This window comes from Acanthochromis polyacanthus, chromosome 16, assembly GCF_021347895.1.
Source record: "Acanthochromis polyacanthus isolate Apoly-LR-REF ecotype Palm Island chromosome 16, KAUST_Apoly_ChrSc, whole genome shotgun sequence".
NCBI lineage: Eukaryota > Metazoa > Chordata > Actinopteri > Pomacentridae > Acanthochromis > Acanthochromis polyacanthus.
The window spans coordinates 23,979,088-24,051,176 of NC_067128.1; the positions used below are offsets into that span (position 1 = coordinate 23,979,088).

General features: G+C 40.7%; 2 protein-coding genes and 4 long non-coding RNA genes across 7 annotated transcripts in view; 3 read left to right on the top strand and 3 right to left on the bottom strand.

The window, feature by feature from the left end:
* The first annotated feature begins 18,397 nt into the window (after positions 1-18,397).
* On the top strand, positions 18,398-19,461 carry LOC127537762 (uncharacterized). The gene is made up of 3 exons (XR_007947586.1): positions 18,398-18,472; positions 18,553-18,617; positions 18,996-19,461. It is a non-coding gene; the product is annotated as an uncharacterized LOC127537762 (long non-coding RNA).
* Positions 19,462-24,271: 4,810 nt separating this feature from the next.
* LOC127537751 (uncharacterized) lies at positions 24,272-30,054 on the top strand. Its single transcript, XR_007947573.1, has 9 exons — positions 24,272-24,356; positions 24,904-24,940; positions 25,396-25,615; positions 25,735-25,847; positions 25,986-26,087; positions 26,878-26,975; positions 27,552-27,696; positions 28,140-28,260; positions 28,672-30,054. It is a non-coding gene; the product is annotated as an uncharacterized LOC127537751 (long non-coding RNA).
* On the bottom strand, positions 29,246-31,447 carry LOC110945205 (uncharacterized). The gene is made up of 3 exons (XR_007947567.1): positions 31,331-31,447; positions 30,828-31,098; positions 29,246-30,426 (listed from the first exon to the last, which is right to left on the bottom strand). It is a non-coding gene; the product is annotated as an uncharacterized LOC110945205 (long non-coding RNA).
* Positions 31,448-32,162: 715 nt separating this feature from the next.
* Positions 32,163-34,440, bottom strand: LOC110969632 (uncharacterized). Of its 2 annotated transcripts, XR_002596994.2 has the most exons (4): positions 34,341-34,440; positions 33,789-33,825; positions 32,997-33,159; positions 32,163-32,254 (listed from the first exon to the last, which is right to left on the bottom strand). It is a non-coding gene; the product is annotated as an uncharacterized LOC110969632 (long non-coding RNA). The 2 variants fall into 2 exon arrangements; XR_002596993.2 differs by having other exon boundaries at positions 32,164-33,159.
* A 9,093-nt stretch (positions 34,441-43,533) lies between these two features.
* actc1a (actin alpha cardiac muscle 1a) lies at positions 43,534-49,572 on the bottom strand. The gene is made up of 8 exons (XM_022219748.2): positions 49,539-49,572; positions 47,828-47,981; positions 47,588-47,716; positions 47,241-47,436; positions 46,988-47,149; positions 46,393-46,584; positions 43,943-44,124; positions 43,534-43,805 (listed from the first exon to the last, which is right to left on the bottom strand). The coding sequence occupies exons 2-8, from the start codon at positions 47,954-47,956 to the stop codon at positions 43,662-43,664; spliced, it is 1,134 nt and encodes a 377-aa protein (XP_022075440.1). The 5' UTR covers positions 47,957-47,981; positions 49,539-49,572; the 3' UTR covers positions 43,534-43,661.
* Positions 49,573-66,035: 16,463 nt separating this feature from the next.
* Positions 66,036-72,089, top strand: part of LOC110969633 (adenylate kinase 7-like) — a 33,242-nt gene continuing 27,188 nt past the window's right edge. The window contains exons 1-8 of the mRNA XM_051937045.1: positions 66,036-66,074; positions 66,205-66,319; positions 66,403-66,497; positions 66,582-66,692; positions 66,903-66,986; positions 67,082-67,170; positions 67,280-67,370; positions 69,571-69,720. Of these exons, the coding sequence (XP_051793005.1) occupies positions 66,036-66,074; positions 66,205-66,319; positions 66,403-66,497; positions 66,582-66,692; positions 66,903-66,986; positions 67,082-67,170; positions 67,280-67,370; positions 69,571-69,720 (774 nt within the window). The remainder of the gene's footprint in view (positions 66,075-66,204; positions 66,320-66,402; positions 66,498-66,581; positions 66,693-66,902; positions 66,987-67,081; positions 67,171-67,279; positions 67,371-69,570; positions 69,721-72,089) is intronic.

A 72,089-nucleotide genomic window follows, 5' to 3' on the forward strand; every position in this document is an offset into this window, starting at 1 on the left:
GCGCCTGCAGAGGTTTTTCATAGGGGTGGCCAGGTGGGGCCACTAAAAATCTTGGGGTGGCACACCAAAACTAAAGTCATAATTTCAGAAATTTTATTTTAGTAGTACTATTACTAATACTATTACGATTACTATCTTTTTTTTATTATTATTATACTGTAGTATGTAGGCTAGCAGAAAACTATCAGAAAGGCTTGAGGAAGCGCCTATCGATAAACTTGTCTTATGTTATTTTTAATGTTACTAATGATCTAATGTGCATAGACTAATAACAGTACAATTAACATTTTGAGTTAATTTCCTCCCTTCCTTCCTTCTCTGTCCACTCATCACTATGCCTCTGCTGCTCTACTGTCGACTCTCTCTCCTCCTGTGCTAATTTTCTTCTTGAAGTAAGAAGAGTTGTCTGTCGACTTTCTCTTCATGGTCTGCAAACTGACACTAGAAAAGCACTCAGAGCACAGTATTCCGCCAAGGCTGCTGAGTTGACGTATTTACAACGGAGGAAATCTTTAATAAAAAATTACCTTGTGCTGAGCACATTCATGTGTTATGTATGGATACGAAACTGCGTGCAAATTAATTACACTTATGAAGGTGTGTTGATCAGTTCATCGCTTTTGGCAAGCCTTTGCTTTGCTAGTGTTAAAGTAACCGTTCCCTCCATGCTTTTATTTTGAAGGCATATTTTTAATGTTGCAGGCTTTTATTTTGTCACCATTTCAGCGGCACAGTAAGTGTTACCTAATAAGCGGTTTCTTGACATGACGAATGCGCTGTCAAAGTCTGAAAATTCCCATAAAGTTGACAGAAATCGGTTCCACGCTGTTTCTGTCTAGTAAAGGATGTGTTTAAAGGTATAAGCACCTAGCAGGGAAAAGCTCTTACGGTGAAGAAATGAGGGAAGGACAGAAAGGTGAATTTGTTTTCACAATAAGGCTGATGGCTGAACTTCACGTGTCTGGCTGGGGTTTGCGACATCGCGTGGCCAAAATACGTAGCGGTCAGCAGGAATTGATGGGACTGGGAAACACCTCACAGTTTAATCATTTGTTTTTTGCATGATTTCCAACTGGTAAATCATGGTCCATTTGTAGTAGAATCGCAATCATGTGATTGTCAGCCTGTAGCAGACACATGGTTACAGCCATGCTGTGCAGGCTGCTATATCTGGCAATGGGAAATCTTTAACAAAGCGTGACTCCACATTATAAGCTGCATCAATGCCAAAATTTTATCACTTGGTTCTTATCATTTCTGACCTTCCTTGAAAATTTCATCCAAATCTGTTGCTTTGTTTTTGTGTAATGTTGCACATGGACAGACAGATTTACAAACGTACGCCGATCGTCACATAACTCCGCCACGCCTTAGCGGAGTAACGATAACAGCAGCTAAGGTTAGCTGACTATGCCTACGCACTGTAACTTTAGGAAACTCAAATAAGTTAAAAAGCACAACAGTGCTGCTCTAACAGGTTGCTGTATCAGCCCCTTCTGGCACTTAAAAAGCACACGTCATGACGAATATTACTTTTTACGAATATTAATAAGGGGGAGCCCTTATTACAAAAGAAATTATGACTTACTCATAGTCCTCTGTTCAGATTGGTGCTGCTGATCGATGCGGATCAATGGCGATGGTGTGGAGTTTGCAACCAATGGAATAAATGAGTGATTGACATCACTGTTGGACAATGAGCCAATCAAGGGGAAAGAACCGTCTTTGTCGCCCCTGATTGGCCAAGTGTGCGCCATCTGAACCTTGTCCTTGCTGCTGTGTGAGCGTAACTGGCAATTGATATTTGTGACTGGCCAGTGGGGTGGCCAGCAGATTTGTAAGGGTGGACGCGGCCAGACCAGGCCCACCGCCTGGTGGCCCCATTGGAAGTGCACACAATCTGTCTGACTGATTGGTGGACTCTGACCTCTGTCAAACTGTTTTTTGTAATTTTTCCCAGCATGCCAACATCAAGAACTGTGTATGTTGAGATCCTCAGATCTCTGAGATAGTCCTCCACAAACATTTTGTGAAGAGAGGTTCCTATTTTGTTACTGAGGGGAAAAAAACAAAACACCGTCTAAATCGAGCGCTGTAGGAGCAATGGTTGCTGGAAATGGGCCTCTGTACTACTATATAGATATTCCATCAGAAATAAGCCGTTTCAGCTAAAATTGTCATTTACCACATTATCGATGTCTAGACTGTATTTGATTCATTTAATATCATCTTCATTGGAAAAAAAAAATGCTTTTCTTTTCAAAATAAGGCTTTTTCCAAGTGACCCCAAGCTTTTGAATGGTTGTGTGTGTGTGTATATATATATATATTTTAAATTTTCCTTATTACCACGTTCACATTTTAAAACCTAATAGATTAGGGTAGAAAAATTAGAGAAAAGCTTCTGTAATCATCTTAAGATTGCTTTGTTGTTGTTTTTTTGTTTTTGTTTTTTAAAAAATTTTATTTTAGAACTTCTTAAGAGAATTTGTGCAGCCAAGAACACCCAGTCTACAGTGAGGTGACAAAGTTTGAATGGCTCAAATGATGGACCTTGTCTTTTCTACTTTCCTATAATACTTAAAATCACTAGATGGTCTTCTACTGACAGGATTTCACAAATTTTTCTGAGACTAAATATTTCCTGTGTTTCCTCTTCATTGATGTACTGCTGCCAGATGCACTGAGAACTTGATGACCAGCTCCAACCTCGCTACAGTTTTTGTTCCATGTCTTTTGCCGCCTGCAAACAAGGCAGAGATGTCTGAAGGACGACTGGAACTCAGAGTTCTTGTCCTACGCACCTTCACTGAAAATCCTCATCTATTTGGTAAAAGACCCGTTGTTTAGTATTGACACTGTTTAAAAGAATCATTTTGTATACAACCCTAATATCTGCATTGTTTTGATCGTCACTACTTCCACTAGGTGTGATTCCTAAAGCTGTAATGGACAGTATGGAATATTTAATGAATTTCCATTTTCTGAAAGATGCACCCTCAGTGAGAGGAAATCGAAAGAGATGCAGTTTCAAAGGTGAAAAAGACTGGAAAATTATTTAGCAAATTGCCTTGAAGCAGCAAGTCTGTTTTTCACCTTCATTCTTTTTCTAACACATACAGTGATCCAGTCTGTGAAGACAATGCTCTGGATTCAGGGGAGGTCAAAGCTCAGGTCTCCTGTCTCAGAGCAGAGCCAGGGCTGCATATCAGGAGACAGACCAACACCGAATAGAAGCCTTGGCCAGGAGACTTTCCACAATGTCCCCTGTTTAGGGCAAGCGTGCCATTTGCAGGTAAATGCAGCACAAAGGGGGGAAAAATACCAGGCTGTATGTAATGGATGAGAATGTAACAATATGATGTTTGGGTCCAGATCAAGGTTTTAGACCTGTAGCTGCTTTGTTGAATGATGCCAAACCTGCAGACAAGGATTCATGTAAGACAATACAAGCAAGACTAAAAAGGTGATTTATAAAAGTTAATTTCATGAAGTTCATTTCTTGTTATGAAATGTCCTAACTTGTGACTAGAGTATAAAATAGAGTTCAGGTTTTATCAGGTGTTATTGTCACTTTTAGCTAATATTACTATCTGTATTTAGACATCATTTGATTTTAGATAACATGGTCAAGTAGTCAGGAAATGTGAACTGTAAAAGTAAATCACAGTATGCACAGAAGTGAGTATATCCTGATTTACTACTGTATCACTTCTATAGGGTATTTGCTCTGATGCAGAATTAAAAACTAACAGCTCAGATTTATAATGCATAAACCCACAAAAGGAACTCAATTCAACAAAAGTTTGTGTATCTTCATTATTGAGTTTCACATCTCTTCTTTTATTCAATACTTTCTATGTCCACCTTTTTATTTTTGAAGACAGACTCAATCCTGCTCAAGGTAGAGGATTTCAGTTGCATACATTTGAGGAGATGGTATGACATTCTTCAAGGTGTGTTGTTTCAGCTGCTTTTTGCTGTGTGGGTTGTTGCTGTGTTTTAAACAAGATTTTCAATTGGACTCAAGCCAGGTGACATACCTGTCCATGTCATAATTTACACTTCTTTAGAAACTATTGTGGGATTTTTTGCGGTGTGATCAATATATTGCTGAAATATATATTTTCTGTCAACCTTCTAGATGGTAGACCCACAGACATCCATGGTGGCATCTATAAATGTCACAATTTCACATGCAGCTTGATATCATCTCACCCCTCCGTGTATCAGTTTCGGGACTATGCATTCACTGTGGTAGTTCACATCAAACGTGCTGAACGGAATCTATACTAAACAAATTTGTTTGCCTCATGTGATCGAAGACTGTGTTCTCAATATTCATCAGGCTTCTCTGAATGCATATTAGCAATGCAACTGAAGCACTGACCTGTGTTTTTCAGAGTAAGATTGTGCCGGTATCTGTTTGAGGTGTTATTTCACATCACATCTATTCAATTAGGCTAATTGGAAATCACACGTATGCTAAATTTTGTGTCACTAATTCCATATTCTGTTGCATACTGTAGGTACTCGCTGGCTTCACATTAACCAACAGACCAATCTGATGTTTCGTTCTCATTTGATCTCCCTCAGGCTCAGGTTAACCAGATTACATTTCTAAGTTGGCCTAGAGTGGCTGTATATATCTATATTTTAAGATTCTGTGTTTGAATAACTATATATTTTACTATGATACAAGAGACTGTATGTATGAAGCATTTCCATTCTTTCATATAAAGTGAATAAACAAATTAATTTTAAGATGCATGTTCTGCCTCCATATACTATACAGATAAGTGCTACTGTATCCGCATACAGTAGCACATGCTAAGAGGATTTTTATCTGGATGTATATAGAAGAGTAGATACGCCAGCGTGCTGTAGCAGCCGCCTAAGCGACGTGCCTATGTCTCCATCTTGGAGGGGGCAACCTTTCCCATTCAAAGCAATGTATGTACATTCAAAATAAATCATAATTTGCTCATTTCTCAACCAATTTTTGTGTGGTTTACTTTGTTAAAGTCAAAACATGTGCTATTGATAGAAAACATTTGATGTAAAAAAGGAAAAAAAATTTCCTACCAATGTAGCCTGCAATTTTATTTTTATTCTTTTGGTCCAGAGGCCAGGGAATCTTTTCAGTTCAGCCATTACATATATAAATGTAAATACGTCGATGTATAGAAAATATTTTGAGATGAAAAGATTTAATTGTAATCTATTTATGATCTAGCCGAGCCGCGCTAGACAACCCACGGCAACGAATTTAATTCTCTGCCAGGGTGGGTCTAGTTACCCTCCATAAGGCTCGAGGCTGGATTCTCCTAAAACTGGCCGGACGAATCACCATGAAGTGTAGAGTCAGAAGGCGGGCATAACTAAGTGACGACAGAGGTGCGATGATTCTGACAGAAACAACCGGCGCACAATAAACGGTTATCTTTCGACTCGGCTTTGGCCACAGCCCTTAAAGATTTGAAGCTAAAATTCAACTTGAAAGATAAACAAAGGACGGCACTGAAGTGTTTCATTGAGAAGAAAGATGTATTTGGACTCATGCCGATGGGATATGGCAAATCCTTAATATACCAGTTGGCTCCGCTGGTTGGGAAGCTAATGGGACTTAGCCACAATCCGCCGGCACTCTAGGAACTACGTCAGCCTATTCGTTGCACTGATTGGTTGTATACCTACCCAATTGCTGCAGAGTGATTTGAAAGACAACCTTTTAGCCCGCCTCCCTCCCTGTCAAGCGGTCCTAGACCCTTGTGGCTTCAGAACATGGGTCTAGCGCGGCTAGGCTATTTATGATCTGTATTTTTTAAAAATATTTCTCCCTTTAGGCTGTTTATATACATATAACAAGGAGCTAGACTACAACAGGATAGTTTATTTACATTTACAATAAACAACACAAACAGCTGAATTATTTATTTCTCTCTCTAGGCTGTTGTATACTTGCAGCAAACCCCTCTCTCTTCAGAGCTGCTTCCCACTTCTTCTTCAACCCATAGTCTTTGGGAAACCTACATAGAGTAAAAAAAAAAGTAGACAGAAGTAAATAACTATGTACACAACATATTTAAAAAGAAATCATGCTAATAAATTAAGTACAAAGAACTGAATTAGCCAATATACTGGAGACCAAAGCTATTTAATTTGATAAGTATAACCTTGTTCAGGGGCTGCACAGTGACGTAGTGATTAGCACTTTCACCTTGCAGCAAGAAGATCCCTGGTTTGAGTCCTGGCTTTCCTGGGATCTTTCTGCATGGAGTTTGCAAGTTTGCATGTTCTCCCTGTGCATGTGTGGGTTTTCTCTGGATACTCCGGCTTCCTCCCAGAGTCCAAAAACATGCTGAGGTTAACTGACTAGTCTAAATTGCCCGTAGGTGTGAATGCCAGTGTGATTGTTCGTCTGTATATGTAGCCCTGCGACAGACTGGCGACCTGTCCAGGGTGTCATCTGCCTTCGCCCGAGTCAGCTGGGAGAGGCTCCAGCACCCCCGCGACCCTAATGAGGATTAGGCGGTGTATTGATGATGGATGGATGGATGGATGGAACCTTGTTCAGTAACATTTCAATTATTTGTGAGCAGTCCTAAAGAACTGTCTGTAATCCCAATCATAAAATGGGTTTGGAGGAAGAACATAGATGCTAATCTGGATATATATGAGTTAGGCTAGTACTATTGGTGGCAGTAATAGCAATGCGACTACTTCTAGTAGTAGTCATAATACACTAACTACTGCTGCTGATACTGGCACTGCTACTACAACTTGTAATACTATTACAAATGCTGATGCTACTTCTACGACTAACAGCTATTTATATTACTACTGCTGCTTGTACTTTTAGTATTACTACCAGAGGTGGGTAGTAACGATTACATTTACTCCATTACATTTACTTAACTTTTTGAAAAAAAATGTATTTCTGAGATTAGTTTTTCGCTGCCATACTTTTTACTTTTACTTGAGTAGATTTATGATGAAGAAATGCTACTCTTACTCTGTTACGCTGGGCTACACTCGACTCATTACTTTTTATTTACCACATTTGATATGCTTTATTTTGCTGGAGAGATGCCCCCAGTGGATCTATCACATGACTGTGTTTCACCAATCAGACAACGCAACAATAATCACGTGACTCCGTTTCACCAGACGTTGCCCTGCCGTCACATTAGCGGCATAGCGGCACAAACTCTTCACACGTAGCACACGTAAAGTGAAAAATAATTCTGAGCCTTAACTTTTTTGCTTTTGGGTGGGGGTCGGGGCACAAATCTAGCTAACAAATGAAGCTAGCTAATAAATGAAGATATCTGCCTTCATAAACTCAGACTACAGATTATAGTAATACAATAAAGGTCAGTAGGTCGTGGTAGGTGCTCCATCTGACTACAACATGGTGCAAATATATTGTTTAACAACCAATCAGTAAAAGAAATGGAAAAGGACATTGATTCACCTTTAACAATATGTGCACCATCTGCATTATTTATTCTGAAACAATTACAGTGCAAAAAAACAACTAACTAAATAAAAATAAGTGCAAACTATAGTTCAGTTCAAATAATAACAAAAAAGCATTAAAGTGCTCTAAGAACTAGTAACTTAAATAGTCAGAAATAAATAAGAAAATTGAATATAAACAAATACAGTTTACTACAGAAAACTACAGTTCAATTAAAAAACATTTACAGTGCTACAAGATCTGGTAATGTTGCGGCTTCCCTTTACCAAGCCACATAGCTGCTAAGAGTGTGATGTCAGGTCCTGGGTTCGTACTTCTGCGACGCGCAAGAAGTTTTATGGGCACAAATACGCTCAGATCCATAACTGGATTACTGAAGTTTTTACGTCAAAGTGCATCAACTGGAGTTTCAGGGTCCATTTGTAAAACGTTTAGCCACAACTTTAGCGTTTCCTTCTCCGAGTACGGTAGTCTGTGAAAGCTGCGTGAAGTGTAGCGCACCATTTTGTTGCCACAACTCGGAAATGCGCACTGATGACCCATTAGTTTTACCAGGTTTAGAAAAAACTAACTGTTCTGTAATCCGACACAAAATTGCTCCACTCGTCTCTCTTCACCTGAGGCAAACAGCTGTTCCCCCCACCGGTGTTTTGGCACGAGCTATCATGCGATTTCGGAACGAGATTTGTTTTCTAGCGTCCCGAGATTTGGATACAGACCACAACAAATAGCGATCACCAAGTAATGTGGAGGTTTTCGTTCACTTCTCATCTCTAGTATGTTGTGGGACACTCGTTGAGACTATCCGAGCCGGTCAGTGTGGGGAAAAAAGCACGTTAGGGTGGACTTTGACGTGGGGATGTCAGTTGCCCCATACTTTTCGCTAGCTGAGCTGCGAAGCTGCCTGCCTGGCTAAATACTGGAGCAATGTCAAAAATTCATTTCTCCATCACTCACATGTATGAAATGACAGACCCCAGGTTGAAAAAAACCGAAGTTCCCCTTTAAATGAAGGAACCACTTTTCCCTTCCATAATAGGAGAATCAGCCTCTTTGCGGACATCAGACCATATGACATGAGATGGGCTTGTGCGTTTTAGATTGCTCTGAGAATCCAATTATAATCCAAACAGGATCAGGTTCCAGCTTTACCTTAAAGAGTTGTGAAAAAAACAAAAACAGAGACGTCCAGAAACCTTGCATTTTGTTACGTTACAAAACTGTGTAATAAATCTGCTTCCTCACATTCGCATTTATCACAGATTGATGATACTTGAGGAAATATCTTGTGTAGTCATGCTTTTGAGTAGTGCAATCTGTGTAGTATTTTAAATTGAATTAAACAGTGCCGTGCATTTATCGAACATACAGTGCCTTGTGAAAGTATTCGGCCCCCTTGAACTTTTCAACCTTTCGCCACATTTCAGGCTTCAAACATCAAGATATAAAATTTTAATTTTTTGTCAAGAATCAACAACAAGTGGGACACAATCGTGAAGTGGAACGAAATTTATTGGATATTTTATGCTTTTTTTAACAAATAAAAACCTGAAAAGTGGGGTGTGCAATATTATTCGGCCCCTTTACTTTCAGTGCAGCAAACTCACTCCAGAAGTTCAGTGAGGATCTCTGAATGAGCCAGTGTTGTCCTAAATGACTGATGATGATAAATAGAATCCACCTGTGTGTAATCAAGTCTCCGTATAAATGCACCTGCTCTGTGATAGTCTCAGGGTTCTGTTTAAAGTGCAGAGAGCATCATGAAGACCAAAGAACACACCAGGCAGGTCCGAGATACTGTTGTGGAGAAGTTTAAAGCCCGATTTGGATACAAAAAGATTTTCCAAGCTTTAAATATCTCAAGGAGCACTGTGCAAGCAATCATATTGAAATGGAAGGAGTATCAGACCACTGCAAATCTACCAAGACCCGGCCGTCCCTCTAAACTTTCACCTCGAACAAGGAGAAGACTAATCAGAGATGCAGTCAAGAGGCCCATGATCACTCTGGATGAACTGCAGAGATCTACAGCTGAGGTGGGAGAGTCTGTCCATAGGACAAAAATTACTTGTACACTGCACAAATCTGGCCTTTATGGAAGAGTGGCAAGAAGAAAGCCATTTCTCAAAGATATCCATAAAAAGTCTCGTTTGAAGTTTGCCACAAGCCACCTGGGAGACACACCAAACATGTGGAAGAAGGTGCTCTGGTCAGATGAAACCAAAATCAAACTTTTTAGCCACAATGCAAAACGATGTGTTTGGCGTAAAAGCAACACAGCTCATCACCCTGAACACACCATCCCCACTGTCAAACATGATGGTGGCAGCCTCATGGTTTGGGCCTGCTTTTCTTCAGCAGGAACAGGGAAGATGGTTAAAATTGATGGGAAGATGAATGGAGCCAAATACAGGACCATTCTGGAAGAAAACCTGTTGGAGTCTGCAAAAGACCTGAGACTGGGACGGAGATTTATCTTCCAACAGGACAATGATCCAAAACATAAAGCCAAATCTACAATGGAATGGTTGACAAATAAACGTATCCAGGTGTTAGAATGGCCAAGTCAAAGTCCAGACCTGAATCCAATCGAGAATCTGTGGGCAGAGCTGAAGACTGCTGTTCACAAACGCTCTCCATCCAACCTCACTGAGCTGGAGCTGTTTTGCAAGGAAGAATGGGCAAGAATTTCAGTCTCTTGATGTGCAAAACTGATAGACATACCCCAAGCGACTTGCAGCTGTAATTGCAACAAAAGGTGGCGCTACAAAATATTAATGCAAGGGGGCCGAATAATATTGCACGCCCCACTTTTCAGGTTTTTATTTTTTTTAAAAGTTTAAAATATCCAATAAGTTTCATTCCACTTCACGATTGTGTCCCACTTGTTGTTGATTCTTGACAAAAAATTAAAATTTTATATCTTTATGTTTGAAGCCTGAAATGTGGCGAAAGGATGAAAAGTTCAAGGGGGCCGAATACTTTCACAAGGCACTGTAGATTAACATAGTTAAGGCCTTTGGTCCAAATGTCGTCCTGAATTTCTATGCCTAATTCCTTTTCCCAAGCAGATTTTATTTTAGACATGTCAGTTTGTAGAAGTGCTAATAATGTGTCATTAATAATGTGTTCCCTGCCACACATTCCTCTAAACATTGATCTAATGTGTCTGGTGTTGCGGTTTCAAAAACATTTAAATGAGATCTGACATAGTTCCTTACTTGCAGGGATCTAAAAAAGTCACTGGCTGCCAAATTAATCTTCTGTTTGAGTTGCTGAAACAAAGCAAAACTACCTTGAAAATAAAGATCTCCTACTTTTTGTAAACCCATCTCTTTCCAACGGTCGAATGATCCATCGATAATGGATGGTGTAAATGATGGGTTAGCAGCTATAGGAGTAACAAAAGATAAAGTTCTCAATTTAAATTCTTTTATCGTTTGTCTCCAAATTCGAACCGTATTGTGAATTACAAGGTTGTTATTATAATATGTTTTTTTTAAGACAGATGGGGGACATTGCAATTGCACCTAGGGTATAGGGTACACAGTCTTCTCGCTCTATATCAAGCCAACTCCCCACTATAGCCGTATCATCTAACCAGTGAACAAGATATTTTATATTAGTTGCAAAGTAGTAATACTTAAAGTTTGGTGATGTTAATCCACCATTAGTTTTCATTTTGCAAAGATGATTCTTCTTTATTCTGTGGCTTTTATAGTTCCAAATAAATGGGATAAAGATTGAGTCTAGTTTTTTTTTTAAAATGACACTTTAAGATATATGGGAATATTTTGAAACAAGTATAAAAGTTGAGGAAGACAAACCATTTTAATAGCATTCCCCCTACCAATGAAAGAGAGTGGAAGTGATTTCCAAAATTCAGTCTTATTTTTAAACACCTCTAACATGTTTATAAAGTTAGATTCATATAAGGACTTATAAATTTTTGTAATTTTAATTCCTAAAAATGTTATTTTATCTGAAGTTACCTTAAATGGCATACTATTCAGTGAGCTGGGATTACTACATTTAACTGGCATCAGCTCACTTTTCCTCCAATTTATTTTATACCCTGAAAAGGAACTAAAAAGATCTATAATTTCAAGCAACTTGGGGATTGAATCCAACGGTTATATACATTAGTATATCATCGGCATATAATGAGATTTTATTAGAAGTATACTTCGTATTGTAACCATGTATGTTTTCATGTCTTCTAATTGTTTCAGCCAAAGGCTCTAAGGCAAGAACAAAGAGCAGAGCACTCAAAGCACATCCTTGCCGTGTACCACGAAATAACTTTAAAGATTCTGATAGTGTCCTGTTGGTAAGAATCCTGGCACATGGGTTACTATACAACAGCTGTACCCAAGAAATAAATGCTTTACCAATACCAAATTTTTCCAACACTGCATATAAATAAGGCCATTGAACACAATCAAAAGCCTTTTCTGCATCTAGGCTCAATATGAATAAATCTTCTTCTGGGCTCTTAAGGGAGTAAATTATATTAAAAAGGCATCTGAAATTATGAGTTGAATATCTTGTCGAGAAAAACCCAGTTTGATCTGGGTGTACAAGTTTAACCATGTGAGTACTTAATCTATTGGCTAAAGATTTTGCCAAAATTTTCTGGTCCGAAATCAATAAAGAGACTGGTCTATAGGAGACAACCTGTTCTAAATCTTTGTCTTTTTTGGGGATAAGTATCACTGTTGCTTCATTTAAGGTTTCTGGCAACCTGCCTTCTTCTAAAGCCTTATTAAACATTTTTAACAAATAAGGGGTTAGTAAATCACTAAACCTTTTATAAAATTCATTACATAGGCCATCCGGTCCAGGGGCCTCATTTATAAAACATTGCGTAGGATTCATACTAAAGTTTGTGTACGCCGAAAATCCGAAATGGGCGTATGCCCTTTGCTCTTGATTTATAAAACTTTGCGTAAGCACAGCTGCATGCAATTTCTTGATAAATCCAGCCCGGTCTCACGGGGATTCGTGAAACTGTCACGTCAGTTTTTGTTTCGGTTTCGTGCGCACCAACACGATGTCGTCATGTTTTTCGTGCCGCTCACCACGAGCGAAACCCGCTGTGGTAATCACATCTGAAAGTGGTTTATACCGGCGGATTCATGACGATTTAAGCTGTCCATCGGCGTTTGCAGCCGCCGCCGTGGCCGCAACTGTGGCTGGATGTCTGGCGGCCGCAATGGCGGCTGCAATGGCGGCCGCGGCGGCGGCCGCAAACGCCGATGGACAGCTTAAATCGTCATGAATCCGCCGAATTTGCATAGGAATTTAAAGAATGTCCGGCGGCCGAAGCGGCGGCCACGGCGGCGGCCGCAAATGCCGATGGACAGCTTAGATCGTCATGAATCCGGCAACCAGGAAGTAGCAAAATCCGGGCTTCATTTTCTCGGTGTTGAAACCAACGGGTGACGTTACAGTTAGTTTACGCCTGGCGCCGGGTGATCAGTAAACAAAATTATTTAATAAAGATCACCGCACCGGCCCCAGATGTGGACTAGCCCTTCGGTCAAACGACCGAATGAAATAACGTTCAATCCGCCCCTGTTGATATATGAACATAGTTCTGCAAATACAGTCGTCGGCTGAATGACGCACTATATGAACATCTACAACAATGAGGGTTTATGATTATCCGGCTCTACAAGTCTAATATGTGATGACAATAAAGGTTTGAGATCAATCTGGTTTCAATTCGCCACTTCACCCTCCGGCACTGCCGTTCCCTCTGTCTCCAAAATGTGCTTAAGCAAGCATCAAAGTTGGCGCACCGGTGCGCACATTCTCACGCCAAGTTTGTTTTAGAAATCACAACGTACACAGCGTACGCCACTTTCTACGCAAAGTTTGTGATTTACGCCCTGTTTTGTGCGTAAGGAAGCATCAAGAATCAAGGTTGGCGCACCGGTGCGCACATTCTCACGCCAAGTTTGTTTTAGAAATCACAACGTACACAGCGTACGCCACTTTCTACGCAAAGTTTGTGATTTACGCCCTGTTTTGTGCGTAAGGAAGCATCAAGAATCAAGGTTGGCGCACCGGTGCGCACATTCTCACGGCAAGTTTGTTTTTATAAATCACAACCTTTGTGTAGAAAGTGGCGTACGCCACTTTCTAGCCCTGTTTTGTGCATATGCAAGCTTTATAAATGAGGCCCCAGGGCTTTTTCCATTTTTTAGAGAGCGTATAGCATTGCCTAGTTCTATACCAGTTAAAGCTGTATCTAATAATGTTCAATCTTTCTGTGAAAGTGTCGGAAATTTGCAATGGTTTAAAAACATTTGCATTTTTTCAGGTGCATTGCATTGAGAAGTATACAGTTCTTTATAAAAATCTGTGAATGTTTCATTAATCTTCTTATGGGAGTTCACCAGTGACCCAGAAGTTGATCTGATAGCATGAATCATCTTCTCACTCTTCATTTTTCTCAGTTGTCTGGCCAATAATTTGTGTGGTTTGTCACCAAATTCAAAATATGTCCGTTTAACTTATATAAATGTCCTAGATATTTTTTCTGAGAGAGTTTTATTGACTTGGTACTTAAGAGCAGATATTTTACTGTGTAGCTGGATCAGTGATTGTTTTGCATTCTCTGTGTCTAATCTTTGTATCTGTACCTCTAATTGTGAGCATTTTAAACTACTTTTTCTTTTCTCTGAAGACTGAAATGAAATAATACAGCCTTGTATATAAGCTTTAAATGTCTCCCACAAAAGAAGAGGAGACCCATCATCTTTATCATTTATCTCAAAAAACGTATGAATTTCATCTTCCAAATATTTACAAAAGTTTTTCTTTGTAAGAAGTTGAGGATCTAGTCTCCAGGTTTTATGATTGCCCTCTGGCTCAAGCATTTTCAGTGAGAGGGTTACTGGGCTATGATCAGAGATAAGGATGTTATGGTATTTTATGCTTTGTACTCCTTGTACCAGTTTTTTGTCCAGTAAAAAAAAATCTATTCTGGAATATATACATATTCCAGAATAGATTTTTATGAACACCAGAGTAAAATGAATATTCCCTTCCTGAAGGATTTAACAGTCTCCATATATCTAAAAGACCTGAATTGGATATAAATGATCTTAAAAACCAGAAGCATTGGAGAAAGACATTCTTTGAGTTGAGGATCTATCCAAATATGTATCAAGGACTAAATTGAAATCTCCCGAAGTATCAAGTTTGTTGTTGAAGCATCTGGAATAAGACTAAATGTTTTCCTTAAAAAGTCAGGATCATCCTTATTTGGTCCATAGATATTTAATAATGTAATTGGAATAGATTGAATTTCTCCAGTAACCATAATAAATCTCCCTTATTTATCTGCAATTGTTGATTTATGTAAAAAAAAGGCACATTTCTGCGAATAATTATTGTTGTCCCCCGTGCTTTAGCAGAGAATTTTGAGTGGTATACCTGTTCTATCCATTTAGCTCTAATTCTGCAATGAGAATCATTCCTGAGATGCATCTCCTGCAAAAAGATTACATCTGTGTGTAACGATCTTAAATGTGACAATACTTTGCTGCGTTTTATTGGTTCATTAATCCCGTTTACATTCCAGGTGCAGAAGGTTATAGGCCCTCTCATGTCTCCAACACCACTTGTACCTGTTTTTGTCATACTAATAAAATATTTTGTTGTATTACAGCCCGGTCTCACGGGGATTCGTGAAACTGTCACGTCAGTTTTTGTTTCGGTTTCGTGCGCACCAACACGATGTCGTCATGTTTTTCGTGCCGCTCACCACGAGCGAAACCCGCTGTGGTAATCACATCTGAAAGTGGTTTATACCGGCGGATTCATGACGATCTAAGCTGTCCATCGGCGTTTGCGGCCGCCACTGCGGCCGCCGCTTCGGCCGCCGGACATTCTTTAAATTCCTATGCAAATTTGGCGGATTCATGATGATCTAAGCTGTCCATCGGCGTTTGCGGCCGCCGGGACATCCGGCCGCTGTTGCGGCTGAAAGTGGTTTATACCGGCAGATTCATGATGATTTAAGCTGTCCATCGGCGTTTGCGGCCGCTGCCGCGGCCGCTGCTGCGGCCGGATGTCTGGCGGCCGCAATGGCGGCCGCGGTGGCGGCCGCAAACGCCGATGGACAGCTTAAATCATCATGAATCCGCCGAATTTGCATAGGAATTTAAAGAATGTCCGGCGGCCGAAGCGGCGGCCACGGCGGCGTCCGCAAACGCCGATGGACAGCTTAGATCGTCATGAATCCGCCGGTATAAACCACTTTCAGATGTGATTACCACAGCGGGTTTCGCTCGTGGTGAGCGGCACGAAAAACATGACGACATCGTGTTGGTGCGCACGAAACCGAAACAAAAACTGACGTGACAGTTTCACGAATCCCCGTGAGACCGGGCTGAAATATGACAGTAGTGCACTTTTATTACCAGGTGTCTGGGTGGCTCTGTATCTCCTGGTTTTCTTCTTAGGGCTCTGTGGGCTCTGTCAATTAGGGGGATCTCTTCCAAGTCCAGGGCCTCTTTCAGTAACATAGCCACAAACTCTCTCATGCTAGGCCCAACTTCTCTGCCCTCCTTTAAGCCAGCCACTCTCAGATTCAACCGCTTGGATCTCCCTTCCAAATCCAGACATTTGTCAGTCAGGAATAAAACTTAATTCCGTAGTTTCTTGACGTTGGTTTCAAGCTCCCGTACCGTTTCGGCCAAATTATTGGCTGCACTGGCTAGCTCTTGAAGCTCCTGGACTTGTTCCTCTATTTTGATTCTTAGCATTGTTATCGCGGTATCATTCTCAGCTTTCAGACTCGCCAACTCTCCTCTCAACACAGTTGTGGCGTCTGCAATCTTGACCTCGATTGTATGGCAGATTTCAGTCTTAAAGCCGGCTAGCTCCGAGCGAAGCAATGCTATAGCTCCCAGGATAGGGTCCACGGGTCTTCCCGAATCATTAGCATTGCTGTTAGCCTCTTTACTCAGTCCTCCGGCTTCGTTCGGGCCTGTGTCTGTTACCGTCGCTGCACAGCAAAATCGCAAGTGTTAATTCAACTCGCACCAAGTTAATTTTAACACTTTTTCCGAGTTTATATAATTCTCATGGAATTTGAGTTAAAATTACACTTTGGACAGTGTTAAAATTTTAACTTTTTAATAGTGTTAAAAATTTAACACCCTCAGTGTTGTTTTGTGACACCGCGCAGGTGCACTTTTGACTCAAATTTGTGTTATTCCCTCTCACTTTGAGTGTAAAGTTTTGACATACATAGTGTTATTTTATGACACGATAAAGTGTATTTTTAACACTAAAATTGTGTTATTGCCTTTTACTTTCAGTGTCAATTTTTAACATACATAGTATTAAAAAATACTGTGACAGGTTGTCTGTCAGTGGGTCCACTCAATACAGAGACAACGGCAGATTGTCAGGGTAACACGGTTTATTTTACACCCCACTCCCGCAACCACTCAGTCTCTTTCTAACCCAGATACCGTACCTCCCTCCGTCCAACTGCGCACTTCCTCGGGTTGGCCGTCAGCCCCGCCTGTCTCAGAGCCTCCAGCACCGTGGCCACCTGCTGCACATGCGCCGCCCAGCTGTTGCTGTGGATGATAATGTCATCCAGGTAGGATGCGTGTGGCCGCAGTACCTTGTCCATGAGACACTGGAACGTGGCTGGGGCTCTGAACAACCCGAACGGAAGCGTCACGAAATGGTACAAGCCATACAGAGTGGAGAAGGCCGTTTTCTCCCTGGACTCTGGCGATAGGGGAATCTGCCAGTAGCCCTTGGTCAAATCCAGTGTCGTAAAGTAACGCGCCGTGCCCAGCCGATCTAGAAGCTCGTCAACCCTGGGAGTTGGATAGGCATCGAACCGTGACACATCGTTCACCTTGCGGTAGTCCACACAAAACCATATAGACCCATCCTTCTTGACCACCAGAACGACGGGGGTACACCAGGCGCTGTTGGACTCTTCTATTACTCCCATCTCTAACATTGCCTTCAATTCCTTCTGAACCAGTTTTCTCTTGTGTTCAGACAGTCTGTAAGGTCGTGAAAAAACCCTCACGCCTCGGGGGGTCTCGATGTGGTACTGTATGAGGTTCGTACACCCTGGCAGGGGAGAAAACACATCAGCAAACTGCTCCTGCAACATGGCAATGTCGGTTTTTTGGGACTTCGAGAGGTGGTTTTCAATGGGGAGTGAGGTGAAACTGCCCGGCTTTGGAACCTCAGGCCCTAACTCGTCCCTCTCTTCAATTAGTCGCCAATGAAACCGACTCTGCCTCTCTCCATGCTTTTAGGAAGTTGAGGTGGTAAATCTGAGCTACCTCTCCCCTGTCAGAGCGCACCACCTCATAATCCACCTCCCCTACTCGTCGTGTGACCACGAAGGGTCCTTGCCACTTGGCGAGTAATTTCAAGCTAGAGGACGGGAGTAGTACAAGCACTTTGTCTCCCGGTGAGAATTGTCTGAGCTGGGCCCCTCTGTTGTACAGGCGTTGTTGCCGTTCCTGGGCCTGGAGCAAATTCTCCCGTGAAAGTTGCCCCAGTGATTGGAGTTTTGCTCTCAGGTCCAGGACGTATTGAATTTCATTTTTACTTGGGCTTGGACCTTCCTCCCAGTTTTCTTTAACCAGGTCCAAGACCCCACGCGGCTTCCTGCCAAACAATAGTTCAAAGGGAGAAAATCCCGTGGAGGCCTGGGGCACCTCCCGCACTGCAAACAACAGAGGGTCCAGCCATTTATCCCAATTGCTGCTATTGTAACCCACATAATAAAACCACGCTTCCTCAAACGAAAGTAATTAATATAAAATATTTCCTATTTTTATTACGATCCGTAAATGCACCGTCACGTACGCTCTCAGGTTGTGTAGTGTTTCGACCAATCGGGTCACTTGCGGGTCTGATTAATACAGCTGTGCTCCTCTCCACACACACACTGGTGAGGAGACGAGCCACAGGATCGCTGCTAACACGGTTAGTCTAAACAAACTATCTTTTGCTTTTAAAACATTCGTTGATCATGCTTTTAAATACACTGCACTCTCTAAACTTAGAGATCAGCTACCGCTGCTTCGGAGAACAGGGTTTTTTGGCTGAGACTGATAATCGAAGGGAGTTGGTGAGTCTGAATGTCTAAATGTTTGAATGTTGTTGTGCTAACTAGCATTAGCATATCAATGCGGTCGGTAATCACCTAGCTGTTTGTTTTTGGTGCTCCATTGATATGCTAACGCAGCTATATTGTTGTATTGGTCATCATAGCCTGTGTTATGTGGGGTAAAGCACTTTAAGTCCATGTTGGCTAAAGATTTTTCACTTTTTAAAGTGTAATGATTTGATTTGATTGCTAAATGCTGTTGAATGTTGAAATGCATTTTTATTTGTCTAAATATGTAATGGAATATTGAATATGTGTGTACACCGACTAAAAGCTAGCTAAAGATAATGATATCTGATGAATATTTTAACTGATAGTGGTCCTGTCTGTTATATACAGGCCAGGTGTGCCCTGTTGGGTGCATACATCTATCGCAGGAGGCGAGCTAGAGCCCACGAGCCTGAACCTCACTCAACAACATCCCGCTGCGGTCTGGTAGGCGGTTGTTAGCAGCCAGTCTTCTCCCACCTAATTTTTGCCACCTTTTCAGGGTCATATTTGTACTCTGGTTTTGCGCGCTCATGGACATTCAACAATAACTCAGGAACTCTGGTTGAAACCTATGGACAATTAACCCACACTGCATTGTGGGAGAAAACTATCAATCTTGTATACCTTGAATTGTGGTTGGGACATTTTTATACTGTGCTGTTAACCTGTTGGATTGTGACTGTGTTCTGGGTAAAACTTAAAGGAAAAAAATAGTTGAAGTGCACTTGTTCATAGAGTGTTGCTATCTGAAACATTGTTATCTGCAGATTGTAAATATTGTAAATATATTTTTCCTACTCTGTTTTTTTCACAAGCAAAATAATAAGGCACTTAAACCAAAATTTCTGCCTCAAGTGTTCTTACTGTACCTCTACCTCCCAGAGCCGAATCAGAATCTTCTGAACTAGTCCAAAATCTTGTTACATCTTTTTATAATTTTTATGCACGCAATTCATACATGCTACACTATCCTCATGAATGAACTTACGAATCATGTTCTTCAAGGTCTTGTTCAGACGCTCCACCTGCCCATCTGTCTGTGGGTGATAGACACTAGTCCGAATAGACCTGATGCCCAACAATTCGTAAAGTTCCCGTAGTGTTCGTGACATAAACGAGGTGCCCTGGTCGGTCAGAATCTCCTTGGGGATTCCGACTCGGGAGATGACCTGAAACAGTGCTTGAGCAACACTCTTTGCAGAGATGGTGCGCAAGGGCACTGCTTCGGGATATCGGGTTGCGTAGTCCACTAGGACTAGCACAAACCGGTATCCTCGTGCACTCCGGTGGAATGGCCCGATGAGGTCCATGCCAATTCTTTTGAATGGAACCTCTATCAGTGGTAAGGGGTGCAAAGGCGCCCGGGGGATGGCTGGTTGTTTAACCAATTGGCATTCGGGACAGGATGCACACCACCGGCATACGTCTGCCCGAATGCCAGGCCAATAGAATTGGGCCATGATCCGGTCGAGTGATTTTTCGTACCCCATGTGACCGGCCATCGGGTTGTAGTGCGCCGCCTGGAAAACAGTTTCCCGGCGGCACTTTGGTACCAACAATTGGGTGGCTATGTCCTGTGTCTGAGTGTCACGAGTCACTCTGTACAATCTGTCTCTGATCAACGCAAAATGTGGGTATGTAAGTGCTGTGCCCGGGCGCACCAGCTGACCATCGATCCTCATCACCTGGTCAAACGCTGAGCGCAGAGTGTCATCTTGAGACTGCACCAGAGGAAAATCTTCCATGGGGTGAAGGGCAGGAACCCATGGAGCCCCCTGACGAGACCCCCCCCCCCGGTTTCCCACCTCCACCCGCAGTCTCAGATGATCCCGTGTCGCCACTGAGCACAGCACACACACCACATGTCCCTATCTCTCGTGAACGCACCCCCGCACATTTTCCCACTGCTCTTTGAAACCCTGGCCAGTCCGTGCCCAAAATCAGGGGGTGCATCAGGCGGGAGCTAACCGCGACCTTTATGATATGCTTTTTACCCCTGAATCTAATTTCCACCGGCACGATAGGTGGCGATAGGTGAACATCCCCGTGCACACACCTTATACTCACCCAGGATGCCTCCACCAACCCTGATCCACCAGGTTCTGGTGGATCAGGGACTGTTCACAGCCCAAATCCACCCGGTGTACACCCCCCTGGATCCTTACCGGAATGCTGTATGTCCCTCCTGGACCAGGAGAGGGTGCTGGCATGCCGGCAACCCGAACCACCTGGCTGACTTCCATGAGCGGACACTCTCGTCGGAAGTGGCCGGGCTGCCCACACTGCCAGCACTCCTGACCTGACGTTTGAAGGGCCCCCGGCGGGTTGGAAACAGCGTCGGTAGCAGCTGGAGCCTGATGGGGAGGGGAAGCAAAGGAGAGGTTAGTACGGGGCACCAGAACCAGAGACGTTGGTGCGCGAAGTGCCGTTGTCAGTGGAGCCAGGGTCTTCCTGCGTGGTGCTGGTGTCGGTCGCATCGCCGGAGGTGGCCGTCCTTGGCCGCCCAACTGGCCCGCCAGATGATCCTCGGCCGGCGTCACCGCTGCCCCCAGATCCGCCGGACGATGACACCTCACCCAGTTGCCCATCTCCACTGGCAGCCCCTCCATGAACTGTTCCACCCCGATTTTCTCCAGCAGCCGACTCTCCCCCTCAGTCTCCCCCGGCAGCAGCCACCTGGTTGCCGCGTCCTTTACCCGCTGAGCAAACACAAACGGGCGGTCGCCCGCCCCCAGCCGAGCGCCCCGGAAACACGCCGGTGGTCCTCAGGCGAGAGGCCCGTCCTATCTAACACCGCTTTCCTGATATCCGCGAAGTTCTTCCGGGCCGCCGCTGGCAGGCTGATCGCCACCATCTGGGCCTCCCCCGTCAGCAGGGGAAGCAGTCACACCGCCCACTCCGCCTGCAGCCACTCACACGCCACCGCCGTGGCCTGGAACATATCCAACATATGTTGGTGCAGCGCATCAAGATGCTGCTGAGTCGCCACCGCCTGCGAAGTGCATTGCCGCCAAGTCCCTGAGCATCTGGGCCAGTGCAGTGTATTGAGTGCCGATTGGGCGCCAATGTGACAGGTCGTCTGTCAGTGGGTCCACTCAATACAGACACAACGGCAGATTGTCAGGGTAACACGGTTTATTTTACACCCCACTCCCGCAACCACTCAGTCTCTCTCTCTCGGCGCCTCACCAGACCTCGTCCGGTGAATACTCTCTGCCTCCGTCAGTTCCCCAGAAGCTTGCCGGCCGCCAGTGCTCGTCGCCTCTCGCGCCACAGCAGCTCCCCAATACGCAGCATTCCTCATCTCTCACGTCTCAGCAGCTCACCGATAAGCAGCCTCCGTCGTCGCTCACTCCACAGCAGCTCTTGTTCTGTCTCAGCTCCTTCTCTCGTCCGTCTCCCCTTCTCTGTCCACCCGCTCCAGACTGCTACTGCAGAGGTAATAAGGTCAGCCAATTGTTACCACCTGTACAAATTACTCTGACGCTGCTTCCACACACTCCTCCGCACCTCTCTCCGCTGCAGCTGAGCTCTCCCACGCCCATCGCCACAAATACATTTTAATTTATTTCCCATCACTAGTGTGTTAGCTTTCAATACTTTGTTTTACAATACATTCAATACATTATATAAAATACATTCACAGACCAGCATTGATTAAGTTTTAATTTTTTATTCAAGATAAATAATCTGCCAGCACCTCAGGAATTCACACAATAGGCACAACTTCAGCAGTAATTACAAATAAAATAATGGCACAATGTACCGACTCTCATCTCCACCATACGCAGTTTGTAAATCAAAGGGCTTATAAATCACAAGACTGTCTGCTTTAACAACGTCCTTGCCACTGGTTTCAAATACTTTGTAAGCATGAAAATGTTCACTGAAATGGTCGACCACAAGCTTGTTTACAAGGAAGAAGACAACATTGTCAACAACAATTATTTTTTCTATTCTGCAAAACATGTTCAGTCTCGTTGCAAATTATTAATCCTGGCCTGTACTCGGTCCCACTGATTGTAACCCAGGTGGTTGCATGGATGTCTTGAGATACAGACTCAACATGCAAAACCCGAACCAACACATCACCATACTCCTCATTGTCCACATTAATAGATTTCATAGGTCCATACTAAATACATTTCGAATGCGATGTCTCCCAATGACATGCAATAGACATTTGATGTTTTTTTTTGCAAGAGATGATGTTTTTGAAGTTTTTAAGAGTGTTTTTGAAAATCCTGTGTTTTCCCTCAAATCTCATGCTCCACATTTGTATTAGTGGTCCAATTTTTCGGGTACAAGATGGATAGTATATCATAAAGTGATGTTTCAGAATCAGGTTTCTATCAGGATACAGCTCCTTGAACAACTCATGATGTTCCTTTATCAAATACTTGAGAAGTACAGTCATGTCACACATGCCACACACACATGCCACACGTGTAACAGATGGAGAAAAAAATAATGTTGATTATCTGCAGTAAAAGCAGCAACAAAAAACAGTTTTTGTTTCCTTCTGGTACAATGTCACCAAAAAGTAGAGGAATGTTTCTAACAAGACAAAGAGTCTGAATGGAATTGAGCCCTATATTATTGCCACTACTCTCCAGGTTAACTCTTGTAGGTCGATTTTTGCGCTCCACATACCCATAGTCAAAGGCATAAATCCTACACAACAGATCAGGTTTCGACAAAACATTTTCTGAGAGGTATTCCATTAGTAACTTCAACTCATACTGAGCCACACCTTCAAGAATGTCATGCATGATGTCAAATGAAAAATTAGAACAAACATGAAAGAACTGGAGGCTGTTAAGACTTGATTTCTTTTTTAAACCAAACACAGATGACTTCTGTGGGTCTGACTCCAACTCATTGCAGTGCATTTCAAAAAGTTCCCTTTGACGCAAGATTATCTTGTGGTCATCCTCATTGTAAATCTTCTGGGCATCATTTTTTTCAATCAAACATGAACAACAAAAGTAACATCCACTGAAAGATTCTGCAAATCCCAGCATTGCATGCATCCCCAAGTTGTCCCCAGTTACCTGACATATAGTGCCATGGACTTTTTCAGCAGACAAAGGCAAATGTAGTCCACAACTCTCAAGCTTTTTGATATCATTAATCAGTGGTTCTAAAACAGGATCAAAGCCATATTTTTTTCAGATCTTCAGTGTGAAACAATGCAACCAAATGAATATTCATCAAAGCAGAGTTAAACTTTGGTGGCAGATTTCTGAGTACAAAATACAGAGCACCTATTTTGTGAACACCACGTTTTGAACCCAGTGGGTTATGGAGCCGAATTTGTGTCTTTATTATGCAATCGAAAAGAATAGATTTGAAAACAAAAGAAAACTTTGCAAACAAAATTATCATTTCAAAAATACAAAAAATATGTTTTGTGATTAAAACTGTATCTTCATAAATCCACAAGTTTTATTTACAAATCAAAATTTTGCTCTCATGAAACACAGATTTGTTTACGCTTCCTAAACTTTCGTTTGCGCTTCCAGAAGTTTTTTTTGCGCTTCGTCCTAACCTTCATGGGAGGGGCCTCCTCTGAAAACTGTAAGAAGCGTCCTGATTGGTCAGTGTCCCTCAGAGAGACGGAATGACAACTTCCGCCCCCCCAGATTCGAATGGCGGTACGGGAGACGCGAGGACTTGACTGAAGGAGGCAATCATTGATCATAACAGGTATGTTTAGCGTAACTCTCCTGTCTTATTGATGCTATTAAGGTTACACTTGTTGCTCTTCTTGGGCTGTTTTCCCCAACTAGTGGAGACCGCGTTATCAGACGTGAACGCTCTTAATTTACAGCTAGCTAGCTTACTAGCTTACCGCTATGCACCCATCATAAGTGACTGACGAGCATATTACGGTCCCGGCTTCGGCGACAGTTGGCTCAATCTCACAAATTTCGGTCTTTTATGTATATATCAATAAACTTTAATTAGATATATAATCAAAACAAACCATCGTAGGTGTGCGCGCGTGTGCGTGTGTGTGTGTGTGTGTGTGTGTGTGTGTGTGCGCGCGTGCGTGCGTGCGTGTGTGGATTATTGAGTCATTCCTCTGATAAATTTAGTAAGACTTGTAAAAGGAGCATTTTTCAGAGATCTTTATCCTTTAGAGTTTTAACAGTATATATAATTGGTCTCCTGATGTTGAATTAATGACAGACTCTTTGTTATTATGACAGTTTTTTTTACTCATGTAGAATCATTTCCCTTGTCATCACAGGAGGATGGAGAACCATCCTGATGGACCTCGGGGTCAGGTAGGCTTTTCCCTTCATTTTCATATGCATTTTATCATAGTATTGTCATGGGGAGGGGGGTGGGGTAAGAAATAAACTATTACTTTCGGTGTATTGTAGCCCAGTAGTATGACAAGCACGGCAGGAATAGATCCTTAATGACACATGTACTCTGCATGATCACGTAACAATGCCATGCATCTTGAATTATTTTACAGTGCGATCGGCGTGCAGTTACTGAAGCTGCTCAGCATTTCATGTCTGTGCTCAGCAGAGTAATACCTGAAGGACAGGGTCAGAGCACCAGTAGGGAGAGGCCGACAGTGGAGTCTGAGATGGCCAGGTGTTAAAAAAATAAATTACATAAGCGCTAGTTTATATGTGAAATATTGTCATTCACATTGCAATTTCAGATATTTTTAAGTTTTTTTCCCCATGAAGTGTAAATATACTTTTTGTCGAACATCATCCTTCAGATCCTTTCCTGGATATTTCAAACGAAGAAATAAAGGTCCACCTACTAGAGGCTACAAACAAGCAAGAACTTTGAAGAAGTGGAATCCACTTGATATTTCTTTTTTTTTACTTTCCTCCAAAACGGAGACAACTCCATCCCCCTCTGAGGAGCTGCAGCTCATTCAAGCAGGGCTTGGAAAGCGTACACTGTCTTTTACATCGGATGTAACTCACGCAGAGGTGGGATTTTTCATTAACTATAGCAGACATATGTGGTTCAAGTACCGTAGTGTCTTAAGAATGTTGATTGCATGGCAGTGAGTTAATGCTGTTAACTGAAAGCTGTTTTTATTCATTAGTTATCCAGGTTACTTGAGGCAGCGTATCCAAACAGTGCAAGGCAGTGATGCCTCTCCAGATGTTGGCACTGCACATTGATCAGTGCTCCAGCAAATCGGACCTGGAAGATGAGGTAAACTTGTTTTCTACATTTCTTGGAAATATAGGGTTAACTTTTACAGCTTTGATCTCAGATGCTTAACAAAAGAGTTATATGTCATGGTGAGCTTTATCCCAAACCTTGGCATGTCTTTTTTTCTTCTTTGCTCAGGAGTCAGAAGTGGTGCTCTTGGATGAGGCAACATCTTCGAGCCCAACCCCAGGGCCTAACTCAGATGTGCCACAGTCCTCCTCGAAACAGTGCTTTCAGCAGGTACAGTAATTCCATCAGATAACATTGAGAGGGGTTTTCAGGGTGACATCAAGTATTTATTAAGTATGCATCTGAAGTTATTAAGTAAGACATGTTAATAGTTTCTAGTGTATTATTCAGATTCATACTTCTAAAATGTTTAAAAATGTTTATTGGAGCTCATATTCGGTTAATGATACTTTGTTGTATGTAAGCACAAACAGGATTGAGTTAGAACTTAGTAAGGAAAAGGAAAAGGGAAACTGAGAGGAAAAAGTTCATATTGAATTAACTGTTTATTATAGTGATTGGTTCTTTCTGACAAACTTACTCCTATTTGATACCCTAAAGTAGTTTATCACATCACAGGACTGACATACTCTCTTCTGAACTTTATTGTGCCTGCACATAGGAAAGTGAGGTCAAATGTCCAATTTGCATGCAAACCTTTCCAGTGTCAGACATTGAGCTTCATGCAAGCCTCTGCAGTGAAAGGTAATTTCTGTTAGATAATCTATTGTATCTCTTTATCTTAAGGTTGCTATGACAAAGGTTGCATCGGCAGTTCCTAGATGAATTTGCATTACTAATGGTTTTAATGCAAATTGGAAGCACACAATCTATAATTTTTATATTTACTTATGTTTTTACATTAGCATGGAGAAGAATCTTTGCCAGCTGAACACTGCTGAAACATTCTCCAGTCTGGATGCAAAGACGTATGAATGCAGATCTGTGTGGCTTTAAAATATTGTGTATATTGTACACAGTTGAAAGCTTTATATTTTTGTTATTTTTGTCATTTCTTTAGCTCGAAGATGCATCTGACCTGTTCCCCCATGTAGAAGAAATTCTGGAATGTGGCTACACTGGTCCAATCAGCATTGACCATAAGGACCGGATAATAAGGTCTCATTGCATGTTGATGTATTTTTGATGTTTCTGATTGTCAACAATTTGGAAAATATCAAGTTTACTGTTGAGTCCATTGATAGCTATTGGATGACTAAATAGTGTAACTCAATGATCTCAGGTCCATGCAGTCTGTGTATTAATGTATTATTGAAGAAGGTGCAAAGTCTCACAAATGTCCACTGATGTGTGTGTTGTATATAATTACTGATCCTAATGATCAAGTGGCACCCTGTAAGGCGGTCACTGCCAGTGAGATAGGAATGTGTGTGTAAATGGATGAAGACTTGTGTGAAATGCTGAATTGTCAAGTAGACAAAAAGCACAGTGTTAAATCAGTCATTTTACAATCAAGTTTGGGTGCAATTTTTAGATTTATAGTGCTGTGCAAAGGTTTTTGGATTTTATCATAATTTTTTAAGTTAAAATACTTCAAAAAGACTTCTAAATCCTAAATTTAAAAAAAATCAAACGTCAAAATAATATTTAATATGGCCACCTGAAGCTTACAGTGCTGTGTAATATAATGTTTATTGTCACTAAATTTGATATATTTTACACATTTCCATTTAGGGCTGTCGTTCTGCATATGACAACAAAACATATACCAATGCTGCAACAGATCCGTGAGGGCCTTAAGGTGTACAATCTGATCGAGGTCATGCAGCAAAAGCCGAACGAATGTCATGATCTTTTTGTGACAGGATGCGATGACAAGGTATGTTGAATTTATTTAAGTTATTCCCATTTAATATTCTTGTCTTCAAAAGCTAAATGGTATTTAAATATCATTGATACACAGTGATGATTTTAATACTTTCTAAAGGGGAAAAGTTCGATTATGCTGTCATCAATTCATAAGGTAAATCTGTACAATCCAATGCAATCAAATACAACTTATTTCAGAGAGGGTATTTTAACTTTGTGTTTAGTTTTGAGGGTGAAGACTGCAGCATTTTTAAACTGAATTCCAATTCATTGGGGGGGAGTAAACATCCTTATTCCTTTTTTAAAACAAGTATTAATATTTGCTTATCAGCAGAAGGGTGCAGTATTCAACAGAATCGCATCCCTTGCACCTGTAGTAATACCCCACTTTGGATTTCTGTGTATGTGGAATATTTGATTATGATCTTATTTGCTTTGATTCTTTGTTCACAGGTGGATTCGCATTATATCCTTTCACACCTGGCCCCTGACATGAGTCCACATGGTTCAGGAAAACACAAGGAGGAGTCCAAAATTCTGGAATACTTCCAAGATTTCCTTCTTGAACTTGAGGGTACGTAAATCATTTTACAGAAATTCTGGTCCTCAAAGGAAGTTGGATAAAGAGTCTTCTACTTGAAATAGGGACTAAATGCCTGATGACTTGATATCCAGATTGCGTAGCCTTTGTTAGATGAAAGGTATATATTTAGCAAATGATTCAAAAATGGTCTTTGAACTTAACATTAACATGAAGAAAACATTTATGATCTGACAACCATACTGCTGGCCAGAAAACTTAAGTTTCATCAATAAGTTATTGTTTTGTTTTAGTTTCCTTATTTGCCTAATAACTGTGTTTTGTTAAAAGATACAGCTTGTATCTTTTAACAAAACATTGATTATTATTGATTATTAAAAAAAAAAAAAAATCAAACAGTTCTGACTTAAGACCAAGACACTTATATTTTCTTTTTCTTTAAAGATGCACAACCAGAAGATGAGGATGAAGAAACTCCGTCTGTTCCTGCAGTGATGCAATGGATGACTGGCCAGGCACACAAACATCTGTTTGTCTCTGAGAGAGAGCAGTTTAAAATAGCCATAAGATTTGACCACAACTGTGAGGAGCACATGCCAGGCCACACCATATGTTTTCCTATTGTTAGTGCCTGCACCAACACAGTTACACTCCCTACAGCACATTTGGGGAATTATGAGTCCTTTAAGAGTAATGTGCTGACTGCCATGAAATTTGGGGCCAGCTTTGACAGGGTGTAATTTCTGGAAGGCCTGTTTATTTTGTTGAAAAATGTTGGTAGTTTTTACCAAAGTTGATTTTGAATGATCATTGTTATGAATACCTTTTCACCATGGCAATTGCCAGATTAAAATGTGTTGTATATACTGCACCGTACAAGTATTTTAGGCAGGTGTAAAGTTTGCCAAGAATTGTGCAGGTGTTAAGGCAAATTAGGTGCCTTGTTTTCAGACAGGGTTATTAGTTTTAAAATCATACTAACTGTAAATCCCAGCAAATTCAAATAAAAGTCAAACTATTTCATGTGAATCACATGCAAATTTATTCTGGTCTGTTTCAAAAAATGGTATGCCACTTTGATCCAGCCTGCTTCTTTCATGACTGTCCACTAGATTTTAGAAACCACTGGCAACATTGAGAGCCTGCAAGTACCGTATTTTCACGACTATAAGGCGCACATAAAAGTCTTAGATTTTCTTCAAATTGTGCGGCGCGCCCTATGGTGCAGTGCGTCCTGTGTGTGTTGTTGTTGTAAGGCGGACGTAGACCAGGTGGTTTTTTCCACGCATCACCATCGCTGTTGATCTGTGACTCTATGCGTGCCCATCTCACAGCCGATGTGAAAAAACAAGTGAAGCAAATGAACTCTGAGCTTGCTGTCATTCCGGGAGGCCTGACAAAGGAACTCCAACCGCTGGACATCGGTGTGAACCGGCCGTTCAAAGTAAGGCTGCGAGCGGCGTGGGAGCGATGGATGACCGATGGAGACCACAGTTTCACTAAGAGTGGAAGGCAGCGCCGGGCGAGTTACGCCACAATTTGCGAATGGATTGTAAATGCTTGGGCTAACGTGTCTGCTGGCACTGTTGTTCGAGCTTTCGCAAAAGCCGGCATCATTTCCGAGGCGCCGCACGGCACGGAAAGTGACTCTGACAGTGAAGAAAGTGAACCTGGCATGTTTGATGGAGGTTTAGCGCAGCTGTTCAATTCAGAAACAGAGGATGAGGACTTCCATGGGTTTGATTGATGACGATTACCGGTAAAAAAAAAAAAAGTGAATACCAAACTCAGTTTTGCTCCGGCTCTATTTTTAAATACGCACACTTGTATGCTTGTGTGTGTGTTGTTGTTGTAAGGCCGACGTAGTAGAGGACACCATGAGAACGTTAAAGGGGGAAGTGTGGGCGTGGATTGTATATAAAACCCTCGCCATATAATCAGGTGCGCCTTATGTGTGTTTTAAATACTGTAATGGCACACATAACTGAGACTGCGCCTTTTGGTACAGTGCGCCTTTTGGTCGTGAAAATACGGTATGTCTCGACCACAGCTGGATAACTCAGCATTTGGATTTATTTGTTGTAGTGCCAAAAGTCTTTCCTCTGACAGGGGGCATTGGATGTCTGGAACAACCACTCCATGTTCACTGGTGTCATCGTCACAAGGGGCACAAGGAGGCTGCTCTTCAGTTTGCTGGATCTGTAATGTCAAGTTTCATTCATAAATCAGAGATACAGTAACTGCAAGCAAGTGGAGTCATGTCTCTACTGAAATGCTCTATTATCTGAAAATTTTGATTTTATCTAAGGTCATTTGAGGGAGAATATTATATATTATAGACTCGTTACAGAAACAATGATGTTTCAGGCCTTTCACTTTGTTTTTAAATAATTTTGCCATCCAGCTGCTTTAAAACCACAGTATCAGATTTCTTTTACTATAACTATCAAAAAAGAAAAAAAATGGCCTTTCACTTCATGGAAACTAGGATGCAGGTTTAAAACAAATTACACAAAAAAATGTTTTTTAGACGTAAAAGTAGATTCGACTTTTCATCTGAACCTTTGTATTAATTAATGTATTAATTCATTTGTACATACCTCTACCAGGGGTTCTGCCACGGGTGCTTGCAACATCCCTATCATCCAGAGTTGATTTGGAGTCAGATTTCCCTCGGTGCGCAAGGGGTGGCAGTTCCAGCTCTCTGTAAAGTGATGCAGATCTGATCGGAGTCGTGGTATAAAGACATATCCAACACAGTAGAGATGGACAGTATTGGATAGGTCTAGACACCCCTCTTCCTCCAAACTGTGGAGTACGTTGTAGTACTGGCATGTTACACTCCAAAGGTCTCTCCATAGTCGTTCCACTCTTGGACAAAAAAAAGGGACAGGATCGTATGAAAATGCTGTGCAGGCTTTCATTCACAGGATTTTTTCCAAAAATGCACACTTGTCACAAAACATCTAAACAGCCTAAAATATGATTTGAAAATGTTTATAGACATAGAAATTGACGATACTGATAATATATTTAGTTACAAATTATAAATTGAAAGAATTTAAATGTCTTATGAAATAATCTAGTTGTGATATGCAAATACCTCTGGTTATGGACGCTTTTGCCTGCAATGAAACTGCCACGACCAGTCCCTCGTACTGTAAACATGCATCGAGCAATATCTACATTTTCAACACCTTGATCGGCTCGAACTCTGAAAGAGAAAGACAGACAAGGCAAACTGTATGAAGTCAGACTCATTCTTGGATTTCTTGGATCAAATTTTAGTTCAGCCTTACTTTAGGAAATCTTTTAAGTCTATTTACATTAAGCCTGTCTGATTTAATATTTTAAAACCAACCTATATAATAAATTATGCAGTTACGAGTTAAAGTAAATATATAACTGAAAAATAAATATTCTGGTATGGAGTGGCGAGCAAATTACACAAATACGACCAACTCCAAGTTTGAAATGCTTCTTTCCATGGCTCTGGGGACCGTACATATGTGGGTGTGAGAGAGACTTTTTTTAAATTACTTTTACTTGTGCTTACTTTTCCCTTCATGAGGTACATCAATGCAGTCTAATCAAATGACTATGTCACATTTTCTTATAATACTACAGGTAAGAAGATAGTCTGTTCAGTTTTGATCAGTGTTGTCAAAAGTGTAGACTGCAGTGCTTTTCAACTGGACTGCAACTTATAAAGACTTGGTTTTACTATTCTCCTTCATGTTTAGAAAGGGAGTTGTCCACTCCATATAGGAACAACCAAAGTCAGGCAAAAAAGAACACTGTTGTCCCAGTCAAAAAAAAAAAAAAAGTGTAGTGAGATTGTTGTACCAGATTGCAAAGGTGCAAAAATTGTGTCACCTTTTTTATATGACTAAACACTGCATCTTTCTTCTAAATACATATTTTTGAGCACTTGCCTGGATGGCCATCCGTGTTTATGCACCCCCTCCATGAAAAATCCAAAAGCCGTTTCTGCTTTGTTATTCCCAGCTGTATCCAAGTAAAAGATCTAGAACAAACAGAATCCTTGTACAGTACTTCAGCAAGACATAGACTAAATTGTGGATTGAAAAAAAAAAAAAAAACCTTCCGCGAAAAGCCATCGATCGCTCCAAAAACTACAATGTTGTACCTACAGAAGATAATGGTTCAGGCTGTATATATTGAATGCATGAAATAAAGTTAAAATAGTCTTTAAATAGATCAGTAGGAGAATAAAAAAAATATACGGTTAAATATATGGTTTGTGTCAATATGGACAAGAGACAAGGGAGCAGGAACAGAGTATGTCCGTCTCGCAATGCAAGACAGCTGGACCATTCTAGAAATTACTCCAGCACCATCCACACGCTGCAATGACCTCTCAACCCGTCTCCATGGAATGCGATGCCCCAGTGCTTGAAGAGCGCCTTTGATAAGTCTATAACCTGCATGGGGCATACGTGCTTTGATAGACCTAACTTTCTGATCCAGCACATCATCTGTAATGTCAGAATAACATTTTCGGACAGAAAGGTTATTGTCTTTCATTCTTCTGTACAACGTTGACCTGGAAATCCCATGGAGGTCAGACAAAGAAGTCAGGGATAACTCAGTGCTTAGCATATCTAGAAGAGTCTGGCTTTCTATGGTTATCTGAGGTCGTCCCACACTGCCTCTTAATTCAGTCACAGCTATATCATTAAACAGTGGTGGGATGACCCTCTGTGACAGATAGTTGCTGACAATGTCAGAAAGCTGCTGTAGACTACCTAATACGCTCTCAGGAATGTCCATATATGATGTCCCAGCTCGAACAAACTGCAGCTCCTGAACACAAACAAAGTGCAGGTATTCATAGTCTATAGGATGTCTGTTAAGAATAGAGGCCACTCTATCCCTCACTCGACGCAGAAGTTGCCACTGCATGGGTTCCTGCAACACAAGAAAACAAACTTCAGATAGCATGCTTCTGAAACAACCAAAAGGATAGATGAACAAAATACATTGATTTCATCAATAATTCTCAAAATCCGAATGTGCTTCCAGGATCATAAAGTTATGTGTAGAGATGAGAATCAAAAACAGAGCCCAGCTCAGAACAGTTTTCAAATGGGAACCACAATCAGTGTAATTTTAATTTGTGCTTAACAATACCCTTATAGATGACTATCATCATCTGAGTGCTGAGGATGATCTCAGGATGGAGACTTAGTTTTAAGTAAGAGTGAAAACAGCAGCAACATACTGAAACATTTGTCAACACAGCCCAGAATTCAACATCACTGGTAGAAATTGATGAGGAAGGCTGATTCAATACAGCAGGAAGATTTAATCATACAACTGCAGAACTCATATTCATTTTACTTGTTGATCACTGCTCAAAGGACTTATTTTCTCCATAAAAATATCTACAAGGGAATTAGTTAAGAATTTAATTGATCAGCAGAATCTACAATGGAAATTGTATACATAAAACCCAATCAATTCCCACCTCTACCTACACAGGGATCCCATCACAATACTATGATAAAATGCATATGAAAATGAAGGGAAAAGCCTACCTGACCCCGAGGTCCATCAGGATGGTTCTCCATCCTCCTGTGATGACAAGGGAAATGATTCTACATGAGTAAAAAAAACTGTCATAATAACAAAGAGTCTGTCATTAATTCAACATCAGGAGACCAATTATATATACTGTTAAAACTCTAAAGGATAAAGATCTCTGAAAAATGCTCCTTTTACAAGTCTTACTAAATTTATCAGAGGAATGACTCAATAATCCACACGCACGCACGCGCGCGCACACCTACACCTGATGGTTTGTTTTGATTATATATCTAATTAAAGTTTATTGATATATACATAAAAGACCGAAATTTGTGAGATTGAGCCAACTGTCGCCGAAGCCGGGACCGTAATGTGCTCGTCAGTCACTTATGATGGGTGCATAGCGGTAAGCTAGTAAGCTAGCTAGCTAGCTAGCTAGCTGTAAATTAAGAGCGTTCACGTCTGATAACGCGGTCTCCACTAGTTGGGGAAAACAGCCCAAGAAGAGCAACAAGTGTAACCTTAATAGCATCAATAAGACAGGAGAGTTACGCTAAACATACCTGTTATGATCAATGATTGCCTCCTTCAGTCAAGTCCTCGCATCTCCCGTACCGCCATTCGAATCTGGGGGGGCGGAAGTTGTCGTTCCGTCTCTCTGAGGGACACTGACCAATCAGGACGCTTCTTACAGTTTTCAGAAGAGGTCCCGCCCATGAAGGTTAGGACGAAGCGCAAAAAAAACTTGAGAAGCGCAAACAAAACTTCTGGAAGCGCAAACGAAAGTTTAGGAAGCGTAAACGAATCTGTGTTTCATGAGAGCAAAATTTTGATTTGTAAATAAAACTTGTGGATTTATGAAGATACAGTTTTAATCACAAAACATATTTTTTGTATTTTTGAAATGATAATTTTGTTTGCAAAGTTTTCTTTTGTTTTCAAATCTATTCTTTTCGATTGCATAATAAAGACACAAATTCGGCTCCATAGTGGGTTTGCCGTCTCAAAGTCATCATAGAACAACTGGATTTGTAACGAATTCTGGTGTTTAGAGAACAATGGGTGCATCTTGAAATAACTTCCATCACAAAAGTCTTGGTATTTCTCAGGTCTTGTTATACAGGTTTCCCCAAGCAGTCTACAAATGTCAGAATTTTGGCACATGAATTTTATCGTTTCCAAAATTGGTATATAAACAAATGTATCGTTCACAGGGACTTGATCATAAGTCCCTGTTTGTTTATTTCGCCTTGTATCAAATCGAATGCCTAGAATTTTTTTTTGACAGGCTCCACAACACCCCATTTCTTATTGAAATAATTCAGTCTTTTACTTTCAGTATTGAAGTTAACAAACGGGTTTTCAAAAGTTTCCAGATCTTTTTCCAATTTTTCCCTTACAGGATTATCTTGAGGCACAGCAGACAGTACTTGCTGCTTAACCTGAGAGTGGAGTCCACTTGCAAGTTCTTCCAAATTGCTAACAACTGATGACACAACACTGTTCGCTATGCCACTTCCTTGTAGTTTGGCAATAATTGATGCACAAACATTTTCTGTAATTTCTTTACTTCTTTGACCTGATCCACTGTCCTCATAACACTCAGACTCTGGGTTCTGCATGACACTTGTTCCGGCAATTTCTGAGATATGAGGATCTTGGAACACTTTAAAATCAGACTTAGATGGTGCTGGCCTTTCTGCATCTCCACTTCGAAAATAATCCGTCTCATGAGAACTAATTAAATGTTTTTTGAAACCTGCATATGTTGAAAAGTGACGCCTACAACAACCTTCCCAGATAGCAAACTATGGGTGAATCAATGTTGAATCTATGTTGAGACCTAACGCAGAAATTATACAGAAAGCGCAAGGTTGATAAAATGTTGAGTCAATGTTTGCTTTTCAACCATAAATCACACTTCACCCAGATAGCAAAAATATTAAATCAATGTTGAATAAGAAGGTTGAATTGTGGTTACGGTTGAAGATTGATGGTTGGATCAACGTTGATTCAACAACATTTTGTCAACATTGAAGTTTGTGTTTAAAAGATGCCATTGAATCTACATTGTATTTTGGATTAATTAAAATGTTTGACAGGTCATTGTTTAATTAATGTTGAATCTTTGTTTGCAAACATGTAATCTATGTAAGCAAATGTTAACTCAACATTTTATCAACCTTGCACTTTCTGTATAATTTCTACGTTAGGTCTCAACATAGATTCAACATTGATTCACCCATAGTTTGCTATCTGGATTGTACACAAACTAACTTGAACCTGGTGCTAGGATAAAAACTGTGATCAAGTCTTACATGCAAGATTAATCAATGGTAGTGAGCAATTATGCTTAAAGCCAAAATTTAAAAAACTTACATAATTCTAATATTTTTATTGTTGTCATATGCCTGTAATAAGGCATTTTTTTTTTTTTTTTTTAACATTACAAATAGACCAGACAGATACTGGTACCATCTCAGGTGTCCAAACCTAAGTGGTACTAAAATGTACATTGGGATAATATAAATACATTAAGATGGGACAGCTTTTTCACTTATTTATGATTTTTCACCATAACTGTGGTTTTGCTCATATCCTTTAACCCTCTGAGGCCCACAGCTGGAAAACTGCAACATTTTTTTAATGCTGTCTAGCTGGACCTATTTCTTCCTGAATGTAGACAAACACTACATATCCCTGCACCCCACACTCTGAACTGCAAAAATGCAACATTTCTGGCAGGAAAATATTAATACTGCAAGATAATATCACATTCCAAGTTCTTTAAGAACAATTTCTGCAATTTTCTAAGTAAGTATTTGACCTGTAGTATTTTTTTTCTTCATCCTAAAGAAGCTTAGTGATAGACAACTCAAATAATTTTTTTAAAGTATAGCATAGGGATTTCTTTCAATGGTTCAAAAATGCAACACTGGGTCTTAATGGTTCCTACTTATTTACACAGAAGGCCCCGTCACAGGTCATGAGTAAATTCATCAATTGTGCCATCTATACAGTGTCTATACTGTACATATACAGTCATGGGACAAATGATCAGACCACCTTTGTTTTCTTCAATTTCTTGTTCATTTAAATGCCTGGTACCAATAAAGGTATATTACCTGAAGAATACACTGAACACAACAAAAAAATACAGCTTATTCCATAATACTTTATGTCCTATCTGACATGCTTCAGCTTTATTGTATTCCAGGGTATATAAGAGACCATTTCATGTAATCATCAGCAGCACTGCACACGCAAAGACCTAGAACGGTTTCCTGCTGACATTCAAGCCGCAGCACAACTCAGAAGCTGTCAGCTCTCACATAACGCCTAAAACGAAAGAATTATGTGAAGCCACAAAGGCAGCCATCTTGACACTGCTGGAAATTTGCAATAATATGTGTCTGCAGCCGGATGCTGTACGAATACGACCCGCACGAATAATCCCCGCATGAATATGGCCCTACACTTCCGGTAAGTTTAGAGCACTTTTTAAAGAGAGCGCCACTTACCGAAAGCGGCACGAATACGCCCGCACGAATACGGCCCTACCGCAATTTACGTTTTACATTGGCGATTTCATTCAAAATATACTTACAACACAAAAGGATTATTCAAGGAGAATTCCCCGTTCATTTTAACCCCTGTAAGTTTTTCTACAGAGCCGGAGGCTGCTCTTTCTGGACCACACAAAGTACTACATCATGTTCTTATTACAATGTCACAAGTTTTGAAAATATTCTTTTTATTAAGATAAAATATTAATGGAATCATCTGTAATGGCCTTTGTGGAGTCTAGATCTAACAGGAAAGAGACAAAACGCAAGGGCAACTCTTAAGACAGATATATATTTATGTTACATGATAATATGACATAAAAATAAAAGCTGCACACACACACAAAAGTAAGTGAAGTCTATGACTCCCGCTGCAAAACGTCTGATCTCACTTCCTCCTGACAGAGACACACAGACATTAATAAGCATAAGTAGATATGGCACTGATTTATCTGACAAACTGTACATATTTCACTTATTTAATAAAATATATTTTATTTGTAACATTTCAAGCCAATACACCTCCTTTGAAATGAGCAGCACGTACCAACTGAACAGTCTGCCTGCTTTCTTCAGGTCTTTTTTATCCTTCCAGAGAATTCCTCCACTTCACTGAACTAGTAGTCAGACAACATCACTGCAGGCTTGACAAATACTGGTAACACTTAAAGAGGATACATTGACAGACATTGGTACACTTTAACGAAAGTGGCAACTACTTGTATTAGTAAACAGTTAAAAAACAAAATCATTTATTGCATTGTGTAAATAATAATAAAAAAAAACAAGACTCCTGATGAATCCAGGTAGAGCATTTGCCAAAGTACGTCCTGAGGGCAACCCAAAGTAGAGAAACAATGAATTTCTGGAACTCAGGAATTCTTTCAAAACGCAGCCAAAAAATGTTCTGTCCACTAATATTACTAACAAAGGCCCTAAGTGAATCTTTTCTGAGTCAGTCTGCAATGATGAGAAAACAGGAACATTTTCCAAGTACCACCAAATGCTTATCAGCTCCCTTTGACTGGATCATGAAGTCCACCAGTCTTGCTTCCTTTGCAGTGCACTCAGTCTCAGCCTGCATATGGAGTGGAACTTCCTCAGTGACAGCACCCCGCTTTGGCACTTTGTAAATGGGCTTCATGGTTCCTTGGAGCAGGCTTCTGCCTTCATTAGTCCAGAAAGCAAACCTCTTGCCATACCTTTCAAACAACAAAATTCATTCAAGATAAACAATGGGGAAAAAGGCCAACACAGTGATGAAAAAAATGACAAGCACCAATACTCTCGACAAAGACTGCCATCCACAGTCTGATTAACTTAATGTAGTTACCAGATGCTCTACTGACATGGCACTGATAGTGTAATAGCAGTTTGTAGAAGTGGAAGTGAACCCCTAACTTGCAACTAAAATTTATATACACGTGTTGTTTCAGGCTGTCGTACCCCTCTGTTTGGAAACGCTGCATGAGAAGAAGATACCACCACTTCCGTACCAAAGGCATGTCCATCTGAAAGCAGTGTGACAATAGAAAGAAAAAACTGAGTTCAAAATGTGTCCTTTCTCTTCAAAATTAATAGTATGTGGCAACAACAAAAGCATTTGGAGAAATCAGTTTCTTCTTTGTGTAAACCTTTTTAAAACTAACTTCCTGGAATTCAAACCCTTGCTTTGTGACAATGGAAAGTGTATACTGTAACAGATAAGATGGAAAACAAAGCATTTTATTTGCAGTGTTGACAGAAGCTTCAACATACTCAGTTTAAAAAATGTGACCTTACCATAAGCATAAAAATCCCACAGACATCTGGCATGGCAGGCCCTAAAATAAATAAAACAGATGAGATTAGACACATAACTGAAAACTGCTGCCTTCTCCATTACATGATTACTTATATATGAAGTAAGCAGTAGTATCAACAGATACAAGAATATAACTCTTGTAGTTCTTCAGTGCTGATGCAAGTAAGCCTACAATGGCTGCCACATGTTTCAAAATCTAAATCTAAATCTCTCCCTTGTTAAATTGTTATGTGCATCTTCAAATTAAGAGAGAAATTGAACATTTTCAGATCATTTTGTGAACATAAACATCAATCAAGCTTTATCCGAGAGGTGGACAAATACATTTAAAATGTACTGTCCTGGATTCAGTCTGTGAAATGATGCAACTTCATACAGGCTGTTCAGTAGACGGAGTGAAGGATAAGCCGACATCAAAACTGAATGTTAAATATACTAAGCATCTCAGCATCACAAAAAAATGTGATAATGAAAAGTCTAACTATGAAGTAAATGTACTTTCACAGTTTAATCCTTTTCACAGCAGACATCTGAACTGGTCACAGGTGGAAAAACTAATAACAGGTCCATAAAGTTTCTTGGTAAACTATGCCAGAGAAACCAGTAGAACACAAACAGTTCTAACAGGAAGAGATCATTTCAACATGCTTTTACCATCTGGTGAAGGGTTAATTAATATGCTGCTTGTAGTTAATTATAATCACCTGGACCTGGGTCTCCAAAATATGGCTAGGACTCAATTAAACAAATTATTAAAGAAGCTAAGCATTGGTTTGACTGCAGCGGAACTATATAAAACTGGTCGTCTGTGCTAATGAATGACGAGCTCAAACATAGCTTGTTCCTCAGTTTAGCAGGTTAAAAACTTTTCTCCGGAAATGAAAACAGCAGAAGTGTTTATAACGTTAAACTTTAAAACGTTCTAAATCAATTGTTTATTTGTTTTAACAAGTTAAACTAATAAAACGATTCACAGTTAGTACTCACGTCTTTACCGTTGTCCATCATGGTGATAAACGCTGCTAATGCTTCCTTTAGCATCAACACAATGGGCAACACAAACAACGGGGCCCGAGATGAAGGAGGCGGCACTTAAATTGCCGTCTTATCGGTGTGGTCCAGAAAGAGCAGCTCTGTAGAAAAACTTACAGGGGTTAAAATGAACGGGGAATTCTCCTTGAATAATCCTTTTGTGTTGGAAGTATATTTTGAGTGAAATCACTCATTTAAAACGTAAATTGCGGTAGCGCCGTATTCGTGCAGCCTCCGGTAAGTGGCGCTCTATTTAAAAAGTGTTCTAAACTTACCGGAAGTGTAGGGCCGTATTCATGCGGGTCGTATTCGTGCGGGTCGTATTCGTGCAGCATCCGGCTGCAGACATACACTTCTCGAAATTTGCATGAATGAGAGACAGGTAGCAAAAAAACTGAAGATCTCAAAGAGAGCTGTTCATTACACCAAGAAAAAACAAGCTAGCTGGTCAGGAAATGTCTTTCTATTCACCACATGACTGTCACTCAACCAATCCAGTTTCCAGTTGATGTCCACTTCAGCCAACTCACTGGTTAGAAGGAAGCCTGGAGAAGCTACAAACCAGACTGTCTGTCCCTACAGTAAAACATGGGGGTGGATCAGTGACCATCTGAGGTTGTGGAACAGGGACAATGAACCAGGTCATGTTTGGGGCTACTCTTGAAAACTGTCTTCTTCCATAAGCTGGAAAACTCTTTCCTGCCTCCAATGACTGGATTTTCCAACTAGACAATGCTCCTTACCACACGGCAAGGTCAGGAAAAGCCTGGATGGAGAATCAGAACATTGGAACCATGTCTTGGCCTACTCAATCACCAGATCTAAATCCAACTAACAACCTGTGGAAAATAATCAGACGCTAAATGGAGAATCACAAGCCATCATGGAAAATGTCTGATGTCAGCTCTGAAATTAAACTCTTATGAGCAGTTTTTGTTGTTATCATTATGTTTGTCTAAACAAATGTAACTTTACTGGTACCAGACATTAAAATGTACAAGAAATTGAAGAAAACAAGGGTGGTCTAAGAATTTTTTCATGACTGTATATAGGTTATGGGGTTAAGATTAAAGGTTAACCCTGTTACAAGGCTGGTCAGAGGAATTGATACTGCTTCGGGTTGGCAAAAATTGACTGAACACTTCAGCTAAAACTGCTCCATTGCCACCGAACATCCAGCTTCATGTGCCAACAACAGTGGCATAGGACAACATTGAACGCAATGAAGAGACACTATCTGGGACTGGAACATCACACAGGGCAAATGGGATAATTGTAAAATCAAAGGTGTATGGCTCAATGCCTGAGCCCAAACCCACAAATGTCATCCAAAAAGACAAGAGATGACTATTGAACCAGGAGATGTGTTTACTCCAGTTTACAGTGGAGGAGAACACACTGGCCCTGTCCCAAGGCCACATGTTGCCTTAGAGTGTGAGAAAGTACTGAGAGATGCTAAAGCAAAACAACCTGCTCTGGTTGGTAGCTCGCGTGCATTGTTCCTCCAGACAAACTGTAGATGGATGGACTGGCTTCAATATTCAGAAAAGAGATGAGGAAGAAGTTTTCCATGACACTATGGGATATCTTCCAACAATCAATGCCCCTGCCACTGACTTAACAGTTCAGGAGAGTTTGACACAAAGTCTGAAGATTAGGAACATGCTGCAACTGCCATATATAGTTGTAGTTTTTGACCAAGCCTTCTATGCAAAAGCCACTGACATTTTGTGAAAACACAAAGAGAGGTTTCCAAATATCATTCCAAGGATGGAAACCTTCCAGACCTTATGTATGCTGCTAGGAGTTATTGGCAAAAGAGTCCAAAAAAGATGCAGATTTGCAAGACTTGTGTATTGAAGCAGGCATGATTGCAGAGGGATTGGTTGCTGGCGTTATAAAAGGACGCAAGTACAACAGAGCCATCCAACTACACAAACTGCCGTATGAAGCTTTGTTCTGCCTTATATGGAAAGGCTTTCTTTCTTGGATTCAGGACACTGGAAGCAACAAGAAAGTCCATCTAGACAACATTTCATTGTCTATGGAAGAGCTATGTGATAATGTGAGACAACAAACACTCCGAGAAACATTGAACAATCCATCATATCCACATTTAGTTGACCATTTTGGAGAGTATCTTGATCACCTGCAGAACCACAATGGAAAGTTGCCATCTTATTGGCTGTCTTACATGGATAACACTTATGATAACCATTAATACTTCCATGTAAAGGTCAAAGCCCAACCACAGAGGTGGGAAGGATGTTAAAGGTTGTAAGGACACATTTTCCCTTGCTCTATGTCACACTAAAGATGTATTACATAAAAGATGAATGTGTTACAATCAGAATAATGAGAAAGAAGAACAATGAGAAAAGTTAGTGTTAAACGCTCTGCTTTAATTTCAATTTATATTTGTATATAAAAACATTCCTTTAAGTTCTTTGAATCACAGCATACCAATAAGAAACTCATTATAGTATTCAATGATTTTGAATGTCTTTTTTGAGTGTAGTCAGTATTTAAATCAATGAAAATGCTTGCATTTACTGTATCAGAGGCTAGAAGACTGTATTGACGTGCCTATTAAAAACCCATGGATATCTCACATAAAGCTACCACTTGTGCATGTCTATCACACAGGAAGAGTTACTATGGATATTGTCCTTAACAAAAATGCATATGAGAATTTGCCCCCTAAAGTGGTACCGATGACCCCAAATTTACCCACTTGGCTCATGGACTACAATGGAAAACACTGAAACTTTGCCCCACTAGCTTAGTGTCACCGTAAGCACGCAACTCAGAGGGGTGTGTCTTATCTACCGATTCATATCAATGTGGGCCACCGCAATTTCAATAGTGTTGTATGCGAAAAGCAGGCCGACGTTAAAACAATAGTTCAGCTAATTAGTTCCGTGTAGATGGACCTTTTAACCCCCACCCCCACCCACCCCCCCACCCCCCGCCCCACCCCCCGCCTTACTATTTGAGAAACACTGGTTTAAAGTGTTCTTTTGGCCCTTTAAACATGATTTAATTCTACCCATAAACCTGTCATTTTGGCAAGCAAACCTATAGGCAATACAGAATTTTAAATGTTGTTGGCTTAATCTGCTCTGCATTTTTCATTTCAATAGGTATATATATATATATATATATATATATATACTGGGAAAGTGTCTGCTTGAAGAAAATCCTTTGGGAAGAATAGACTTGACCATAAAGAATAAATGCTGTTGAGTTTGACCATCATTTTAAGTTCATAATATCTTCTGAATCAACATCTTAATGACATGTTCATGGATTTGTTCACTACTTGCATGTTGACAAAGACTCCATCTCTCCAGGTTATTGTTAAAAGCATCTATTTTTATTAAAACAATACATGTATATACAGCAAAAGGCACAGTAGAAATATAGATACAGAAGAAAGGCTGGTGTGATTGGTGTGACAGTTTGTGGAGCTGGTTGGAGAATTAGAAGCACTTCCTGTGGACGATGGAGGGGCCAGCCTCATCGTACTCCTGCTTGCTGATCCACATCTGCTGGAAGGTGGACAGAGAGGCCAGGATGGAGCCACCGATCCAGACGGAGTATTTCCTCTCAGGGGGAGCAATGATCTGCAAGGAGGTGAGAGGAGGAGCAGATTGGTAAGACAATATTTGACACCATATTGAAATATAGTTAACTTGGCCACTTCAGAAGCTTTAACAGTGGACTCACCTTGCAACAAGCAGATGCAACAAATTGGACTCACCTTGATCTTCATGGTGCTGGGGGCCAGAGCAGTGATCTCCTTCTGCATACGATCAGCAATACCAGGGTACATTGTGGTACCACCAGACAGCACATTGTTGGCGTACAGGTCCTTACGGATATCGATGTCGCATTTCATGATGCTGTTGTATGCGGTCTCATGGATACCAGCAGACTCCATACCTGAGAGGGTGAGATAGAAATAACACAAATATTATTTGTTATACTTTCAGAAACCAAGAGTAAATGGAATAATAAAGAGAAAAAATATCACAATAATAAAAGATAAAGTAGGAAAAAATAATTAACAAATTAGATCAATTTAAAGAAAATCTGATAATGCTGTAACTTCTTCTATTCTGTATCTTTAGCACTATGAAAGCCTTACCTACCATAATCTTTACAATATACTATGCTGTAATTATAAGCCATAGAAATGTACTATAAGATGCAAAAATGCTCTTAATTTTTAATTTATGCCTAATCTTTGTCATCAATTAAGACTTGAATGAATTAACACATATTTTATGATATTACAGCTGTATTTTACAATGCTATTGTTCACTTCTAACTTATTTTACAGAATACGCCAGCCTATACATGCTACACAGAGAGTGTTAAACTAAAATGTGTTCGATTTCCTTTACTACTTGCTTATTTGGGGGTCAAATGATATCTACAAATTTTCGTGAACATGTACACACGTGGACAAAATTGTTGGTACCCCTCAGTTAAAGAAGGAAAAACCCACAATTCTCACTGAAATCACTTGAAACTCACAAAAGTAACAATAAATAAAAATTTATTGAAAATTAAATAATCAAAAACAGCCATTACTTTTGAATTGTTGATTAACATAATTATTTAAAAAAACAAACTAATGAAACAGGCCTGGACAAAAATGATGGTACCTCTATAAAAGATTGAAAACTATTTGACCAGAGTGACATGATTAACTCAGGTGTGTCATTTAATTGACATCACAGGTGTTTCCAAACTCATAATCAGTCAGTCTGCCTATTTAAAGGGAGACAAGTAGTCACCCTGCTGTTTGGTGAAAAGGTGTGTACCACACTGAACATGGACAACAGAAAGCGAAGGAGAGAATTGTCCCAGGACATCCGAAAAAAAATTATAGACAAACATCTTAAAGGTAAAGGCTATAAGACCATCTCTAAACAGCTTGAAGTTCCTGTGACAACAGTGGCTCATATTATTCAGAAGTTCAAGACCCACGGGACAGTAGCCAACCTCCCTGGACGTGGCCGCAAGAGGAAAATTGATGACAAATTGAAGAGACGGATCGTTGGAATTGTATCCAAAGAGCCCAGAGCAACCTCCAAAGAAATTAAAGGTGAACTCCAAGGCCAAGGTACATCAGTGTCAGATCGCACCATTCGTCGTTGTTTGAGCCAAAGTGGACTTCATGGGAGACGACCAAGGAGGACACCACTGCTGAAAAAAACTCATAAAAAAGCCAGACTGGAATTTGCAAAAATGCATGTTGACAAGCCACAAAGCTTCTGGGAGAATGTCCTTTGGACAGATGAGACCAAACTGGAGCTTTTTGGTAAGGCACATCAACTCTATGTTCATAGACTCAAAAACCAAGCATACGAAGAAAAGAACACTGTCCCTACGGTGAAACATGGAGGAGGCTCAGTAATGTTTTGGGGCTGCTTTGCTGCATCTGGCACAGGGTGTCTTGAAAGTGTGCAAGATACGATGAAATCTGAAGACTATCAAGGCATTCTGGAGAGAAATGTGCTGCCTAGTGTCAGAAAGCTTGGTCTCAGTCGCAGGTCATGGGTCTTCCAACAGGACAACGATCCAAAACACACAGCCAAAAACACCCAAGAATGGCTGAGAGAAAAGCGTTGGACTATTCTAAAGTGGCCTTCAATGAGCCCAGATCTGAATCCCATTGAACATATGTGGAAGGAGCTGAAACATGCCATTTGGAGAAGACACCCATCAAACCTGAGACAACTGGAGCTGTTTGCTCATGAGGAGTGGGCCAAAATACCTGTTGACAGCTGCAGAACGCTCATTGACAAATACAGAAATCGTTTAATTGCAGTGATTGCCTCAAAAGGTTGTGCAACAAAATATTAAGTTATGGGTACCATCATTTTTGTCCAGCCCTCCCTATTTCATTAGTTTGTTTTTTTCAATAATTATGTTAATCAACAATTCAAAAGTGATGGCTGATTTTGATTATTTAATTTTCAATAAATTTTTATTTATTGTTACTTTTGTGAGTTTCAAGTGATTTCAGTGAGAATTGTGGGTTTTTCCTTCTTTAACTGAGGGGTACCAACAATTTTGTCCACGTGTGTATATGTTTTATTTTAATTTTGTGGCCGTTGAAATGATTTTCCTTGACTACTATCAATGTAAAGTTAAACCAAAATATTCCCTTTCTGTGTTTTTCTGCTTGCCATGGCTCACCGATAAAGGAAGGCTGGAACAAGGTCTCGGGGCAGCGGAAACGCTCATTGCCAATGGTGATGACTTGACCGTCGGGCAGCTCATAGCTCTTCTCCAGGGAGGAGGATGAGGCGGCAGTGGCCATTTCATTCTCAAAGTCCAGAGCCACGTAGCACAACTTCTCCTTGATGTCGCGCACAATCTCACGCTCAGCTGGTGGAAGGAAATGTCACAGTTCAGTCAGCCAGTTTCATAATGCAGTGATTTATTATCACAAATAAATCGTTAAATTCCTGAGTAATTAACTGCATCCTTTCTCATAATTTGATGTAATCCTTACGGATCATATTCATGATTCTAAACAGTTTGCTGCTACATGGCTTGGTATGACCAGTAGCTTATGGTGGTGAGAACGCTGGCTTATGTTAGCAGACTTGAGGGCAATATTGCTGACTAAAAATAATGGATATTAATGAGTCATTTTCTTTACTTCACTTGTTTTTGTGTTACATATTGCATTTATGCCCATTATGTGGAGCTGGGAGTTAAGTAAACTGGAAGTGAATGTGGCTGAGCACTTTCTCTTTGGTGTTATCTGGTAATAGCCTCCTCCTACCAGTGGTGACGAAGGAGTAGCCACGCTCAGTCAGGATCTTCATCAGGTAGTCTGTCAGGTCGCGACCAGCCAGATCCAGACGCATGATGGCATGGGGCAGAGCATAACCCTCATAGATAGGCACATTGTGGGTCACACCATCACCAGAGTCCAGCACAATACCTGTTGGCATAAAGACACAGTTTGTCAGCTTAGTTTTATTGAGGTACGAAGTCACACAGTAGAGGAGTTTATGTCCTTGGGAGAGACTCACCAGTGGTACGACCGGAGGCGTACAGGGACAGCACAGCCTGAATGGCCACATACATGGCAGGGACGTTGAAGGTCTCAAACATGATCTGGGTCATCTTCTCCCTGTTGGCCTTTGGGTTGAGGGGGGCCTCAGTCAGCAGGGTAGGGTGTTCCTCTGGGGCCACACGGAGCTCATTGTAAAATGTGTGGTGCCAGATCTATGGAAGCAGGACAAGGATGAGGGACTGCAGTGGGTGTAGCACCTTCCAACATTGGGCTCTCTTAATCATTGGTCAGAATGTAAGAATGTTTGCCCCATATCGTCTAATTATTTCAAAAAGGAAAACAAATTGTGTCTTTAAGTGGCACCTTCTCCATGTCGTCCCAGTTGGTGATGATGCCGTGCTCAATGGGGTACTTCAGAGTCAAGATACCTCTCTTGCTCTGGGCCTCGTCTCCCACATAGCTGTCTTTCTGACCCATACCCACCATCACACCCTGAAAATAAAGAAAACACATCTCAGAAACTCAACATCAAACCAGAGGCTGCTCTTACCACCTACAAAAATTGCATTTTTCGACAGCTTTGGACCTTTTCATTATTCTAACCTGGTGACGGGGACGTCCAACAATTGATGGAAAGACAGCACGGGGAGCGTCATCACCGGCAAACCCAGCCTTGACCAGGCCAGAGCCATTGTCGCACACTAAGGCAGTGGTCTCGTCGTCGTCACACATATTTGGTCTTTTCTATGCTGGCTTGCTACACAAGACAAAAAATGAAAACACGAGCAAAATATCAGTTTGTGACAGAGATGTTTTATTCTGTCTAGATCTGAACATCATAAGCTCACTTGGGGATTATTGGCAGAAATGAAGAACCATGTCTTGTCTAAATATGTAATTGTTCCACTTAAAGTCTAAATGGAAGCTTGCTTCACATGTTAAAACAAAACCATGGAATTCTGAGAAACAATGTGTCACTATTTCAGTATGAAAGCACCTTGGAGTGCTTTAATCTCCTCACAGCTGCCTGAAAAGCCTAAACAGGACAAGGCTCGACCACCCCACACACACTCATGAGGCTATTTTAAGCCTCAGGACTCTTGTCACCCTCTTCTGCCCCCACAACTGCTCTTCTGTATCTCACCGTTAAGTTAGAGCCAGTTAACAGCTGAAACGGTATGCCTTTTGACAAGTGGCAGTGGAGGCCTGGCTCTCCTCTCAGCTGTCACCACATAGTGGACTCCTCTGTTTGGATCCAGACCATATAATCTGGTCTGTCTAGGATCTCTGGCCTCAGTCTGCATCCCAAGTGTCAGCATCCTTCCTCTCTAGAGGCTTTCCCATTCAAATCAGCATCTGGCAGTTTAATGACTGCTGTGTAACGTTTTCATGGAAATCAGTCTTAGCTAATGAGTCAATAAAATTACTTTGGCAGAGGCATAACTGCAATGACAGGAAGCCTGAATATGACTCTTCCATCCATTCTGTCTATGCAAGACTGACTTGAACACATCAGGCCAGCATTGTTTAACTTTTCGCAAATAGATTCCAGTACTTTCAGATTTACTTTCCAAAAACAAGCAACAAAGCAGACTTGGTTTTATAGGGCTGTGTAATTTACAAATGAATTACTTCATTGATTGACTGATTGACTGAATGAGACTCATTGCAACTAACTTGCTTACAACTAAATATTGTCCTTCTAAGACTGCCTTTTCTATCCTGAGATTTAAGTGGCTACTACTGATGAAGGAAATGCATTTCATCTGTGTGAATTTCAGCTTTCCCCTATAGCATGAATGTACCTTCAGAGAGGTTTCTTTCCTGATATGAAAAGATGAATTTGTTTGGCTCCGATGGTTTCTAAATGGTAAAGTTTAATAATATTTCGTTCTAAAAGTACATTAGTACTGGCTAAACTTCATGAGCCTGCTGAGGTTGTGTCTGACCCGAGTTAAAGCTGTAGGTCTGTTACTCCTCAGCAAGCATCACTCCTGCATCCTAAACCTTTGAACCTTTTCTGTTCTGAAGAAAGTATGTGGCTGACCTGATGCAACAGTCTCTGAACTATTCAGCAACAACACAGTATTCTTAATTTCCCCTTATCCCCCTTTTCTCCCAGTCTGCTCTGCTCAACAACAAATCATCTATTCACATAAGACAAAGATGCAACTCTAAACTGTCAAAAAATACTGTATATTCATGTTAGTGGCACTGATATCTCCTACAGTTGCAGCATCTCCTCATCTTCTCTGACCCCAACACACCAACAAGCAACAGTTGAAACAACAGGGAGACTTCAAAAGGGACTCACCAAGTTGTAACCACAAGACTGGAGTTTCCACTGGGACAAAGAGGTCAGGGTGCGAGACGGTCCTTAAATACGTCTCAGTGTTCTGAGACTGGGGGCTGGTGGGTGGGCTCAGGACTTCACACAAGTCCAAATTAAGTGCTACTCAGCAGAATGGTTCAGAAAAGTGGATCCTACATCAGGGACACCACCAAACTGGAGGGATGTTACCTTGGAGATTAAAAGCCATGGACAGAAGTAAGACATAAATAGCAGCAAATAGGAATTTTTATCAAAAATACTTAAGATAGGACTGAATGGTTTAGAAAGTTGTTTGATGGATAACAGAATTTATGAATGTTATATGTGACTAGAGATCTTTATGTTAAACTACAATCACAATTGTAGCACTTGAGAAAAATAGTGCTACAATTGTTGAAAAGTTTGGGGTCACACAGACAATTTCATGTTTTCCAAGAAAACTCACACTTTTATTCATGTGCTAACATTATTGCACAAGGGTTTTCTAATCATCAACACAGAAGTGATGCTTGCTGGAAATAGATCTCTGTACACCTATGCAGATTTTCCATTAAAAATCAGTTGTTTCCAGCTAGAATTGTCATTTACCACATAATAATGTCTAGACTGTATTTCTGATTAATTTAATGTTATCTTCATTTAAAAAATGCTTTTCTTTCAAATAGAAGGACATTTCTAAGTGACCCCAAACATTTGGACAGTAGCATATATGTTTTTTTTTTTACATTAGAATGCTGTGGAACATGTTATTTTAGGTGTCAAATTATTTGTTTGGGTTATATGTCTTTGAAATGCAAACCTACAGAGAATTGAAGGCATTTAGAAAACCCCTCATCTACAATGTAATCAGAAAAAGTTCATATTCCTGCCTAGCAGCATCTTTTTCCCCACTCATATTTTGTTGCACTTTCCTTCAGGTCCCTAAGAACGTGTTAATATGACTATGCTGTGATGTTTATATGAGACCTCGTCAGAGCAATCTGGTTATAAAGCGCCCTAAGGGGTCCTGCCAGTGACAGTTTTTCAGTCTTGTGTCATGTGTGAATGGGGACAGGGGCCAGAAACCTGCCAGACAGCTGAGAAGCAATATTGAGCGGGTGGGAGGGAGCTGAAACCAGTGCCCAGAGCTCCAGCAGCAGACAGATCCCCAGGACAGCCTGTGCAGGGAGCGACTGATGACAGTCCTCAGCTCTGATTGGCTCCAGTGTTTCCTTTTAGGGAAGTGGAGTGCAAGTGGTGTCAGTTGCTGTACGTCACAATACTCTGAGGGCAGAATGGCAAGAGCTCAAGCTCCTTATTCGTCATGTCGTACTGCCCCCACAGAGCCTTCCTCTCCATGCTGAAGCCCTATGAGGCCACTGTGCGTACAGTCAGAATGCAAGCACAGAGGCCACACCATCAACACATCTGAAATATTCCATTTGTAGCCATGTGCTGTAACGTACCGCAGAAAGAGACACTACTAACCTACTTGCCTATTTCTATTCAAGGTTTTTACAAAACAGAAGCCTGGGGTAACTTCAAATGAGTCTCACATATCCATTTCTGCAGAATTTGTCCTACAACATTTAAAAATAGTCGTGTAATGGTTAAAATTCTCTGTTATTGCTTCTTTCAGCAGTGTTTCCTAGATTGACTAAAGTGGCAAATGGGCAGCAAATTTTGTGTAAAATGGATTTATAGCATTCTAAACTACTGATTTGATTCACACGTCCTGTCCATGTTTTTTACACAGATGTTGTCTCCTATTTTTTTTAGAAGGGATCTCTATGCAGCTAGCATAGACAGGAGGAAAAATTACCAACACAATTTTTCCCCATGTGATCTTGTAAGTGTAGTTTTGTGAGTCATGACAAATTTAAAAAGAATATGGGGGAGTGAAAGTATAATTCACATTGACACCGACAGTGGAAGAAATATTCAGATCATTTACTTATCTGCTAAAGAAATGAAGTATCATTTACACGGATGATATTTAAGCATTAAAAGCAAAAACTCTTTTTATGCTGAATGTCCCTCAACTAAGTTATGTTATTTGTGAGTCAAGTTACTAAAAAATTTAATATGCAAGTACATGTAAAGCGTCTTGAGACAATCTGAATTGTAATTGTCACTATATGAATTGAATTGTGCTTTTAATCTTCAGTATTGAAGCATCATATTAATTCATAAGCTGATTAAATTGGTTATATTTTGTTGAAATCTTAAAATGACCTAGTCATGCTAAATCAATGCTAAAGAACATCCTTTTAAAATGTAGTGCAGTGGAAGTATAAATAAAATGGAAAACCTCAAAAGTACCGCAAAAGTATACTTTATTACAGTATAGTAGTTGAGTCAAAATCCCCACAAATTATCAGTCACATGTAATTTTCTCAATTCTCTGGTGAATAAAACAAATTGACAACTTAGAAAATAGAATAATAAAATTAAATATACCAGATTAGCATCCTTAGTATCTTGATTTGTATAATTCTGTATAAGCTAATGCCATTTAAATCAGCCAAACAAGAGTTAAACTGAACTAATTATTACAGTGCATCTTTGCAGTGTGTGCTTAACACAGCTTAACTTGCTGAGTAAATGAGCCGCATAGTTTTGAGGTAAAGTATGAGGCAGAAACATCAAGTTAGTCTCTGGATGAAACTGCTGCTGTGTTTTCTCAACAGCTCCCTACAAGTCAAAGAGCACTTTTTGGCAGAGTCCTGTCTTTATCAGCAGGTCTTTACCAGGATACAGCAGTATGGTCTCAAATGGGTAATGGTTTTGAGGGACATTTGTCCTTTTAAGGGAATGTAGGAAGCACACAGTTTTTCTGTCCTGACAGCTGCACTTCACCCCCTACTGCCAACACACATGTAAGCAGCTGTTAGCAACAACTGCTTCTCAACTGTGTCTCTGATTATGGATGGAGGTTTCCCAGATAGCAAACTATGGGTGAATCAATGTTGAATCTATGTTGAGACCTAACGTAGAAATTATACAGAAAGCGCAAGGTTGATAAAATGTTGAGTCAACGTTTGCTTACATAGATTACATGTTTGCAAACAAAGATTCAACATTAATTAAACATTGACCTGTCAAACATTTTAATTAAACCAAAATACAATGTAGATTCAATGGCATCTTTTAAACACAAACTTCAATGTTGACAAAATGTTGTTGAATCATCGTTGATCCAACCATCAATCTTCAACCGTAACCACAATTCAACCTTCTTAACCCTAATTCAACATTGATTTGACATCTTTTGCTATCTGGGTGAAGTGTGATTTATGGTTGAAAAGCAAACTTTGACTCAACATTTTATCAACCTTGCGCTTTCTGTATAATTTCTGCGTTAGGTCTCAACATAGATTCAACATTGATTCACCCATAGTTTGCTATCTGGGTTTCCAACATGAACACTTGGTCAGATTTTTCTACTGGGACCCTGGGGCTGATCTTTTAGTATGTTATACCAGGCTATATTTGGAGCTGAACTGTGGTGGTTTGGTGTCTCTATGACCTTCCTGTGACCCCTGGCGCAGGGTCAAAGTTTGACATTTTTGGACTATGAAGCCCCACAAATCGGTCATTTTTGCATCAAATGAGCTGAAACTTTTAGGGGTGATTTAGGTGACCTTGGTGAACAATTGATTTGAAGCACAAGTCTCTGGGTCATTCCTGGAGCTACTTCCGGTTTGGGAGGAGCGAGCAAAACAGTTCCAGTGGATTTAGATTTTAGATGTTTCAGAGGTACCAGATCCCAGGTTTCAGCTCTCTGAGTGTAACAGAAGTGAAATGAGAGGAAAAGAGGGGCGTTTATGAAAAAAACGTGTTTTTTTTGGCCCTCATTCCTTCTTCAGGGCCCCTGGAGGTCTGAAACATGCATGAGCGTTCACATTAGCTTCTGTATATAGAACCTGTGCAGTTTGGTCCAAATTGGTTTAGGATTGTGTGAGATTTTGACCTTTTTAGCCCATTTTGAAGCATTTGGACATTAAAGGGTTAATGGTCAAGTGAAAAGCCGGCCGTGATTGAGCCCCTTTTGAGTTAACTCTCTGAAAAAAAATATGCGAGGTCAGGAGGTGGTCTACTAGGAGTGTGTACGATTTGGTGTCACTAGACCCAAAAATGACCAAGCAGGAATTTTTTTTTACATGTTTGAAGGCCTCAGGCTTCATCACTGCTAGCAGGCCTCACTGCTGAAAAACGCGGGTTCCCGTGGGGCTAGACCCTTGAAAACAGATACAGTGCTTCATGTGACTGCTCTGAATAGTCCCACACAATATCAGACTTGAATTCCACTGGGAATTACTTTTATGATACTTGTTGCACAAAATGTCTCCTTCATTTGAAGTCTTCTTCCGCGAAGCTGTCGGGCTACTGAACAGGTCTCTGTAGACTCTGTTTTCATATCATCACCACCTCTCCCCCGCAAATACACATGCATGCACACATCCCCACATACACACACAAGCATACACACATTCATACACACACTGCACTACTGGACTAGGCTCTTTTATTAATTTACCTACTAAATATTGCACAAACTGTTGGTTCACTGCACATATATCTATGTTGCAGATTTGTATATATTAGTGTGCCTCTTTATACTTATATTGTCTTTATGAGAGTGTTTTTATATTTTTTTGATGGCTGAAACTGGGACCAGGGTCAAATTTCATATTGTTTCATGTGCAAATGTGGAATGATACGACAATAAAGTGAACCCTTGAACCTTTGAACCTTGATTTAGTGACCCTTGACCCCTTCAAAAGTGTTTTCACTGCAGACTTGCTCCCAGAGCATTCAGCACCATAGACATAATAAAGAGTAGACGCCGCATCGACCGCTACTGCCTATTGGGGCTGACGAGCGGTGGGGCCGCCATCTTGGTCCGGTCATCCGCTCCACTCAGCGCTGTTTGACAGTGCATTTAATCCATCTTAACTCTGAATATTAAACTGATCTTCACGCTTTTTAAATTTTTTTTGCTGCAAACGTCATACATGTAGCTATGATACAGGACAAATGGTTCGGCATATTTTAATATTCATAGTGGGATTAACAGTAATAGAATATTCTGATATTAAGCTTGACTGTAGACAGGTATTTTGCAAACACTGTAAACACACACACACTAATATATGTTAGAGAAGCAGATAATGGCAGTAAAGTGAATTATTTTAATAATTTGAAGAGACAATATATGATTACGCTATTGTTACAAAATACTGACTAATGAACACATATTTTTATATAAAACAATAGATAGAAGTGATATAAATCATAGATGGAGTATCAACATCATTCACATATATATATATATATATAATAGATAAGTTATATATCAGAGAAAATTATTATATAAATCACATATAGACTATCAATATAATTCATACATATATATTAAAAAGATATGTCAGAAAATGATATTATATATATATATATATATATATATATATATATATATATATATATATACACACACATGGACAAAATTGTTGGTACCCCTCAGTTAAAGAAGGAAAAACCCACAATTCTCACTGAAATCACTTGAAACTCACAAAAGTAACAATAAATAAAAATTTATTGAAAATTAAATAATCAAAATCAGCCATCACTTTTGAATTGTTGATTAACATAGTTATTTAAAAAAACAAACTAATGAAATACGGCTGGACAAAAATGATGGTACCCATAACTTAATATTTTGTTGCACAACCTTTTGAGGCAATCACTGCAATTAAACGATTTCTGTATTTGTCAATGAGCGTTCTGCAGCTGTCAACAGGTATTTTGGCCCACTCCTCATGAGCAAACAGCTCCAGTTGTCTCAGGTTTGATGGGTGTCTTCTCCAAATGGCATGTTTCAGCTCCTTCCACATATGTTCAATGGGATTGAGATCTGGGCTCATAGAAGGCCACTTTAGGATAGTCCAACGCTTTTCTCTCAGCCATTCTTGGGTGTTTTTGGCTGTGTGTTTTGGATCGTTGTCCTGTTGGAAGACCCATGACCTGCGACTGAGACCAAGCTTTCTGACACTAGGCAGCACATTTCTCTCCAGAATGCCTTGATAGTCTTCAGATTTCATCGTACCTTGCACACTTTCAAGACACCCTGTGCCAGATGCAGCAAAGCAGCCCCAAAACATTACTGAGCCTCCTCCATGTTTCACCGTAGGGACAGTGTTCTTTTCTTCGTATGCTTGGTTTTTGAGTCTATGAACATAGAGTTGATGTGCCTTACCAAAAAGCTCCAGTTTGGTCTCATCTGTCCAAAGGACATTCTCCCAGAAGCTTTGTGGCTTGTCAACATGCATTTTTGCAAATTCCAGTCTGGCTTTTTTATGAGTTTTTTTCAGCAGTGGTGTCCTCCTTGGTCGTCTCCCATGAAGTCCACTTTGGCTCAAACAACGACGAATGGTGCGATCTGACACTGATGTACCTTGGCCTTGGAGTTCACCTTTAATTTCTTTGGAGGTTGCTCTGGGCTCTTTGGATACAATTCCAACGATCCGTCTCTTCAATTTGTCATCAATTTTCCTCTTGCGGCCACGTCCAGGGAGGTTGGCGACTGTCCCGTGGGTCTTGAACTTCTGAATAATATGAGCCACTGTTGTCACAGGAACTTCAAGCTGTTTAGAGATGGGCTTATAGCCTTTACCTTTAAGATGTTTGTCTATAATTTTTTTTCGGATGTCCTGGGACAATTCTCTCCTTCGCTTTCTGTTGTCCATGTTCAGTGTGGTACACACCTTTTCACCAAACAGCAGGGTGACTACTTGTCTCCCTTTAAATAGGCAGACTGACTGATTATGAGTTTGGAAACACCTGTGATGTCAATTAAATGACACACCTGAGTTAATCATGTCACTCTGGTCAAATAGTTTTCAATCTTTTATAGAGGTACCATCATTTTTGTCCAGGCCTGTTTCATTAGTTAGTTTTTTTAAATAATTATGTTAATGAACAATTCAAAAGTAATGGCTGTTTTTGATTATTTAATTTTCAATAAATTTTTATTTATTGTTACTTTTGTGAGTTTCAAGTGATTTCAGTGAGAATTGTGGGTTTTTCCTTCTTTAACTGAGGGGTACCAACAATTTTGTCCACGTGTGTATGTCAGGGTAGAGACTGCGATTTGGTAGAGTTGGAGTTTCTACCAGTAGAGATTGCGATTGGAGTCTCTACCAGTAGAGTTTGCGATTGGAGTCTCTACCAGTAGAATTGGAGTTTCTACCAGTAGAGTTTGCGATTGCAATCTGTACCAGAAGAAACTCCAATCCTACCAGTAGAGATGGAACTTTAAATCTGACCCCTGCTGTATATATATATATATACACTGCTCAAAAAAATTAAAGGAACACTTTATAATCTAAGTATTGCATCAAATCAGTAAAACATGTGGGATACTGATCTGGTCAAGTAAGTAACTGAGGGGCTTTTTAGTCAGTTTCAGCTGCTTTGGTGTTCATAAAATTAACAACAGATGCACTCGAGGGGTGAAAATGAGACAACCCCCAAAACAGGAATGAGTTTACAGGTGAAGGCCACTGACATTTTTTTCCTTCCTAATATTGTCTGACTGTTTTTCATTAGTTTTGCATTTGGCTAGGGTAAGTGTCACTTCTGGTAGCATGAGGCGATACCTGGACCCTACAGAGGTTCCACAGACAGTCCAACTCCTCCAGGATGGCACATCAATGCGTGCCATTGCCAGAAGGTTTGCTGTGTCTCCCAGCACATTCTCAAGCGCATGGAGGAGATTCCAGGAGACAGGCAGTTAGTCTGGGAGAGCTGGACAGGGCTGTCGAAGGTCCTGAACCGATCAGCAGGACAGGTATCTGCTCCTTTGTGCAAGCAGGAACAGGATGAGCACTGCAATAGCTCTACGAAATGAGCTCCAGCAGACCACTGGTGTGAATGTCTCTGATCAAACAATCAGAAAGAGATTTAATGAGAGTGGTCTGAGGGCCCAGTGTCCTCTAGTGCCCGCTGTGCTCGCTGACTGGCACCGTGGAGCTCGGCTGGCAACACAGGAATTTGCAAGTCCACCACTGGTGCCCTGTGCTTTTCACAGATGAGAGCAGGTTCACCCTGAGCGCATGTGACAGGCATGAAAGGGTCTGGAGAAGCCGTGGAGAACATTATGCTGCCTGTAACATTGTTCAGCATGACCGGTTTGGTGGTGGGTCAGAGATGGTGTGGGGAGGCATATCCATGGAGGGACGCACAGACCTCTCCAGGCTGGACAATGGCATTCTGACTGCCATTAGGTGTCAGGATGAAATCCTTTGACCCATTGCCAGACCCTACATTAGTGCAGTGGTCCTGGATTCCTTCTGGTGCACGACAATGCCCGGTCTTATGTAGTAAGAGAACTCATGCAGTTCCTGGAGGATGAAGGAACTGATACCATTAGCTGGCCCCCATGCTCACCTGACCTGACTCCAATAGAACACCTTTGGAACATTATGCTTTGTTCCATCCGACACCATCAGGTTGCTCCTCAGACTGTCCAGGAGCTCGGCAATGTCCTGGTCCAGTTCTGGGAGGAGATACCCCAGGACCAACCCGGTCTCACGGGGATTCGTGAAACTGTCACGTAAGTTTTAGTTTCAGTTTCGTGCGCACCAACACGATTTCGTCATGTTTTTCGTGCCGCTCACCACGAAATGTTTTTCGCTGTGGTAATCACATCTGAAAGTGGTATACCGGCGGATTCATGACGATCTAAGCTGTCCATCGGCGTATACTGCTTGTGTGATTGCGTTTGCGGCCGCCGGCCGCCGGACATTCTTGAAATTCCTATGCAAATTGGTAAGTGTACCACCGGCTTATGGTTAGGTTATGGCTAGGTTATGGTTAGGATTATGGTTAGGGTTATGTTTAGGGACGATGTCATGCAAAATATAGCGTTGGATTCGCCGCGGTTTTACTTTAAAAATATAATATACACATTCTTTTGAAATACGTTCTGAGTGGCACGAAAAGTCCGCCGTTTAAAATACATTGGTGTGCATTTCGTGGTGAGCGGCACGAAAAACATGACGAAATCGTGTTGGTGCGCACGAAACCGAAACAAAAATTTACGTGACAGTTTCACGAATCCTCGTGAGATTGGGCTGCCAGGACACCATCTCTCGTCTCATTCAGAGCTTGTCCCGGCATTGTCAGTCATGCATACAAGCACATGGAGGCCATACAAACTGCTGAATACCATTTTGAGTTGCTGCCAAGGAATTTCAGCAAGATGGACGAGCCTGCCACATCAGTTTTTCACTTTGATTTTGGGGTATCTTGAATTTAGCCCTTCTGGGGGGTTGATAATTTTCATTCCCATCAAACAATGTGGCATCTTTTCATTCCTAACACATTATCCAGTCCATATCAATGCTAATATCCAGTTTGTTTTTTCCCCGTATTGAAATATGATGTATTTTCAAAGTGTTCCTTTAATTTTTTTGAGCAGTGTATATACATATGGAGAGATATTCCGGGAAAACAAGAAAGTTCTAGCATTCACAAGTTGGTACTCCATCAAGGTTTGTCTATTTGTCTGTCTGTCTGTTAGCAACATTACTCAAATACAGACTAACAGATTTGGATGATATTTTAGGGAAGGTGAGAAATGACAAAAGCACCAATTGATTAGATTTTGGCAGTGATGCGACTTATAGTCTGGATCAACGGATTTGTTAAAGAGTTCTGTGTTATTGTGAGATAGTAGCACGGTGTCATTGTGCAAAATCTTAGTGCAAAAGTAAGAAATACAAAGTACATAAATAGGTACTAGAAATTGCTAGTAGGCACTCAGGTCCTGGTAGTTAGTGTGGGTGTTTGGCAGAGTTCATTTATGGCTCTGAAGCAGAAACTCTTTCAGTCTGCTGTTTGTGATTTGATGCACCTGAAGCGTCTACCTGAGGGTAGTGGGTCAAACAGTTGAAGTCCAGGATGGGATTGGTCCGAAAGAATGTTTGCTGTTCTATAACTATGCAAGTTATACATAGTAATTTTTATAATGCACTAATGTTTGATAACGTATATTAACCTGATATATACATAGACCATTATCATAGACATGCATGCATTTATTAGTGTCTAATATAAGACAGTTTATTGTATGCCATGTATTACATTGTCATATTGTTAATCCTGATGTCAGTACTTAGGCACCATTTTAACAGTGTACTAAAACTACATTAATGGATCAAATCAGTCCTGGTGGCTCATGTGCTTGAAATAGAGGTTAAATGTAACCACTACTCGCATTTAAAGTCTGTAGGGGCAAAATGCAAAACGTTTCTTTAGACAAAGACAGGTAGCATTTAATACCTGTCTGACTCACTGTGTACTGTTCCAGAAGAAAGTCTGACTTCTCTCTGGACGGAGAGCTCATAGTTCCTACAACCTGGAAGGCAGCTCCATATCTGGGGGAGGCCACCGTCCCCTCGGCCTCCTCACTGCTCTCTCCCTCTACGCATGTTGATAAAAACTGTTCAAGAAGGGCAGAGGGATGAATGCAGACTGACAAATGTATTCCAGGAAAAAAAACCTGACTTTTACTCTTTTACCTTTGCGATGTGTTTGGAGGAATATATGTCGACGTCGTTGACAAAAATTCGTTTGGTTCGAGTCTGTTGTTGCTTTTTGTCCCCCATTTTTTAAAAAAACTAGAGCTCTGAATAACTTGAATGACTACGCTTATTACAGGAGTGGCTATTCAACAACATTAATATACACCATTTAAGAGTGGAAACTACGGGCTTCATCAGCAAAACACAACTGGTTCCTTATATTTTCCACCGTTGCTACGGACTCACTGCGGTTGCTATGTCTCACCCAATGAAACGCTGAGCTGAGGATACGTCCCAACCCAAACATGAGAACTTCTATATAGTAGAATCAACTTTTGTATGTAATTCTCAGCTGACTAAAATCAGAGACAACTGCTAAGGCTTTTATTTTGATAACTGTTGTTGCGCTCAAAAGATAATTATAATTTCATTTATATTTATTCATGCGTTTATATTTGTATACATATTATTAGATGGGTCTTTCCTTTCTGTTGTGCTTTGCTATTGTTCGGCCCACTGTTTGAATAAATACTGGTGCATATTTATTCCAAATAATGTTCACACTTATTTTTAACTGAGTAAGGACATTGTTCAGTGTGCTCTGATGCAGAGAGTTCTCCACATCAGGAAGTATTCATATGTGCGCATGTGCAAAATAAAGAGATCACCAATGGTTCTGGCCTGGCACAAAGGTAGACTGGTCATGTATTATTTTCCTCCGTAATGTACGGTATGATTTACCGGTATTCCGACCCTTAGTTGGCTGTGCCAACAGGTTATGGGCCCAGGAAGGAACTCGGGAACCATCGGCACTGTTTGTTTTTCAACGGAGATGAGAGGAATTACGAACTATGGAGTTCCTCAAACACCTTCGACTGCGCGAGCTAAAGGCTGCCATACTGAAAGGATGAAGACGCGGACGACGGAGACTTGGACAAAATGAGGAGTCTATGCCGAATTACTACAAGTTTTGTATGATAAATCTTCACACGATAAATTTTCACACTCCCTGGAAAAATCTGACTTCCCCTTCACGTGAACGCGCGCGACTTACGTTTCACTCTGTGGCCACTTGACGGGTTTTCTGTTGTACGTTTACTGTTTTTGCTGTTGTTTTCGGGTTAAATGTGATTAAGTACCGAACTGCAGACATGTTTTCCTGTTAAATATGATTAGGTGACATGTTTCTCCTCCTCTTCTCATCCGTATGTACGCACCCTAAATAGCATCGGGGGAGATCAGCTTCACTCCTATGAGGACATCAGGACAGGACAGGACAGGGTGTAATCGCCAAATATTGTTCATATTCCATCAGTGTTCTACACGTGTCAATAAAATAATTGTTCACTGAGAAAACTTTATATCTCCTTATTTAAAATCGGGCTCCCCTAAGAATGCAAGACGTGAAATCAAAATATGTCTGGTATTTATGCATAAAGTCATTAATATAAATATAGTTTTTAACCCTTTAAAGTCCAGGCAATTTCCGCCCGAAATTTCTACTGAGATTTACAGAAAGTAAATTGAATGCTGTTCTTGAACTGTTTGGAGTACATGCATGGTTGGGGTCTCATTTGAAAGCTGACAACCTGAATTTTCACCCAGTGCAGTCAGAATTACTCTAGGTGCTACTGGCACAGAGTATTTCATGTTGGCACACACTGAATTAAGATGAATTTTTTTCTCGCCTACATTTTTTCCCTAATAAAACACCTGAAAATCAGTGTGGCAGCACTGTAAGAGCTTGAAAACACAATATTGCAAAAGCCTGGGGTCTTACATAGTTCAGGTCAAAATTTCAGAGCAATACTACAAGAAATGAGTGTTTCACACATGTATTTGTACTGATATGCTCCGCCCCTGTCAATGTTGGATACAATCTTTATACACTGTGCACACTCTCTACAGAATGGTATAAATTCATTTTCACTTCATTTTCACATTATTTTCATTCCAAAAACTCATAAAGAACTCAAAAAATCACTTCAGATAGGCTTCAGTGTCGATCACACACACAGATTGAGAGGAATACAGAGAAACAGCAGGTGGAGCCCGGACCTCACGAATGAAATATCATATAAAGCCGCTGGCAGAGGCGGGATTTATATTCAAGCCACTCAGCAAGCTCATTGGCTACCAGGCCTGTCAATCTAACGTTTCCTCCGGCGTGATTTGCTGAGAAACAAGTCAATCAAGTGATGTAATCGATATCTGTCAGACTCGGCCATGGTTGGCTATATCGCCGAAGTAGGCTGAAACGAGTCACCTGATTGGTTGAAGTTCGGTTTGAAGCGGTAGAGAAGGCTCCAGTATCCATTTTGAATCGCGAACAAAGGGAATACGACCGTGTATGATAAAGTTATAATAGAAAGATGCAGTGAATATGAAACGCACAGCGCCACCACGCGCCGCGTGCACGCGCACGGAGCCGATCGTTTTCTGGATTTTTTACTTATTTCGAGACATGTTTTGGCCAAAGTATTATACTGGATTGTTTCCTCTGGATGGCTAAGCTTGGGTTCTGGCCGGTTTTTGTGGATTATCTTCTTTTATGACCAGAAACGAGCGTCCAAACTGCGTCGACAGGTGAGCTGTGCACGTTTACATGACTTGTTGTTTGTTGGATAAATGTGTTTATATTACCCGCTGTGGTAATCACATCTGAAAGTGGTTTATACCGGCGGATTCATGAGAATCTCAGCTTTCTATGTGTGTATAGTGTTTGTATAATCGTGTTTGCAGTGTCCTTCTATTTTAAATAAAGCGTATACCGATATAAAAACGGCCCGCCCGCGGGCCGGCGTACTTTATAAAGTCATTTGTTATTGTTGTTATTTTTATTGGGCCAGTTAACAATATAATAGAACTGAAATTCTATATTTATCCCACACCTGGGAAATTATTTGCTACAACAGCTAAAACACCACAGTAGTGAAGTACATTTACACAAGTAAATGTACTGTACTTCAGTACATTTTTTGAGTATCTGTACTTCAGTATTTATTTTTTGTTTTGGAAACTTCTGACTTTCACTCAACTACATTTCAAAGGCAAATATTGTACTTTTGACTCCACTACATTTCTAGGAAGGTTGTTGTTACTTTCCGACTAAGCTTCGAGGTCAGCTGTTGCTGTTTTTTTCTTTTTGTAGAACCGCTTTGTGTCACAAAGTGGTTCTACAAGCAGGTCAGTGCATCATCAGGTGGTTTCAGAGAATTACAAAGTTCTGTAAATGCATGTATTGATATTAGAAAATGTACTTTGTAATTTGAACTTTTGAATACTTAAGTATTTTTAAAAGCAATAACTCTAGTACTTTAGCTCAAGTAAAATTCTGAATGAGCAACTTTCACTTGTAGTTGAGTAATATTTGTCCAGGTGTATCTATACTTGACTCAAGTACTGGGGTTGAGTGCTTTGTCCACCGCTGATGGTCTTCAGCTTTGACTTGTTAAAGTAATATTCCACTTTTCAAGAGTAACCCACTCACGTGTACTCACGTACACGTGAGTTTCACCCATCCAATATGAGGATGGGTGAAAATCTTGAGTTCACAAAACAATCCTAGAGTTTCAGCAGAAAACAGCGTTGTAGCTTATTAGAGTGAATGGTGACCACTTATAAAATGTAAAAAAAACAAACACAAGACGTCTCTGCTCTCTGTGGTGGTAGATGTATCACGAGACTTCATATATCTCTTAATGGATGCACATGTCAAGTCACTTGGATTACACCACAGAGAGCAGGATGGAGACATTTTGTGTTTGTTTTGTGTTATTTTTTTTCAAGTGATTGTGGTAGGAAGCTGTGGCCTCCACACCTTACATAATGCTTGCAAAGGTGGCTTTGTCATGGGGCAACAGGACAAGGTTCTGAGGGCCACTCTTCCATAATACACGGTTCATACCAAAACCACACAATTTCCACTGCCATTCTGTGGCTACCGGCGGCTTGAGAAACACAAAACAATATATATATACACACGTGGACAAAATTGTTGGTACTCCTCAGTTAAAGAAGGAAAAACCCACAATTCTCACTGAAATCACTTGAAACTCACAAAAGTAACAATAAATAAAAATTTATTGAAAATTAAATAATCAAAAACAGCCATTACTTTTGAATTGTTCATTAACATAATTATTTAAAAAAACTAACTAATGAAACAGGCCTGGACAAAAATGATGGTACCTCTATAAAAGATTGAAAACTATTTGACCAGAGTGACATGATTAACTCAGGTGTGTCATTTAATTGACATCACAGGTGTTTCCAAACTCATAATCAGTCAGTCTGCCTATTTAAAGGGAGACAAGTAGTCACCCTGCTGTTTGGTGAAAAGGTGTGTACCACACTGAACATGGACAACAGAAAGCGAAGGAGAGAATTGTCCCAGGACATCCGAAAAAAAATTATAGACAAACATCTTAAAGGTAAAGGCTATAAGACCATCTCTAAACAGCTTGAAGTTCCTGTGACAACAGTGGCTCATATTATTCAGAAGTTCAAGACCCACGGGACAGTCGCCAACCTCCCTGGACGTGGCCGCAAGAGGAAAATTGATGACAAATTGAAGAGACGGATCGTTGGAATTGTATCCAAAGAGCCCAGAGCAACCGCCAAAGAAATTAAAGGTGAACTCCAAGGCCAAGGTACATCAGTGTCAGATCGCACCATTCGTCGTTGTTTGAGCCAAAGTGGACTTCATGGGAGACGACCAAGGAGGACACCACTGCTGAAAAAAACTCATAAAAAAGCCAGACTGGAATTTGCAAAAATGCATGTTGACAAGCCACAAAGCTTCTGGGAGAATGTCCTTTGGACAGATGAGACCAAACTGGAGCTTTTTGGTAAGGCACATCAACTCTATGTTCATAGACTCAAAAACCAAGCATACGAAGAAAAGAACACTGTCCCTACGGTGAAACATGGAGGAGGCTCAGTAATGTTTTGGGGCTGCTTTGCTGCATCTGGCACAGGGTGTCTTGAAAGTGTGCAAGGTACGATGAAATCTGAAGACTATCAAGGCATTCTGGAGAGAAATGTGCTGCCTAGTGTCAGAAAGCTTGGTCTCAGTCGCAGGTCATGGGTCTTCCAACAGGACAACGATCCAAAACACACAGCCAAAAACACCCAAGAATGGCGGAGAGAAAAGCGTTGGACTATTCTAAAGTGGCCTTCTATGAGCCCAGATCTCAATCCCATTGAACATATGTGGAAGGAGCTGAAACATGCCATTTGGAGAAGACACCCATCAAACCTGAGACAACTGGAGCTGTTTGCTCATGAGGAGTGGGCCAAAATACCTGTTGACAGCTGCATAACGCTCATTGACAAATACAGAAATCGTTTAATTGCAGTGATTGCCTCAAAAGGTTGTGCAACAAAATATTAAGTTATGGGTACCATCATTTTTGTCCAGCCCTATTTCATTAGTTTGTTTTTTTAAAATAATTATGTTAATCAACAATTCAAAAGTGATGGCTGATTTTGATTATTTAATTTTCAATAAATTTTTATTTATTGTTACTTTTGTGAGTTTCAAGTGATTTCAGTGAGAATTGTGGGTTTTTCCTTCTTTAACTGAGGGGTACCAACAATTTTGTCCACGTGTGTGTGTGTGTGTGTGTGTGTGTGTGTGTGTGTGTGTGTGTGTGTGTGTGTGTGTGTGTGTGTGTGTGTGTATTGAAAAAATAAAATATGTGATCCTGACTAATAAACTGTGTTTCTAATGGTTTTTAATATGTACAGTACATCTAAACTATTGGTGTGTACTTTGACATACGAGCAAATATCTTACAGTTCAACTCAGAACTATTGAAAGTACTATAAGATGATGCAGTTTTGAATTATTTGATTTTATATATACTCACTTCTGTTGTGTACTGTGGTGATATGATATTATGATCTGATGAGGGAGCATCTATATAGACTGATCTTATTTATTCGAGTAATCAAGATGGAATGCAAGACTTGAATAATTTGAAACTGAATATTTTAGCTAACTGATTTTAAATTAATTCAGTTTCTGAACAGTGCAAATGAAATTGAAGAAAGAATATGGTAATCTCCTTTGTTAGTCCCCAACCAGAGACAGGCTTCTTCAGTGCCTGCTGGAGTGTGATGTGGTGGTGTACAACATCTCAGAAAGTTCAACACAACAGCAGGTTGAAGAAGCAACATGGGCACTCACAGGTAAGGGAGTGAAGCAGACTGAATACTTGTTGGATTGGTATAATGATATGCTCATCACTTACAGGTTCTGCTTTTACAAACAGCTCTTCATAATGAGATGGAGAACTTCAAATCTCGGAAAATATTCATCTTAGTCTCTACTGTAATGACGTGGGCCATGACCAAACCTCGCAATCAGGTGAGTCTGGAGAAAATTTGAGCAAACTCTCAACTTGTTCGGTTCCTTAAACATAGCCAATATAAGCATAATTCCACTCTTAAGGATGAAACAGATGTTCTGGTAACAGAGGAAGAGTTCAAAAGAAGAAGGCCTCACCCCAGGTTCAGAAACCACAACAATCTGGAAAAACTTGTGCTCACATTGACAAAAGGGGTAAGTCGATCATGGTGATGAAAATATCAATACTCTCCAAAATAAATCCCAACATAACAGTGAAGTATGGCACCACAACATTTTCGGGAAGCTTCACTTTGATCATAGTCTACATTTAACTGTTTGGATGAAACAGGATCTGGAAAATAAGATGAGCTGTACAAAGAAACTGAGTGGGAAATATTGATTCTTCTGATTTTTCTGTTACAGAAAAAGTCCAAACTTAGTGGTTATGTAGTAGCCAGTGGTCTTCAGTATGGAAAAGGGGAAGACCTCTTTCACTACTTTTTCAAGGTACGGTTTAACATGCTGTTAACCTCTGTAGTACATTATACTGATTGTCTTATTCCAAGCTGCCCGCATAATTCACATTTTGTATTTTGTAATAGATTTCGTGGTTGATGCAATTCCCAAAAGTTTCTTTATTTGGAGAGGGTACAAATCATGTTCCGATGATTCACGTTTATGACCTTGGAGGGTGACCTGACTAAACTCTTATTTTAAATATACACTGTATCTATACTGCATATATATTTATGGAGATAATTGAGTAAGAGCTGACTGTGCTGACTATGTTGGTTTTACAGAGTGATCCAAAACATCATTGAACTCAAGCCAAAGTTTAAGTACATCCTTGCTGTTGATGATTCCAAATACACTTTAGAGGACATTGTAAAGGTGAGCTTGTAATAAATGATAATGATGCACATTTAGTAGTTTAAAGAAAATGTATTTCTAGTAAAAGAAAAGAAATTAAGAATATATGTGTGTGTGTGTGTGTGTGTGTGTGTATATATATATATATATATATATATATATATATATATATATATATATATATATATATATATATATATACAGTGCCTTGTGAAAGTATTCGGCCCCCTTGAACTTTTCAACCTTTCGCCACATTTCAGGCTTCAAACATAAAGATATAAAATTGAAATTTTTTGTCAAGAATCAACAACAAGTGGGACACAATCGTGAAGTGGAATGAAATTTATTGGATATTTTAAACTTTTTTAACTAATAAAAACCTGAAAAGTGGGGTGTGCAATATTATTCGGCCCCCTTGCATTAATACTTTGTAGCGCCACCTTTCGCTGCAATTACAGCTGCAAGTCGCTTGGGGTATGTCTCTATTAGTTTTGCACATCAAGAGACTGAAATTCTTGCCCATTCTTCCTTGCAAAACAGCTCGAGCTCAGTGAGGTTGGATGGAGAGCATTTGTGAACAGCAGTCTTCAGCTCTGCCCACAGATTCTCGATTGGATTCAGGTCTGGACTTTGACTTGGCCATTCTAACACCTGGATACGTTTATTTGTGAACCATTCCATTGTAGATTTGGCTTTATGTTTTGGATCATTGTCCTGTTGGAAGATAAATCTCCGTCCCAGTCTCAGGTCTTTTGCAGACTCCAACAGGTTTTCTTCCAGAATGGTCCTGTATTTGGCTTCATTCATCTTCCCATCAATTTTAACCATCTTCCCTGTCCCTGCTGAAGAACAGCAGGCCCAAACCATGAGGCTGCCACCACCATGTTTGACAGTGGGGATGGTGTGTTCAGGGTGATGAGCTGTGTTGCTTTTACGCCAAACGTATCGTTTTGCATTGTGGCCAAAAAGTTCGATTTTGGTTTCATCTGACCAGAGCACCTTCTTCCACCCCAGATAGCAAACTATGGGTGAATCAATGTTGAATCTATGTTGAGACCTAACATAGAAATTATACAGAAAGCGCAAGGTTGATAAAATGTGTGTGTTCCTTGGTCTTCATGATGCTCTCTGCCCTTTAAACAGAACCCTGAGACTATCACAGAGCAGGTGCATTTATACGGAGACTTGATTACACACAGGTGGATTCTATTTATCATCATCAGTCATTTAGGACAACATTGGATCATTCAGAGATCCTCACTGAACTTCTGGAGTGAGTTTGCTGCACTGAAAGTAAAGGGGCCGAATAATATTGCATGCCCCACTTTTCAGGTTTATATTTGTTAAAAAAGTTTAAAATATCCAATAAATTTCGTTCCACTTCACAATTGTTTCCCACTTGTTGTTGATTCTTGACAAAAAATTAAAATTTTATAACTTTATGTTTGAAGCCTGAAATGTGGCGAAAGGTTGAAAAGTTCAAGGGGGCCGAATACTTTCACAAGGCACTGTATTTATACATATATATACACACATACATATATATATGTTGTCCCTCTATATATGTTTCTGATCTTATCAACAACAACACAAACCAACCATTTCTGACCTTTAACTCTTTAGAAAATAAGTTATGTGCTTGGGCCAGAAGAAATTGAAAAAATACCAGTGCAGGAGGCCATCAAAATGAAGATGTTTAAGGTAAAATCTCTTCTCAATTACAGTTCAATGTGCAAATTCAGATCTCTCTTTGCTGATTCCTTATTTCTCTGTCCATTATTTATAATTAGGCTTCTGAAAAAACAAGAACCAATAGCAGGCAATATGCTCAAAATTCTCCTACTATCAAACAAATAAATACAGATCTGCTTATCTACAGATGAACATCTTCATATTTATTTTTTTATTATTATCACTTATAAGAACTTGGAAATGAAAGAAAAAAGCTTAAAATTGTTAACAAAGAAAAGAAGGGTTGAACTCATAACCACTACAACAAAAGCCCAGAACTCAAGGTTTATCTGTCTTTAAGTTTGATTTTGTCGCAATCACAAACATAAAATTTACCACTTTCTAATTGAAACTAATTTCAATTAGAAAAAAACCCATCAAAAGTAGGTTTTTGTCCTTATAACAGATAGCTGCATAATCTTGCCCCACTACATTATTGCAATATTCCATACAAATCATAATGTTAATAATTTAGCAAGTCTCATTTCAGCCAGAGGAACTAGAGTGCCTCAGCATCGACCTCAGTCTCGAGGCTTTCATCATAAAGGACTCCTTCAACCTGAACTGGATATCTGAAGCTGGGATGGTTGAAAACATGGAGAACATTGTGGAGGATTACAAAGACACCCGACAACTGCTTGTGAGTGTTAATGTCCTTAAAATGAGGTGGTCATAATGTTATGCCTGATCAGTGGATCAGGTGTATAACATTATGACCAGTGGAGCATGGACACAGGACCTCTGGGGATGTCCTGCAGCACCAGGATGGTGGCAGCTGTCTCTCGAATTCTGTGGGTCCCATAGGTTGCAGGGTGGGACCTACCTAGACCAGATTTATCCTGGCACATATGCTCAATAAGATTTAGATCCCGGATTAATACCTTGGGTCAGTCGTGCTCCCTGGGCCTCTCCTGAGCAGTTTTTGCGGTGTGTTGGGGTGCGTTGTCCTGCTGAGGGTGGCAACTGGCATCAAGGACTACTGTTGCCATGAGGGTGTAACAGATGACCTGTCTGTGGGTCCACTCAGCGCATTAACCATGGCAGTCTGGCAATACAAACAGGGTTTTTATTCAACGCACCGTCACCAATGTAAATAAACAGTTTCTCCTCTTTGCCCGGCACTCCACCGGACCTTGTCCGGTCAACAGTCTCTAATTTATGCCCGGTGTTCCACCGGATCTCATCCCGTAAACAGTCTCCAACTCGTGCCCGGCGCTCCACAGGACTTTGTCCGGTGCACTGCCCGCTCTACCGGACCTCGTCCTGTAAAGTGTCCTCCACCCATGTGTCTTCACCCGCCATCCTCTCTGTCTGCGTGCCTTTTCTCCTCTGCTCCAGCCTGCTACTGCAGAGAGAATCAGATCAGTCTAATCGGTACCACCTGTGTCAATTAACCTGACGCTGCTTCCACACGCCCTCCTTCACACCTCTCTCCCCTGCAGCTGAGCTCTCCCGCGCCCACCGCCACATATCCCGACCACCCGACTTAGGCCGGGGAGCCGTCCGGCCTCACCCACTCCCCCCCGGCTCCGAGGAGCAGGAGAGGAAGTCACCCACAGCCATCTGTGCCCCGGCCTATGAACCACTTTGAACTTAAAAGGCTGCAACGCCAGATACCACCGTGTGATTCAGGCGGTGGTATCCTTCATGTGGACAGAGGTGAATAGGCGTCCCAGGAGGTAGTAGCGCAGGGCCCCGACCGCCCACTTGATCGCCTAGCACGCCTTCTCCACTGTGCTGTAGCGAGCCTCCCTCTCAGACAACTTACGGCTGATGTATACTACTGGGTGGTCGATGCCTCGCACCTGCTGAGACAAAACGGCCCCCAGCCCTCTGTTCGACGCATCAGTCTGCAGGATAAAAGGGAGAGAGAAGTTAGGTGTGTAGAGGAGAGGCTCCCCACAGAGGGCTTGCTTTATCCTCTCAAACGCCCGCTGGCACTGCTCCGTCCACTGGACCGGATCTGAAGCACTCTTCCGAGTCAGGTCGGTCAGGGGACTGGCCAAGTCCGAGAATTTAGGGATGAACCATTGATAGTAGCCCGCCAGCCCCAAGAACCGCCGTACCTCTTTTTTGGACTTGGGCTGTGGACAGGCTGCGATCACTGCTGTCTTGTCCACCTGTGGGCGCACCTGCCCGTCGCCCAAGTGGTGACCCAGATACTGTACCTCCCTCCGTCCAACCACTGTCAAGTGGGGCCTAGTTATTTGAGATCCCAGGAGCAACCACCACCTAAATAAAAGCTTTAAGCAAACCAATGAAAAGTTAAAATGAGAAACTATATAAGTTAACCACATGATTATGCTTATGCTTGATGCAAGAATGATTTTAATAGGCTGGTATATATTCTGGAAATGATGATTGCTATAGAAGAGAATGATTTAAAATAAGTTATTTGATCATGCTAAGAAAAATGATTTAAAGAAGTGATTCAGTGTAACTAAGTGAGTTTTGACTTGAAGTAATCTGTGCTGTTCTGAGCTGTGTGCAGGGCAAAAAGCAGAAGTCACCATGACACTGCAGAAAGGAGGACATTGAGGAAGTTCTGTGGCCAAATATGGTCTTGGCAACATGTCTCAAGCAATGTGTGTGTGTGTTAACAACGGAAGGTGGATGCTGTGTATTTGCTGTAAAACCATGACTTCTGTATTACTGATGTATGTGATAACAAGTTGAATGCATGAGTTAGACGGTGTCAGGGGCGTACCTAGCCAGAGATGTGTGTATTAGAGGATGACACTATAAAAGAGAGAGTCAGAGACAATGAATTCGGAGTTCTCCCCCGGAGGGGAGAGATGCTGCTCGCCGGAGCTGCAAGAGATGCTGCTCGCCGGAGCTGCCGGAGAGCATTGCCAAAGTTCTGGAGAGTCGACACCGGACCTTTTTGCCCAAGAGACGTGAAGACAACGCGGGACTTAGGCTCCAGAGTTCGCTGAGAACATCGTTGGAGGCAAAGTCTTTTTCTGACTTTGTTCAACAAGCGAGGACCACACTCTGCTGAAAGGAGAG

Excerpts from the sequence above, each read along its gene's own strand:
- actc1a (XM_022219748.2), bottom strand. The coding sequence starts at position 47,956 with ATGTGTGACGACGACGAGACCACTGCCTTAGTGTGCGACAATGGCTCT. Across the intron at positions 47,150-47,240 it reads CGCCTCCGGTCGTACCACTG|GTATTGTGCTGGACTCTGGT; the intron begins GTGAGTCTCTCC and ends TTATGCCAACAG. Across the intron at positions 44,125-46,392 it reads GTTCCAGCCTTCCTTTATCG|GTATGGAGTCTGCTGGTATC; the intron begins GTGAGCCATGGC and ends TCACCCTCTCAG.